Consider the following 72,089-nt stretch of genomic DNA (forward strand, 5'->3'; position numbering starts at 1 on the left):
CCCTTTGTTGCAGCACCACAGGGCACTCCAGCTAGTGGAGTTGCCCGCCCCCTCCGGCCACGGCCCCACTTTTGGCGGCAAGGCCGGAGGAGATAATGAGAATAACAAGGAGGAGTCACTGGCCAGTCAGGACAGCCCCTAAGGTGTCCTGAGCTGAGGTGACTCTGACTTTTAGAAATCCTCCATCTTGCAGATGGAGGATTCCCCCAATAGGGATAGGAATGTGACCCCCTCCCCTTGGAAGGAGGCACAAAGAGGGTGTACCCACCCTCAGGGCTAGTAGCCATTGGCTACTAACCCCCCAGACCTAAACACGCCCTTAAATGTAGTATTTAAGGGCTCCCCAGAACCTAGGAACTCAGATTCCTGCAAGCTAAGAAGAAGAGGACTGCTAAGCTGAAAAACCCTGCAGAGAAGACGGAGACACCAACTGCTTTGGCCCCAGCCCTACCGGCCTGTCTCCCCCCCCTTTTGAAGACACTGCTCCAGCGACCCTTTCCCCAGGGACCAGCGACCTCTGAATCCTCAAAGGACTGCCCTGCTCTAAAAGGACCAAGAACTCCCGAGGACAGCGGCTCTGTTCACCCAAGACTGCAACTTTGTTTCAAAAGGAGCAACTTTAAAACAACTGCGTTTCCCGCCGGAAGCATGAGACTTGCTACTCTGCACAAGACGCCCCGGCTCGACTTGTCGAGAACAAACACTTCAGGGAGGACTCCCCGGCGACTGCGAGACTGAGTAGCCAGAGTTGCCCCCCCTGACCCCCCACAGCGATGCCTGCAGAGGGAATCCCGAGGCTCCCCCTGACCGCGACTGCCTGCTTCTCAGATCCCGACGCCTGGTAAAGACTCTGCACCCGCAGCCCCCAGGACCTGAAAGATCGGAACTCCAGTGCAGGAGTGACCCCCAGGAGGCCCTCTCCCTTGCCCAGGTGGTGGCTACCCCGAGGAGCCCCCCCCCCCTTGCCTGCATCGCTGAAGAGACCCCTTGGTCTCCCATTGATTTCAACGACAAACCCGACGCGTGTTTGCACACTGCACCCGGCCGCCCCCGTGCTGCTGAGGGTGTTCTTTCTGTGCTAACTTGTGTCCTCCCCCCCCGGTGCCCTACAAAACCCCCCTGGTCTGCCCTCCGAAGACACGGGTACTTACCTGCTGGCAGACTGGAACCGGGGCACCCCCTTCTCCATTGAAGCCTATGCGTTTTGGGCACCACTTTGACCTCTGCACCTGACCGGCCCTGAGCTGCTGGTGTGGTAACTTTGGGGTTGCTCTGAACCCCCAACGGTGGGCTACCTTGGACCCAAACTTTAACCCCGTAGGTGGTTTACTTACCTGCAAAAACTAACTAACTCTTACTCCCCCCAGGAACTGTTGAAAATTGCACTGTGTCTAGTTTTAAAATAGCTATATGTAATTTATGTGAAGGCTCTATATGCTATTTTGATTATTCAAAGTTCCTTAAGTACCTACCTGCAATACCTTTCATTTGAAGTATTACATGTAAAATTTGAACCTGTGGTTCTTAAAATAAACTAAGAAAATATATTTTTCTATACAAAAACCTATTGGCCTGGAATTGTCTTTGAGTGTGTGTTCCTCATTTATTGCTTGTGTATGTACAACAAATGCTTAACACTACTCCTTTGATAAGCCTACTGCTCGACCACACTACCACAAAATAGAGCATTAGAATTATCTATTTTTGCCACTATCTTACCTCTAAGGGGAACCCTTGGACTCTGTGCATACTATTCCTTACTATGAAATAGTGCATACAGAGCCAACTTCCTACACAGGCGCTTTCTGAATTGTCTCCAATGAGAAAGCAGCAAACTTGCTTAGACCGGGGAGATCTGTCAGAGGAAGGTGGTACGAAATTAATCCCCACATCTGCTTGTTCATGTGAGTTAGGGAAGTTTTGATAAATCGCTCTGATTTTATTTTCAAAATGGTTGGCCAGAGAATCGCAGAGTGCTTGTGATGCATGTATTTCTTGAAAGCAAGCTCCAGGGTTTAAAAAAGTGTTGAGCACTTTAAAAAGCACTTTGGATGAGTTTCCGGCTTGATCGATTTGCCTAGAAATTTACATTTTCCGAAGCAGATAGCTAAAAACTTGGCCTACATTTGCAGATTAAGCAGTTTTGAACTTGTAAGGGCATGCTGTGTATGTGCTTTGCAAGGTATGGGAGACTGCAAAGATTTGAAAATGCTGCAAGCAATGTTTGTTGTAATATCAGGGAAATCAGCAGTAAAAATCAGCCCATCTGGCTATACAAGCCCACAAACTGTTAAAAACTGGCCTACACACTGATCTGTCAGACCAGGCCATCGGACACTGCTTGATTGCCCTATAGGCCAGTCCAACCCTGACCTGTAGGTTGGGCTAGCGAGCTCTGCATGCCAAAAGGAAGGGTTCTGCCATGTCGAAGTGGTCATTAGGAGGGAGGGAACAGAGTAGTCCATTGGCTACTGACCATGACTACCCTTGGGACATTTTCTGGGCATAAAAAAGCAAGCCTGTCAACCAGAATTCAGATCTCAATGGAGAAGAGGACCAAAGAAGGACTTAGGGCAGAAGTCACTCATTTTGGTGGGCCAAACTATGAGAGAGTATATTTCATTGACGAAGCCCTCAGAGAGCGGAAAAGTGGGATGTAGTTAATGCTGCTGTTGTTACTCATGTATTTGCTATATGTATGGTTTACCCAACCCACAAAGGGGAACATATCATGGTTCACACAACAGTCAAAGGTGGTACCTTGTGAGCTAAGTAAAACAATAAAAAAAGATGAGTGATGCAAGGAGGCACGAGATGACAACTTTGCTTATAGCTAGGCTGGGGAAGACAATGTGAGTCCAGAACAAGTGTTGGATATGTACAGCATGTGAATCCTGCCAATGAGTTGACACTGGACCAGAGGACAGAGTGTAAGGAAGTGACTGGCTGACATTCTGTGACTCCTAAGAACACTAGTCTGTGTGTACAACTTAGACATAGAGGAGGTCTTCCTACTACAAAAACATATATTATGTCAGACAGAGTCCAAGAGAGCTTCAAGGCTGTAGTATCCAAACTCCCCTATCTGGAGTCATAGATTGATTTGTGTAATCCCTGTGCCAGACCAATAGTGCTGGAAACCAAGCGTGGTCAGCGGTCTACATTCGCTGAGTAAGAACGTGTTGCAGCCCCGGGTATTGAAGAACTGAAGTACACATTGTACCAAGGAGGAGCAAAAAAGCAGTAACCCCATGCTAGTCCTTGGGAGAACACTGGGGATACTGGGTATGGGGGGGAGAAACACAAGGTAGGCAGCAGTAGGCAGACATACCAGTGCCACAGAACCAGCAGTCTTAAGGCGATCTGTCCTAGAGGTGACACAGTACCCTTGCAGAACAGTCAGGGAGCAGCTGGCAGCAGGGCAACAAGCAGTAAAGCAATCCAGTGAGTCCTTTATGCCACCCAGCTAACAGCAAGCAGCAGGGCAACAGCAGAGGAGCAGTCCAGATGAGTCATTTTCCAGCACAGCAGTCCTTCTGACAGAGGTTCAGTGCCAGTACCACATGTGCTCTGAAAATATGGGGTCAGAGCCCCTGTACTTATACTCCAAAATGTCTTGGTTCAAGGGATGACTTCAAAAGAAACCTTTCAAGTCTAACACAACTTCTTTCAACCCAGTCCTGGCTTCGGACATCAGCAAAGGGGTAAATTAGCCCTTTGTGTGAGGGCAGGACACAGCTTATTGATAAGTAAGGCAAAAATAACCTCTCCTCTTTCAGCTCAGAATGATTATCAGTATGCCGATGGATGCAGATGCCTCTCTTGTCACACCCAGCCCCTCCTGTGTTATGGTGTCTGGAATGTATGCACAAAGTGTAGCTGTCAATTTTCCCTAGATGCAGCTTGGAGTCAGGCTGCAAAACAGTAGTTGTAAGCACAGAGAAATGCCCACTTTTTAAAAGTGGCATTTTTAATATAGGAATGTAAAAATCCAACTACAACAGTGAGCAGGATTTCTCTGTACCATTCCAAACATGGAAATGCTCCTCCTTCCAGATCAGAAATTCCCACTTAAAAATATATAAGGAATAACCCAATGCTAAGCTATGAGAGAAGCAGCCCTAACAGTAGTGAAAAATGAAATAGGGTGTTTGTCACTACTAGTAAAACATAAAAGTACATATCCTACCTTTTACATACACAGCAACCTGCCTAAAGGGCAATTTAAGGCCTACCTTGGGGATGACGTATGTGTAGCAATAGGGGAGTTTAGGCCTTGGCAAGTAGTTTGAAATGCCAAGTCAAGGTGGCAATAAACTGCACATGCAGGCACTGCAGTGCCTGGCCTGAGACAGGTCTGAAAGGCTACTTCTGTGGATGGCGCAATCAGTGCTGCAGGCTCACTAGTAGCATTTAATCTACATGTCCTGGGTATATGGTATACCACTTTACAATGGACATACAAGTAAATTAAATATGCCAAACAGATGTTACACAATAACAGCATGTTTTAAGGGAGAGAGAGCACATGCATTTTAGCACTGATTAGCAGTGGTAAAGTGCCCAGAGTCCTAAAGCCAACAAAAAGAGGGTCAGAAAAATAGAGAAAGGCAAAAACGTTGGGAATAACCCTGCAGAAAGGGCCATTTCGAACAGATAGGCACTAGAATTCGGCGAAAGTCAGTGCATCACTGGAACTAAATAATGTTTTCATGGAAATGTCCCCTATATCGTATACAGGCCTCGACAGCTGCCTGTGCCTGACAGAATGCGTACCTGGTATCCAGACTTATAGTGGCTCTGGCTTCACCCTAAAGTAGTATGTGTGCAGGAGCCTATGTCTCTCCCTGATAGTTCAAAGGCCTGGATCTCTCATGAGACCTAGCGAGTGCACACAGTGTACCCTCAGGGTGGACAGATGTCTACTCCTCCTGTTTTGGGTATGAACATGTAAGGCAGTGGTCCAAATATATCATGTTTTAGGATCTTCTAAACCTGACAAGACCTATTGGCTTCTTTTGTGTAACGTTCTGCTTCTATGCGATAGCCCAGAGTCTTATGCTGATGTCCTGTTTGTCGCGAGCGTGTGTATGCACAATATGTGTGTAACACAACCATAGTAGTTGGATTCTGTGTGTATGATTGAGTGCTGAAACCAGAGTTCCATTTTGGTGGCCTCTGGTTTACCATGGCATAAGATGGAGAATGATAGTCACCCAGACACTGTAAGTGTATTGCATACATTCTTGTAGCTGGAGGGTGGAGATCCAGAAACTTAAGTGAGGGCTATGGAGACAGGGTTAGCTTTAGAATTTCAATGAAGACTTTGTTATCAAGAGGTTGTGGATTAAATATTCCTGAGCACTTATATTTAGGAGATGGTAGGGGTGAGGGATGGGGCATTGTTTGCACTTTTTCTTGTGCACGCTGAGGACATTTTGGGTCAGGCGTGTTGCCCTCCCTAATGACTACTTCAGAGAAGTGATGTCAGCCAGATGCTAAACTTCACATTTCATTGTGCCTATGTTGTGGGGGTCCCTTCTGAAGGCTGCCCCAGTGCTACCTGCTGAGACACAAATTGCTTCTTATAACTACTTATTCAATTAATAGTTAAATTTTTTTGTCAATTAGGCCTCACCCTAGAGGGTGACCATTGAGGATGGTGCTTTTCGGGTGAGACTACGATGTCTAGTAGCTGAAGGGTTCTGGGTTATGCCCCTATTCCAAATTGCGCACTGCGCTCTTTAATTCTCGTTTGCGTGATAATCAGTTCTCTAAGCAAGATGCAGGGGGGACCCAGAAAACACCCTTCTCATCTTGACAACACATCTACATTTTTACTAAAGCCAACACTTAGCCCCATGAAAACGATAAGGGTACGAAGACACATAATGGTTACTCAAGTTCAATGAAATAAGCCTTTTCAGAGAATAATCAAAGGGAACTATTTCTTATTCCTTTTTTCCGTCAAATAGTGGTTATTTTTACCTAGCAGTACTGTCAAACATGCAGCTTCTTGCGTATGCAGATGTACGGTCCGGGTAGATGAAAGCAATTATGAAAACATGATTAGAGTGTATACAGTGATGCAACTTGAAGGGGGAGTTAAGACCTAAAGGTTGGTGGCACGGCTAATAAATATGGTAAACAGGGGCAAGGGACATTAGTCTAGCAAAGCAATCAATGAAATGGATAGTTTCACGCCACTAGATCAGACAAGAATACTCAGCATATTCGAATGATATTACCGAGATCTGTAAAGAAGCCATACTTTACAAATCACATTTACAAATCTACAGCGTACGACATCACTGCTGGATGAAGCAGAACTGCTTCAATAAGTGATAATTCCTTATGTACTGCAATGAAATCACTTCTTGTAAGGCGGAATGGTAAAACGAAGTCAACAGCATGAAGCGTGAGGGTAATATACTCCTCTGGGTAGAGGCAAAGCCTACTCGATATATATTTCAAACAACGGGCAAACCAGTCCGAAAAAGCAACTGATGGACAGGACAACTGAGGCCTCTTCCGCTCAAATCCCACGCAAGGCCAGGCCTTTCTAATATGTCATTTGGAACAGATCTACTTTATACTCAACATCAGAATGGCATTTTTCTGTCTAATATTCAGCAACAGGCCTTCCGGATACCTCAGTCCTAAAGCAGGATAGATTTTCTACTTTACACACAAAGACTCTGTACTTCACCAAAACAAAACAAAAAGTCCCTGAACTCTCACTCCTCCTCAATGCCCCCAACCAAAATGCAGCCTACCCTTCCCCCCATAAATAGATGGGCTGAAATCCACGAGAACATGTTCAACTTATTAATAATAGTGCAGAGTAACAAGGAATCAGAGGCTCTGGCAAGTGATAGAGATACTTTATTTATTGTGGTCTTTTATTACGCAAAAGGGCTCCTTTTGGCTTCAAAAGATGTTTCCGCTTCTCCTCCTCTTTCGCCAACAGCTGTTGCTGCTTCTGTTCCCAGGTGTGCATTCCTCTGTCAACTTCCTCACTTAACATTACTACACGACGCTGGAAAAGAGAAAGAACAGGAGTGGTGAACTACACATAGAGAAGCAAGGTCAAGTTCCGCGAAGAACGAATGTGGTACCCACTTTATCAGTCCCTGTAAGGCATTACAAGAAACAGCACCAGTATCAAATATGCCCCTCTCCATCCCAGGCGCTGTCCATCATTTACAATGTGGAAGAGGGTTTAGATCGACATAGAATACATCCCTAGACTCACTTCATCAGGCCCTCTACCACCAATAGATAAAGGCCTGGGATAAGCACAGCCTATACCCAAAGACTCTCATCCCCGATCCAAATATAACCGTTACACAGAAATGGTCTCTCGATGCAATACACCTATGATTTCACCAGCCCAAGCATCACCTATGTAGAGGAAACCGGAAGGAGATTTAGACAGAAGTTGGGACTTTTCACCTATGCCTCTTTCACCATTATATATGAAACAAACGCTATGGCTGTATACCTCCTGTGATTCACCTTCCAAGGCCTTTATTTCCAAAACTTGACCTGCGATCATAGCAGAATATACCACAGGGACCTTGCCAGTCCATATACCACCTTTATGTAAACAAGCAAAGCCAATAGGTTTGGGTTTACTTCAAGTGCTTATGCATGCAGCATTAGCACATTAGAGCAAGGCTTATAGGAGGGAGCCAGCAAGAGCAAACAGGGTGGGCTACAGGTGTGAAGTAGACCCTTATGAAGTTTTATGCAATCACTGAAGTGGAGGTGGAGCACATCCCCACAGCTCCATTGTGCTCAGCCCAAACGCAGTTCACAATGTGTCAAGCCAGAGGCTGAAAGAGGGTTGTTGAAGAAAGCAAAGGAGGCAAGGGGCGGACCCAAAGCCTAATCTTTGTATATTATCATCAGTAGGTCTGTTTGACAGCTGTGCTATCGAAAGATAGGCCTAAAAAGAGTATCTAGATCTAAATAGTGCAGAAACATTTCTCACCAGCCTATGTATCATTTATAGAGAAAACATTAAATTTGCCAACTGGTGACTTGTGAACTCCCTAGGCGTTTGCCTGTTTCCAGGTGGTGAGGCCAGAAAGTGCTGTGCAAAACTGTAACCACTGTGCACTGCATATGCATGAAGACTATCTCATATGCAATGCACCATGCCCACATTGCCTCTTTAAGACTTGGCTGCAGACTAGCCAGGAGCCGATAGGTCTGAAGTGGGTACTGTTAAATGGAGTGTGCAGAGAAGAACGTGAAGGACAGAAGAACTTGAATCAGCATAAAGATAACATTCTAATCCTAAAACCTGTCTATTTTATACGAGTGGGATCGATTCCTATAGGCAAAAAAGTAATGGAGGAAGGAGAATGACAAGACATATTTCTAGAGGAAGAAGCAAGAGAGAAATGAGTGTGAGAAGGGAGTGTGTATGGAGAGAATCAGTAGTGCTTTTGGTTGGTTGATCATGCCTTCCTTTTTAAAATAGATGTATATCAGGCCAAAAAGACATTGATGTGTTGCTGGAAGTAATGTGCAGCAGTGGGGAACTTAACAATAGGGTTTCAGAGTAGAGATGATATGGATGCTCATTGGCCCTAGACCTTTATATGTGTCAATTAACAGAGGACAAACAATCCAGACAGCTGCCATCCCGTCTAGGTAGAAGTTCATGACTGCTTCATGTCCAAGTTTTGGGGCGTCTTATCAGCCAGGCAAGAACAACAGTGACAAATACCAGAAGATACATTTCTTCAAGAAGATGACGCTCAAAAAGGATCTTATGCAGGAAGTAATGAAGAGACTTGGCACACCTTTTGGTGATGAAAATAGCATAGATCTGCAAGGACCACAAGTCTTGCAATTTGGACATTCTTTTGGTGATGAGGAAAAGTAGTTTTGCGAGAAAGCAGGGCAAGTCGCAGCAGGCCAAAAGTTTGAAAATGACAAAGGTGAATGAGATCCCACTTCAGAGGAGGACTTCTATCACGAGGAAAAACGTGGAGGGGGACACAGAAATCACTTGAAGGTCTTTTCATGTAAACATACATTCACCCAGTAGTAGTGGTATCAGTGGATGCACATCCTTCATGTATCGAATAGTAGATAATGAAACAAGTATCAGAAACAGACAGATAATACTAAGGTATTGTGGTGCTGAACGCTAATTTATGCTTTACTACCCAAAGGCATATATTAGTGCACCACAAAGGTGACATTACACATATAGTGATGCTAGAAATACTGCAGCAGTCCTAAACAGTTTGCATTAATTCATTAATCCAAATAAGTTCGGTGGAAGTGAGATCATTTTATTGATGTTAAAAGCGTCGATTTAGCAAGTAACAAATTAAGATAATTCCACGGCCAACACGTGTTTCGTCACAATGGTGACTTTTTCAAGGCTGTAAAAATATACAAACAGCGAAAAACTATATACATGTATAGAGGATACTAGCAGAGATCGACAAGTCTATACCAAGTTATATGACTAATGTCTTTAAACCTGCATGTTCCAGGGAAAGGACACTTTATTCAAATGTGAAAAATGTTTTTAAACCAAAAAAGATGGAAAACACAAAAGACACTCAAAACCCCACCAAAAAAATAAAAACCAAAAAAGGGGTGGAGGTGAGTCACCCCAAGATGCAACAGTATGATCCATGCATAAACCTGGATCTGCTAGAGAAGGACAAAGCCAAAAAATCCACCAATCAGTGCATGGAAAAAGAGAAAAGAAAACGAATATCACCTGTGCCACACCATGTGAATACGAATCAGAAGTCAGCAATCACAAATATATACTGACCCAGTACAGGACTGAATAAATTCAAATACAAAGCAGTCAATTTGCGGAGCTGTCAACTGTAGTTCTGTGAAGACAGTTCAAACCAAAACCACAAAAAGCCTAGGTATGCATACCCAAGTGAATATACTGGATATTATATGCTCTAAATACCTTAACATGGCAGGTAGCGCCAATGTTGTATAAAAATCATCATGTTTCGTCCTAGTTAGGGGCAGAACAGAAAGAAGACTGCCCACTTGTATTTACGCCTACTGCCTAAAAATAAATATGTATACAGCTCTGGGTATCGTGATACAACAAACATAGATGTAGGTCCAAAGCTGAAATTCTGTACAAACTGAATGCCATAATACCTACCTTATTAAATGTACAATAGCTGGCAACAAATCGTTACACCCATATATCCAACTTAATGTCCAATCATATCTGTAGATGGCAAGTGACCATGATAAGTCATGTGCCATGCCAAAGTATAAAAAAACAAATAGTAAACCTTGTCTAAGCATAACAAAAACTACCCAAATTTTGCTTTTTTGAGTTTTGTGTGTCTTTTGTGTTTTCCATCTTTTTTGGTTTTATTTTTTTTTCCACATTTGAATTAAGTGACCTTTACCTGGAACACACGGGCTCAAACACATTAGTCGTAAAACTTGGTATAGACTTGTTGATCTCTGCTATCATCCTCTATACTTGTATATAATTGTTTGCTGTTTTTTTGACAGCATTTAAAAGTCAATATTTTTGACGAAACACGTGTTGGCTGTGGAGTTATCTTCCTTTGCTACTTGCTAAATAGACGCTTTTAACATCAATAAAAGGATCTCACTTCCATTCGACTTATTTGGATCAATGAATTAATGCAGACTGTTTAGGGGTGCTGCAGTATTTCTAGGATCATGCCCTTTCATGTAAGATACAATCATGGACACCTCATGGCTTTGCAGGTGCGTTGAGGTATTGTCGGTTATAATCGCAGCCAATTAACCATACCTTTTTATTCTGTGTCGTTTTTTGAATGTTTTTGGTTGTTGACAGGACCGGTTCTTCAGATTTGGGAAGGTTCAGGCGATCAAAGGCTAGTTATTAATAGATCCGTCTCTGAGGTTCAGTTATGGAGGACAACAGGATCCTATTCTGCCTACTTTGCTGTGCTTTAAGTACAGAAACACAAAGAAGAACGAGGAACCTGTCGCCATAAGAGATAGCGAGCAAGGCTTGGCAGCATGCCAGTCAGTAGTCACACTGACTGCACTTTCAGTTGCTGCCTGTAAAATACAGATTGACTGGAGGAGTGCAGGGGATAAAAGACAACAGGAGTGACAACTACTATTTGCAAGCAGTGCGTGCGAGTGTGGTCAAATCAACACACATTTTTAGTTGAGACTGCAGCCCCGACATATGGGCCCTAAGCAGATAAAACGTGTGATAAATTGCTACCTGTTCAGTAACCAGCAGGCACAGTGGGAGAGAACAGACATCACTGTTTCCTGGGCTCATCCAGGATGGCCATGTTGTTATTGTACACAAAGATACCTTTCCAAGGAACAGCGGAGATAGAACTTCAAGGCAGAGGAAAAGACTGAGTTTCAGTCTGGTAAACGGGAGCTGTATAGGATGAACTGCAATGTGCTACTCATAAGAGATACCATTCAGTAGTTTGAAAGCTTGTGTCTCTTTTCTTGCTCTGTTCTCATCCAACCTGAACAAGTAACAGGCCTTACTATTTAATGCCTTATGCTTCTTACTGTTCTTCACAACAAAACTGCAAAAACTTAAAGAAGTGCACCAGAAACTAGTCTGGGAAACAGCCAGCAAGTGCCCTAAATTAGCGCCAATCACATATTCACATAACTGACCTACTTCATTCTACATAGGACTTCCTGATCTCCCTTCAAACTCTACAAAGCAGGCCGATCCGACAATGACTACTACTAATGTTGCCAAGAGGGAAACTCTAATACTTCCAAAATGTAAATATTGGAATAGGATTTCAAATTATATATCCCAATATTTTCTCACCAAAAAGTAACTTAGCACTCAAAGAACCCATTGAATGCTGTAGAATGTCACAAAATCTCAACAGGCTGCCAAGTCTCCATCCTTCACAAAATGGTGGAACTCAATATGCAAAATCAATAGAATTGATTGCAAACTCATAATGTATGGAATCTCATGTTTTCTTGAAGCTGATATGACCTCCACGAGTTAACGTCCTGAACAAGACCTCCTTCATACCAGAGTCAAGAAGAACAACCAATCACACAAAGAAGAATCACAGAAGACTCCTTGATACACAAACAGAACTCTATCCCATCTCAACAGCCCTGGCTCCAGCCTTATATCCTATATGTAATATATTCTATATTCCACAGCTCCAACAAGCTTAAGTATACATCTTTACCGTGGACAATCATCCACATAATCCTGTCTCTCCCTACCCACTTGATGCTGCCTTCAACTTCTATATAACATACAATTCTCCATGCTCATCTTTGGACTGGTACCTCATATACAGGCTAATCATCGGTGGAATTTCTGAAATATTTTTCCACCAGTTTCCTCCATCTCCTCTATGCCCTGGAATTTGTTTTACTGACGTATTCAGTTTAAAAAAAAAAAAAAAAAAAAAAAGACAAGCTGAACAGTCACACTAAATCTTAGTAGGGCTAATTAAGTATAGTCGCTGTTTAATAGGTTTGAAGGGCAATTATCTTTCGAAGCTCTAGAATGTTCCGGTTTTCCTGCATATATTAAATAAGTATTTTATTGTAACATGCAATACAAATTACGTATTGCTAACACTAAAAGTTTAGATATTTGAACATACTGTAGAACATACAAATATTTTTGACATGTGTCCTTTAACTGCTGCACTCCTGTTCAATGCCAGGTAACTTTAAGTGCACTACTAAGGTAAATTAAGAAGTATCTGCATGCCATACAGTACTTTCTGTATGTACATATATCAGAGGCTACCTTCGATTAAAATAACATGGTTAAGAATAGCACATCCAACAAAAAGGCACACTTGTCAAACTAAAGGTTTGATTTTCCACTTTGCCTGAACACTGTTGACACATACCAGAGTAAGGTTATAAGAATATTACCTTACAATAGGCAATTATACATATGACATACACAAGACTAATGTGAAACTAAGTACTGTTTCAAAAACACATCCTTATCGGAAGACCTCACTGTGAGATTTTCACCTCTGGTGAGTTAGCTCCGGGCAGACACTGTGGTGAGTTCAAAATAGGCAAAAGCAAAATACAAGGATGCCATGAGAGGAGTGAGGAGGGCAACTGATAGAGCATAGAAAAAGGAGGAACTCGCCCTAAAGAGGTGAGGTAGATGAGGGGAACATAATTCAGAGTGGAGGAGCAGGTCCTGACGCAGTTTGTAGGTGATCGTGAGCACTGCACATGGAGCAAAGGACAAGGGAAGCAGCAACAATATGGGGCAGGACAAGGAGGTTGAACATGTGTGACCGAGTGAAAGCTAAGCGAAGGCAGAAGTTTAGATTACGTGATCTTTAGAAAAGTTTGCTTTCCGACAGAATGAGTGCTTGGTGCACAAAACTGCAAACTAAGTCTGCAAGTCTCGATTCCACTTTCCGAACTGCCCAGATTTAAAGTGGATATACAGTCATGTATGCTTTTGCGGAAAGTGACACAGTACTGTATCACCCACACTTGCCATTCATGATGGGGTCTCTGATATCCAAAAGATCTACTATAAACTGCATTGCAAAGTGTGACAACAAGCTTCAGGTGGCTGGGGACTTTATATACATATTTATGTAACAGATTAAAAGGCTGTTGTATTAAAATGAGTAAGGTACACTGTTCCATACGGCATCCAACCTATTAGGGGTGTCGGAAGAAAAGAGCGAATGAAAGTCAGAGATCTCGAGGAGTATCAGGAGAGCCCTCAAGCACCCACTAGGGTGACCTGTTTCATCATTGGGCAATCTCCATGTCAGACCGGTGTTGCAATGTCTGGCGGGCAGCCCCCCAATGGGGGTGGTACTATACCGAAGGCAATTTGCCAGATGAAGGTCTGGAATAAGAACTGACTAGAGAAGTAAAAAAGGATGTGTGAATGAAGGAGAGTGAGGATAAAAATAAAAATGCCTCTGAGCCTAAAACATCATTTTAATGTATTAGAAAAAAGGTTCAGGCCAAGATTAAAAACTTTCAGAGTATTGGCGGGGATAATGTCCTGCTATGCTGTATAAAGAAGGAAGGGTAGTACACCTAATCCTGTCTATTGTATGGTCAACATGTTTCGCGTCTTTTTTGGGTCAAAAAATTATCCCGTGACGCTTTGTCAGGACCCGGAAACTACTTCTCCTATTCAAAAAATGAAAACATGAAGTGCTGAGGTGTCACTTACAAGTTGAAGACAATTTGTCAAAGTCAGTAGGTCAATCAGCGTGCCTGTAGACTGCAGTTTCAGGGCAGGTTTACCGCGACCTCGGAGGAGATGACAATATCACCTCTTTGGTCGAGGCTAGCGCGTTCCTAGGGAGCTCAATCTCGAATGTGGGATGGGCGACTGTTTACTGCTATTTTTCTGTCTGTTCCTACTGGGAGGCAGCTAGCCTGGGGCCAATCATTTTGGGACCTTGATTAGAAAAGTTTTAAAGTACTGTAGAGAAACAGGGCCTCATTTAGACCACCAGGGTCACGGTCTGGCAGCGACATTACAACCGTGACAAAATCGCCATGGTCAGACTGCCAGCACCGCTAGGTTGCTGCCTGTCGACAGCCTGGCAGCCTCGGCGGTCACAATCCGCAAGCAGTACTGCCCTGAGGATTACGAGTCACCTTTCCACAAGCCTTTGCATGGTGGTCTGACTGCCATGCAAAGGTTGGCGGAAAGGGGGTGCAGAGCCCCCCCTGGACAGCCCCGGTGGGATTTTCACTGCCAAAATTACGGGCAGTAGAATATGTGACGTGTGCTGTCACACCCAACACACCACAACATTGTCGCTGGCTCGATTGTTGTGGTGAGGTTTCCGCTGGGCCAGCAGGCGGAAACGCTGTTTTTGCCCGCTGGCCCAGCGGAAGGCTCCAAATAGGGCGGCCAGTATACCGCCAACACTGGCGGTATGCTGGCTTCTGCGATCTTATGTGCCCCTTTGCCTGTATTGTATGAGTTACAAAACGTTTGGGGCAGGCCACACTTTAGGTCTAATTATGATTTCATCTAAATGCATAAAAGCAGAACCTTAGTTCTGAACCGGTGTACTGGTCACCACTGTGTCTCTCATGTGGACAGAATAAACTTGGCCATGGAATTTAAACGATTGAATGAACTCTTTCTGAGATGTCCTGTTGAACTGGAAGCCAAACCATCCAAGCCCAGTACTACAAAAAGTTGCTAGTACACAGAAGCTAACAACTCGTAATACATTACGAGTTTCTTGCGCTCTTGGTCAAGTATGATGCAGACTGGTGGGTAGTGTGGTGCAAACATCACTTGTTTACAGGGCTGCTACACTTTTAGTGACACAGTAGTTACAAATCTTGTCAGTTCCTGCAGAAACGAAAGGAATGAATTTGGATTCGGTCTCAACTCTTTATTGATCTGAGCAGACGCGCATTGGCTCTAAAGTGCAAGAATCATGTACTGCTGCATGATACTTCGCATCAGAATGCTTTAATGACCTCACCTTTGCTTGGCAAGTGGAATCCGACTAGTTACATAAAGGCAATAGTTTATCAGATCTTCTAAAATAATATTGTAATAGTCTCTTTTGATGCATTTAGGGCCAGAGAAGCGTTAGTTGAAAGGTAGATACGCATCTTTGTCAATGCATGATTTGCAATATCCAGTATTTGTACCAGAAGGGGGCCTAATACCGATGCCTGAAGCACGTATGGCAAATAAGGAATTTGTTCCTTTTTAAACTGTTTAATACTGCACTAGGTATGTAAATGATCTGGTGCAGGCAAGACTCCGCTGCTTTGTGAACTTACTACTGACAATGTTGCTTTGTCTTTACAGCCTGTACCTCAGGCATTGAGCACCAGCACCCCTGTTTAGGCTCATTCTGCTTGTTGTGCATAGTTATAGAAGATGTGGGCATTGGAGAGGTTGCAGGGGGTATTTCACAGCATAAAGTCTAGGTCTCAGATTCCAATAGTAGTAAAATGGCTAAGGGAAAGTATGAACAGAACGTGTAAATCCATGAGCACCCTACAAAAAGCAAATTGGAATTGCAATGGACTTCACAACTAAGCCAATGGTAAGTTCAGGTAAGTAAGGGCTGGTCCTAACCCCGCTTAAAGTTTTTTTTTTCCTCTTAACCTCAGATTTTGCAAGCAGCGTGCAAGTGCGCATGCAGGCGTAACCTAAAAAATTAGTGAGCCTGACCTAAGAGAAGTAGTGAAAGAAAGAAAGCACCCAGAGGATTTTTTTAAAGATAATTTATCACATACTTACAGCAAATTCCTCCCGCGCCAATTTTCGGCGCATCTGTCCTTTCCATGGTGGAGCTGGCCTCCCATCTACGCCAAAACATATAAAGCATGAAAATCATCAAGGTGTATCCATGCACTGGCGTGTAGGGATTTAGTACTCAAAGACATTTACCAAATATTTTCACTCTAAAGTAAAACGAAAGAACAATAAGGCGTATATCACATCGGAGGTGGACAGTAAATTGACAACATAATTGCTCTACTGTAAGCTTCACCAATGTACAGTTACTGAGAAAATTAGGCATAGCAGTTTACCATTCTTCCAGTCACTTAGGGTGTTACATTAGATCAGTGTTTCCAACCAGCAGGCCAATGATGTGATATGTACCTTATTGTTCTTTTGTTTGTTTTACTTCATAGTGAAGCCCTATGCTTAAGGCTGAAGCATCGACTGTTCACAAAACACCTGTTGGGACAGAACACCCTATGGTGATGAGGCTTGTTGTTACTTAACCTCCATGTATGTGAAGAGCGTATTTTGATCCCACATAAATCTTCTAGATGAACTACCATTTTTATATACTAGTGCCCTCTAAATCACAGTTCTATAATTTAGTCAGGATTAAATCATAATGTAAAGGAAGGTTTGCTTGTTTGTAATACCCCTTAAATGCTCTGATGCAAAATGAGTAACAGAGGGAACTTAGTAGTCGAGGCTTCAGACCAAATGTAATAAACCAGGGCACACATTCTATCTTATACGATTTGCCTAAATGAAAAGTTGAATTCTGGCTTTCTTAGGCTTCAGTGATCTGTCAGTGGTTGCACACTGCAGCCCACTGGATTGTTATTATAGATATAACTAATGTTTAGTTAGAAGAGATCTTAAGATTTAGGAAGACAACCGAAATTGCAAGTTACTGAAGTATTTATGGAAAAAATAAGATCATGATTAAACCCAAAATGGCTTATGAATTTATGTAGAGAAGCCAGTTTACCCCCTAGATACATGAAAACATACGACAAAACACCCCAGAAATAGTTGATTGATGACTACATCTTTCAACAGGGATACATACAAAGGTTGTGGAAAGACACTCAGTCTAGACCGGGGGTTTTCAAACTGTGGGATGGGCCCCCTGGGGGGCCTCAAGTGAACCTGGGGGGCGCCAGGCTCTGACCAAAAGCAGCATTATGCTAATAACGGGGCTTTGTTTTAAGGTGAAAAAATGAGCAGTAGTAAACCGGTCTGTAATGGTCCATCACTGACATGTTTTGTCATTTATATCCAAGATGGGAGTATGTGTCATAAGGGAAGGGGCTTCAAATACTCTTCAAAACCCCCACTTCTAATAATCACACTGTGGATACCTTTACAGGTTAGTACAGCCTGCCTGGCCAGAACAGTATGTTTGGGATAATACATTTGATTGCATTTTAAAAACAGACCTTAACTGCAATGTTTAAATATGTTTAGACATATTTAAACATTGCCAATTTAATAGAATAAGTGTTTAAAATTTAGAGGGCGGTCCCCCATATTTTTTCCACGGGGGAAGGGGAGGGGCAGGCATTAAAATGTTTGGAGACCACTGGTCTCGACTTACGCACATATTGAAGCACTGTGTATATGTTTACAAGAACAAGAGGCTGAAACTCATGCTACTCACCTACAAAGGACCAATCAGGAAGATCTGTGAGGGGTCCATATTCTGTGCCACCAGCAGGTAGGCCGTGTCTAAAAAGAAAAGAGTCAAGGGTTCACACAATATTATTTGTCATGTTTCTATAGAGGTCTGGGATTTAAACAAACAATTGAGAGAAGACTGGGTCTGGAAAGAAATGGCAGATGGACCAGAATACTTACAGGCAGGACGCAGAAGGTTGATAAAGGTTTGGGGAATCTAGAAAAGCAAGAAAAAAGGAACCTGCACAGGCAGGTTAGGAAGTGCAGGGATCTAGTTAGGCAAAATAAATGGTTGAGATCTAGAAATGCATGTGAGGAAGAATAAAGGATACAGAAAGGCTTTTAAACAAAAGGCTCCACATAAAGGCAAATAGGATGGTCCTGCAATCTATAAAGGCTGGATATCGAGTGACTGGGATCAAATAAGGTAGTACACACATTGCATTGTCTTGACAAATATCACAGATAAAGAGACTGAGATCTACAGAGACTAAATATGAAGTGGCTAAGAGGAAAAGAGGCAGAACAAACAGAGCCCAAGCTTTAGAGAGCCACAAGAATGGGAAACAGGGAAAGCAAGATAGGAGAAAAATACCGAAGCTCAATAAAGCAGGTTACGGGTTTATAAGAGCAGGTGGCAGAGGGATGAGGAGCTATAGAGGCACAAGCAAACTACATGGGTTCTAAATAAGCAAGTGATAGAAAGTAGGGGATTTGAAAGGAATGAAATGCAGGACAGAAAGTAGAGGATTTGAAGGCATGAAATGCAGTACTGCGATCTTGGAAGGCAGAACAGAGAAAGAGATTTAGAAACCTCCAGAGGGTGGAAAGAAATTTCCTGAAATGTAAGGACGCTGAAGACCCAGACACATTCACTTACTTTATTCTCCATTCTTGCCCAGCCTGGTTCGCAGCACTGCAATGAACAGTTCGTGCTGACAGTGTCCCACTGACCCTGAAGCCTGAAAACAGACAAAGGACAATATCAGTTAGAAAAGGAAATTCACCTTGGTGATAAGATGAACATTTGTGAGAAAGAAATGACACCACTCAATTGAGATACAACTGTTTGCCATGCACCTTTTCTACTCTTGACATGAAACTGTGTAACCAGACCCGACTGTCTAAGATGGCAGCCGCCTAACTCTGGGTCGGCCCGCCAAACATCCTGCCATAGAACTGACAAGTGGGACCCCTGCTACCTGAAAAAGGGGTCAGGGTCCGCTAAAGTGCGTGCCTGATGGGCGGTGCAGCCCAGGGACGCTGGGACTGCCTGGCTAGTCGGTGAGTGACATGGGGCTCTCGGACTGGGCCCGCCCACTGCTTGCTGCGTGGAGGATAGCTGAGCACCGCAGCAGAGTGGAGTGCAGCCGGAGGAGAGGTGGTGAGGGCCGGTGGACAGCGAGCAGGGTGCGTGACCGGCGCCCCCCTTGAACAACTAGAGAAGGTCCTCCTGGCCTGGTGGGGGGACGCTGCAGGAGCTCCGCTGGAGCCGCTGCTGAAAGAGGCCCCGAGTGACTGCTGCTGAGGGCAGGATGGCCAGACAGAGGGAAAGTTGGGTGGGCGGACCGCCTCCCCTCACTGCTGATGACAGACTATGATGTGGCCTATACCGGGCATCCGGACTGGAGTGGCACTGGTTGGGACCCCAGTAGAAAGCTGGGAGGTAGGTTAGCTGGGGCCCCTGTGCCAGGTTGGACCTGATGGGGAGCAATGCCTGTAGCAGCTCTCATTGGACTGGTGGAAGATAGCCTGGCCCCTGACAAGAGCAACTAGTGAATGGGCGGACAATCGGGGCTGGCTCCCCTTGCAACAGCTCAACCTCCTGGGCCAAAAAAAAAAAGAGGAAGGCAGCCAGTGAGGGCCTCATGGAGGCCAGCTGAGGAGCCGCGCTGCTGCGGCTTGCCTGAGCGCCTGCCCGACGGCATGCCTCCCCTGAGACGGACTAAGGAAGACAGCGCCTTCCAGCGGACTTACCAGGCCCATTGTAGTGGGTTTTAGGGGCCTTGATTGAACATTGTTTGACTATCATGCAATCACCGGCCTGGTCCCTGATTCCTGGTCTCATCGAATGCCCATCCGGCCACTGGGCAGGAGGGGAGATGCACGGGGCTGGTGGAAACTGGAGCCTGCCCCGGAGGACTAACATAGCCACCCTGGAAGTAGTCTTTGTGCCTGACAGCTCCTGTCCTCCGCTCTATAGCAGACGCGGGTTGGCCAAGGGGAGGCCCCGTTCCAAATCGCAGGGCTCGCACTTAGCTGCCTCAAGTCCTGATCACCCACGGATGGATGGAGAAGCGGAGGAGGGCGTTGGGTCCTCCACCATGCAAGACACTCTGAATAAAATCCTGGGGGCAATAGAGGATACCAAATTGACCCTGATCCAAGAGTTAGGCAAAGTTTCCTCAGAAATGAGCCACCTAGGCACAGATCATCTCAAACTGGCTGACAGGGTGAAGGACATAGAGACAGTGCTGGAGGACCTGCAGCAGCCTGTTCACCAAACAATGAAGTCCCAAATTGTCCAAATTACTGAACGGATCCAAAGAGTTGAACACTGAAGAGAGAATGCGGAGGGTCGCAGCCAGCGTAACAATGTGCGCATTGTTGGATTCCCAGAGGGAGTGGAGGCACCGGACACAGTGACCTATCTGGAGGCCTGGCTGAGGTCTCTTATAGATAATCGGCCACTCACACCGTTCTTTGCACTAGACAGGGGGCATCGGGTCCCGGTCCACCCTCCAGCACCAGGGAGACCACCTAGACCAACCTACTGCGCTACAAGGACCGTGATCTATTGCTGCAGAGAGCCCATGAGGCAGGCCCGTTTGAGGTGGAAAGGAGCCTGGCCACCCTGTTCCCAGATTACACAGCAGCAGTTCAGACCAGATGCGCTACATTCACAGCTGTAAAACGGGTGCTACGTGAGGAAGGAGTCCCGTACTCCCTGATGTTCCCCTCCAAACTGAAGATTACGCTGGACAGTCGCACCCACTTCTGCCAAGACCCTGACGAGGCATGGGCATGTCTTGAGACGTACCAGGCGGGCATCGACATAGCGAAGAACGAGGAACCTGGGCTGCCCAGACATTGTGGCAAGAGAAAACGCCCAAGGGACCCTATGGAACGCACCAGAGTGACGATACCCACACAACAGCAAACATGTCAGGGAAAGAGGGCAGGCCTGCAGGCAGTAGCCTCTATAGCGGAGGTGGGACTCTCGAACAAAAAACCCAGGACAGAGTGAGACCCCCTGGACATAGGAGAGTCCACAAACGACGATTCTGTGATTAGCGGGATGAAAGGGCTTCCCCATGTGACATCCCACGCTGCAGACGGCATCGCTTGATGAATGGGGTCCCCGCCTTTGCCTGGCTACTAAATTAAGGAGGTGGGCCGACACGCTCCATGATGGGCGACCCTGACGTTCTTGAAGCACACCCCCTGATCGTCCGGCAGTCACCCAGCTGGATGATGACATTGAACATTCATATATTGGTTTATATGGTTTGGGCGGCCAGCTGTTGCTTAGCTGCTCTTGGGGAGGGGAGCTGGGGTTTGTTAGTTTTGCTTGTTTTAGCCCGTGGCCACTCTTGGGAACACAGCACATTATTGGGGTTCGCCTTCCACCCCAATCCCCGCCCCCCCTCCCCTCGGTGTCGTCTGATGTCAGCATGCAATGGCACGCTGACTTCATCAGAGGTCTCCACCGACTGCGCTTGAAGCTGAGCTTCCAGCGCGATCTGGAAGCAAAATGCCAACCGGGAGGAGGTGGTAGGCAGAGGCATGAAAGGAAATGCCTCTGATCGGGCTGCAGAAATGCCCACTAGGCACCAGGGATCTTTGTTTATTTTGTTTTTTTAACTATTTAGCAGGGGCGGCTCCCCAGGGGGGCAATACATTACTAGGGCTTTTCTGCCCTTAGGCACCAAGGATTGGTGTGTGTTTTGTTTTGGGGCTGCACATTTTGGACTTTGGGACGCTGCCATGTAGAAAAATATTCGAGACCTAGACACATCTGAAAACTAATCATCTGGGTGAATCCACGGTGGTGTGCTTCACATGCACCCGTACCATTTTTCTACCCATAATGCCCTGCAAACCTCCAAGTTTGCTTGAAATCACACATTTTCACCACATTTTTGTGATGGAACCTCCCGGAATCTGCAGGAAACCACAAATTCCTACCACCAAGCATTGTCGCATCTATGCCGATAAAATTCTGCCCCACTTGTCCGCCTAAAAACATTGTTTTCCCAACTGCCCTTTTGGACACACTTTGGTTCCCCTCAATTTTGACATGTTTTTGGCTCTCCCCTGTCACAGGCACTTGGCCCATCTAAATAAGCGAGTTATCATTTTTATTAGGCGACTGAGGGGGAACGTTGGGTGGTAGGAAATTTGTGCCTGTGCTGTGATGCCACACAGAAATGTGGTAAAAATGTGTTTTTTTAAAGCTAAATTTGAGGTTTGCTGAGGATTCTGGGTACATAAAACACTGGAGGATCCACGCAAGTCACACCTCCCTGGACTTCCTCGGAAGACTAGTTTTCAGAAATGTCTGGGTTTGGTAGGTTTCCCTAGATGGCTGCTGAGCCTAGGACCAAAAACGCAGGTGCCCTCTGAAAAAAAACAGGTAGTTTTGTATTTGATAATTTTGATGTGTCCACATAGTATTTTGGAGCATTCCCTATTGCGGGCACTAGGCCCACCCACACAAGTGAGGTACCATTTTTATCGCTAGACCTGGGGGAACGCTGGGTACAAGGAAGTTTGTGGTTCCCCTCAGATTCCAGAACTTTGCAGCACCAAAATGTGAGGAAAAAGTGTTTTTTGCCACATTTTGAGGTTTGCGAAGGATTCTGGGTAACAGAACCTTCTGAGAGCACCACAAGTTACCCCATCTTGGATTCCCCTAGGTGTCTAGTTTTAAAAAATGCACAGGTTTGGTAGATTTTCCTAGGGGCCGAAAATTCACAGCTAGGCACTTTGCAAAAAACAGGTCTGTTTTCTTTAGGAAAATGTGATGTGTCCATGTTTTGTTTTTGGGCATTTACTGTCACGGGCACTAGGCCTACCCACACAAGTGAGGTACCATTTTGATCAGGAGACTTGGGGGAATGCTGGGTGGAAGGAAATGTGTGACCCCTCTCAGATTCCTGAACTTTCTGTCTCAGAAATGTGAGGAAAAAGTTTTTTCTTTTGCCACATTGAGGTTTGCAAAGGATTCTGGTTAACAAAACCAGGTGAGAGCCCCACAAGTCACCCCATCTTGAATTTCCCTATGTGTCTAGTTTACATAAATGCACAGGTTTGGCAGGTTTCCCTAGGTGCCGGCTGACTTAGAGGCCAAAATCCACATCTAGGCACTTTGCAAAAAACAGGTCTGTTTTCTTTGGGAAAATGTGATGTGTCCATGTTGTGCTTTGGGGCATTTCCTGTCGGGGGCACTAGGCCTTCACACACAAGTGAGGTCCCTTTTTTATCTGGAGACTTGGGGGAACACAGAATAGCAGAACAAGTGTTATTGCCCCTTGTCTTTCTCTACATTTCTTCCATCCAAATGTAAGACAGTGCATAAAAAAAGATGTCTATTTGAGAAAGGCCCTGTAATTCACATGCTAGTATGGGGACCCCGGAATTCAGAGATGTGCAAATAACCACTGCTTCTCAACACCTTATCTTGTGCCCATTTTGGAATTACAAAGGTTTCCTTGATACCTATTTTTCACTCTTTGTATTTCAGCAAATTAATTGCTGTATACCGGTACACAATGAAAACCCATTGCAAGGTGCAACTCCTTCATTGGCTCTGGGTACCTACAGTTCTTGATGAACCTACAAGCCTTCTATATCGCCACAACCAGAAGAGTCCGGCAGATGTAACGGTATATTGATTTAAAAAATCTGACATTGCAGGAAAAAGTTACAGAGCAAAACGTGGAGAAAGTGGCTGGCTTTTTTTACCTCAATTTCAATTGTTTATTTCAGCTGTTATTTTCTGTAGGAAAACCTTGCAGGATCTACACAAATGACCCCTTCCTGAGTTCAGAATTTTGTCTACTTTTCAGAAATGTTTAGCTGTCCGGGGAGCACTGGTTTCACACCCATTTCTGTCACTAACTGGAAGGAGGCTAAAAGCACAAAAAAATAGTAAAGGTGGGGTATGGCCTAGTAAAATGCCAAAACTGTGTTGATAAATGTGGTTTTCTGATTCGGGTCTGCCTGTTCCTGAAAGCTGGGAAGATAGTGATTTTAGCACCCCAAACCATTTGTTGATACCATTTTCAGGGAAAAAACCACAAGCCTTCTTCTGCAGCTCCCACCCCCCCTCTTTTTTTTTTAAAAACAACATTTTTGCTGTATTTTGCTAATTTCTTGGTCTCCTCCAGGAGAACCCGCGAGCTCTGTGTACCTCTAGAATCCCTAGGATGTTGGAAAAAAAGGACACAAATCTGGCAAGGGTAGCTTATGTGCACAAAAGGTTATGAGGGCCTAAGCGCGGACTGCCCCAATAGCCAAAAAAGGCCTGGGACCTGAGGGGGAAAAGGCCTGGCAGGAAAGGGCTTAAGAGAGTTGGGCCTACCCTCCTTTGTGTATATTTTTGGATTAGTTTGGGAAGCAATTTGGTAGTTCTATTAGGAAAGTGTTGTCTTAATCTAGACATGAAAGTACAAGTGACTGAGGATATTAAAAGAGCAGTACAATCTAAAGAAAATGCTTATAGTTATGAAGTAGTTTAAGCTGGAAACATGTCCCCTGTGCAGGATTTTTAATTGGTCCTTCAAAATTGTGCTTGGTCTTGTAATAAGCTAGAGAAGTGGCAATTTAATGATGAAATCAGCTATTTGAACGTCATTATTCCAGGTCTCATTCTTGTGAAAACTGGATTTGGTGAGTACAGTAAATATTCAGTTTTAAGGTCGTTAAGGTTCAGGTATCTGTCTTTCTTGTATTTTGGGTAGGTAGGAAGTCAAGATTGAATGAAGTTTTCTACAGTCTTGTCAGTAGGATTCCAAGTGGTAAATGTATTGTTGAATATTAACAGTGCCACTACTGAGCTTTGGGGTACACTGCAAGTTACATGAACAGCATTGTCAACGTGTACAGACTGACATTTCTCAGATTACGCGCTGCTTGAAATCCCCCATTGCACCTCTAATATCTGCTTGCAGAGAGAAAGTTTGGAAAAGGGGATCTGCAGAGCACGGGATACACTATTGGAACAATTTAGGGCACAAGGGAGAGATAGTGATTGACGCCACTCAGGCGAAGGGCCACTGAACAGTGTTGGGGTGCTTATCCGATTACCTTGCTAGCCCTTCTCGCATATTATTATATGATATTGTTGTGTACTGTAATGTAACCTGCCACACATGTTGCTGTTGACCTCTTCCTAGTCTTTTACAAACCGTTGTATGCATGTACTTAATTGCAGACCATGTTAGGCTGAACCATCCGGCGGAGGGTGGGATATCTTCCACGCTCACGGACATAATCATTCCTGAATTACTGCATCCATTGTAAATAATAGTCTGTTACAGATCACGCCTTGGCTCGTACTGATATCAACCAACATAATGATGATGGATGTATTTGCTTATCTTAACAGATAGATGCTACACATTATTCGGAATGTGTTTTTAATCCTGAAAAAAAGGTATCTATGTGCTATAATAAAAATCAATAAAATATGTTAAAAAAAAAAATCAGCATATGTTGGATAGAGTTTATTTCCTGGTAGTTGTGGGTGTCTTTGGCAAACTGGCTAACCTCCCTGTACATATTTGTCAGTGTCTTCATAAACAAGTAAAAGCTTAGGAGCAAATATTAAATTCTGATGCATACCACAAGTGACTGGAGTGGGGTTGGAAGGGGTTGTGCCCATTGTAGCCATATGTTTGCAGTTGGTGAGCAAAGAGGTCAACCAACTGACATCCTTTCCGCTGTAGCACATGTGGGTCTTAGGTCTCTGGCAAAGCATACATTGGTCAATGCGAATCCAGGAGGTACATACATTGAGATGGATAATGTGACAGAGACTGCACTTGTCCAATATGCTGAGTTATGTCATCATGGATTGTTAAGGTTGAAGCTCATGTGTTGCACCCCTTGCAGAAACCCATTAGAAGGTCATTTTTGGTAGTATGTGATGGCAATTGGTCAAGTACAGCTTTATCAATAGCTTTACCCATCAATGCGTTAGTGATTGCTCTACAGTTCGGCAACCCACTTAGGACTGCCTCTTTTCCTATATAGTAGGTTGATTTGGATTATTTTTAATATAACTAGGAAAATACCCTCCCTTAAGAACGTGTATAATATTTGGAATCATAACTTCAAGATAAAGAGAAGAAAATTATTTTCGATGATTGGACTGGGACAGTATTGTCATGGCAGGATGCTGGTTTTAGATTTTTTGTGATTTTTAGGAGGTGTTTTTATAAGGCGACATTCAATTTAGTTATCTCATGGTGTGCAGAGGGACCCAGATTACCATTTCTTGTTTATTTTTGCTGTTGTCGGAATACAATTTCTCAGCAATCCCATTTTGTTAAGGGATTCTTTTTTTTTTAAATTGAAGTGAACAGGGTAACCTTAGTGTTGGACCTGGCTTTTTGACAGGGTCATCCCCAAACTTTTTGCCTCCTTCCTCCTATTTTTTCTGACCTGTTGTTGTTGGCTTTTGACCTTTGGGCACTTTACCACTGCTAACCAGTGCTAAAGTGCATATGCTCTCTGTGTAAATTGTACTATTGATTGGTTTATCCATGATTGACTATTTAATTTACTTGTAAGTCCCTAGTAGAGTGCACTACATGTGCCTAGGGCATGTAGATTAAATGCTACTAGTGGGCCTGCAGCACTGGTTGTGCCACCCACCTCAGTAGCCCCTTAACCCTGGCTCAGGCCTGCCATTGCAAGGCCTGTGGGTGCAGTTTCACTGTCACTTCGACTTGCCATTTAAAAGTACTTGCAAGCCTAGAACTCCCCTTTTTCTACATATAAGTCATCCCTAATGTGTGCCCTAGGTAACTCCTAGAGCAGGGTGCTATGTAGGTAAAAGGCAGGACATGTACCTGTGTAGTTATATGTCCTGGTAGTGTAAAACTCCTAAATTCGTTTTTACACTACTGTGAGGCCTGCTCCCCTCATAGGCTAACATTGGGGCTGCCCTCATACACTGTTGAAGGGCAGATGCTGCTGATCTGAAAGGAGCAGGAAGGTCATCTTTAGTATGGCCAGAATGGTAATATAAAGTCCTGCTGACTGGTGAAGTCGGATTTAATATTACTATTCTAGAAATGCCACTTTTAGAAAGTGAGCATTTCTTTGCACTAAAATCTTGTTGTGCCCTTCAATCCACGTCTGGCTAGGTTTAGTTGACAGCTCCTTGTGCATTCACTCAGACACACCCCAAACACAGGGTACTCAGCATCACTTGCATACATCTGCATTTTGAATGGGTCTTCCTGGGCTGGGAGGGTGGAGGGCCTACCCTCACACAAAGGACTGCCACACCCCCTACTGGGACTCTGGCAGACAAGATTGAACTGAAAGGGGGCTTGGTGCATTTCTTAGACACTCTTTGAAGTCACCCCCACTTCAAAGGCACAACTTAGTATAAAACAGGGCCTCTGCCCTACCTCATCAGACACTTGCTGGAGAAGAAACCTGAACCAGAAACTACATCCTGCCAAGAAGAACTGCCTGGCTGCTCAAAGGACTCACCTGTCTGCTTTTCTACAAAGGACTGCTGCCTTGCTGTTGGCCTGCTGCCTTGCTGAACTCTTGTCTGGCTGTAAAAGTGCTCTCCAAGGGCTTGCCTCCTGTTCCCTGAAGTCTCAGGACCAAAAAGACTTCTCTCTTCCTCTTGGACGCTCCGTGCGCCGAAATTTTTGACGCACAGCTTGTTCCGCAGCAAGAAAAACGCCGCACACCGACGCTGATCGACGCGACACCTTCGGGACGACCAAAACTTTGACGCACGGCCTCGCAAGGACAACGCCGCCCAACTTCCCAGGAGAAATCGACGCGACGACTGCCGTGAGATCGAAACTTCGCCGCGCAGCCCGGCAGAACGACGCGCAGCCGGAAAACAAGCAGGAAAATCCACGCACAGACCCGGGACATCTGGTACTCCCCGCGAACCACAGAAAGAGACTGTCCGCGCGCCGGAAGACGACGCACGACTCCCCGCGTGGAAAATAACGACGCAAGTCCGTGTGTGCTGAGGAGAAATCGACGCACACACCAGTTTTCCACGTACCTCTTCTCCTGTGGCCCTCTGAGGAGATTTTCCACCAGAAACCAGGTACTTTGTGTTTGAAAGAGACTTTGTTTACTTTCTAAAGACTTAAGACACTTTATATCACTTTTCAGTGATATCTTTACAAATTCATATTGCAACTTTGATCATTTTGACCTGAAGATACCCAGATAAATATTATATATTTTTCTAAACACTGTGTGGTGTATTTTTGTGGTAGTATACTATGGTGTTGTATGATTTATGGCACAAATGCTTTACACATTGCCTTCTAAGTTAAGCCTGACTGCTCGTGCCAAGCTACCGGAGGGTGAGCACAGGCTGATTTTGGATTGTGTGTGACTTACCCTGACTAGAGTGAGGGTTCTTGCTTGGACAGAGGGCAACCTGTCTGCCAACCAAAAACCCAATTTCTAACATTGGTGATCAGCGGTGAGGATAGGACTTGTGTTTGTGCAGTGACATACAGTAGCTAAGTATTTCACTACCTACCCACAGTGGAAGGTCAACTTGATTCTTCATCTTTTTTTGCCTTTGGTTCTTTGATGTCCTCCTGGATATACTATTGATATTTTGGACTTTGGATTTTGGTTTTTGCCAGTAAGACTTTATCAACAATGAGATTGCTTACCTACTCACTCTTTGTGCCTACTGACCACCTCACTAAGGCTGACCTAAGAAGGCTTTGCAGAAAATGGGGCCTTCCTGTATCAAGGAGATCTACTAAGATGGAAATGCTACATGCCTACATAGTCTGGGGGGAAGAAAGATGGGCAGAGAGAGAGGCAGAAAAAAACCAAATGACTAAGTACCCCTCAGATGAGGAGGGGGACTGCTCAAATGAGGAGGAAGACTACTCAGATGAGGAAAGAGAACCAGTGAGAGATGAATGGCTCCTAGCTCTAGAGCGGTGTATGGAAGAGCTAGATGAGCAGCTTGAAAGGGCTGAGGCAGCAAGTCTCTTAGCCCTGGAAGAAGAAAAGATTGCAGCTCAGGAGCTGAGCTGTAAAGAGCTGAAACTGGAGGCCGGAAGGGCTGAGTCCAGTTCAGATGGTGGCAGCAAAAATCTTGCATCCGGTACTGCTGAAGAAGGGCACAAGCCCAGAGATGTGGTGCCCAACTTGAAGAAGGGAGTTGACACACCCCAGGTGGTTCAAGAGTATGAGGTAGTTCCCGTTATGCACAGGGTCCCTGAGAAGGATTGGGGAACTGGCACAGGGAGTCATATTCCTACTGGGGGGAGGGACACTTTACTGACTCTAGCAGAGAGTGACAGAGAAAAGGGTTCCCCCCTGGTGGACGTCCTGGATATAGAGTGTAGAGACATCCCAGAAGAGTATGGGTTGAGTGTCAGAGACAGGCAGATACTGTCTCACCAGTCTCAGGAGGGTGATGTAGAGTGCTTTTCCAAGGCTGAGTTACTGGATGGTTGGGTGAAGGGTACTGTGGTTAATACATGTGAAGGGCAGAGTGATGTAATTGCTGGAGAGCATATGTCTGGTCCTTATTTTACAGAGCTACGCCAACACCAGGTGGAGTGTGAGTTCTCTGACCCCAGGGAACTTACAATGGAGGCAGACTTCTGGGTGAGTACCAGAGAGTCTGAAGAGGCATTTGGGGGTGCTCCTGAAGGGAGTGCTCTAGGTGGTTCCCAACCGAGTGAGGTGGGAAAGGATTGTAGTGTCCCAGGTAGGTCCCAGGTCCTAGAGGGTTCCATGAGGGAACACCAGGAGGGAAGCCTAGCCTGTACCGTAGGGCCACCTTTTGAGGGAAGCCCTGCAGTGTCAGAAGAACTTGGGGGGGGGGGGGTGACTGTAGCCAGCATCCCAACAGTTCTGGTGTCTGGCAGTACCCCTCCTAGTGAGGGGGTGCAGAAGTCCAGACATAGGGTTGAGAGGGGGTTGCAGACCCCAGTGGAGGACCTTGAGAGTCAGGGGTCAGCTCTGAGAGCAGAGCCCCCCAGGAATGACCCAGGTGAAACAGCTTCTGGTTTGGGGGAAACCCAGACTCTGCCGGATGGGCAGAGGTCGGGAGACCTGCGCCAACCAGACTCTTGTGTGGCCCTTGGGGACAGTGTGTCCCTTGTGGGGGGTGAGAGTGCCCCCCCAGGAAGTCCTGGCATGCCAGGCAAAGATTCAACCTCAGGGTGGTGACCCTGGGTTGGATACCCAGGTTCAGAGGTTAAACTCTGGCCTGGTGGGAGGTAGGTGTGCCTCCCAAGAAGTCCTGCTGTGCCAGGCAATTGTCCAACCTCAGGGTGGTGACTCTGGGTTGGATGACCAGGTTCAGAGGTTAAACTCTGACCTGGTGGGGGGTAGGTGTGCCCCCCAGAAAGTCCTGGCGTGCCAGGCAATTGCCCAACCTCAGGGTGGTGACCCTGGGTTGGGGAACCAGGCTCAGAGGTTAAACCCTGACCTGGTGGGAGGTAGGTGTGCCTCCCTGGAAGTCCTGGCCTGCCAGGCAATGGTTCAACCTCAAGGTGGTGACTCTGGGTTGGCTAACCAGGTTCAGAGGATAAACTCTGACCTGTTGGGGGGTAGGTGTGCCCCCCAGAAAGTCCTGGTATGCCAGGCAATGGTTCAACCCCAGGGTGGTGACTCGGGTTGGATACCCAGGTTCAGAGGTTAACCTCTGACCTGGTGGGAGGTAGGTGTGCCTCCCAGGAAGCCCTGGTGTGCCAGGCAGTTGCCCAACCTCAGGGTGGTGACCCTAGGTTGGAGAACCAGGTTCAGAGGTTAAACTCTGACCTGGTGGAGGGTCAGTGTGCCCTCCAGGAAGTCCTGGCGTGCCAGGCAATTGTTCAACTTCAGGGTGGTGACTCTGAGTTGAATGGTCAGGTGCAGAGGTTAAACTCTGACCTGGTGGGGGGTAGGTGTGCCTCCCAGAAAGTCCTGGTTTGCCAGGCAGTGATCCAGTCTGAGGGTACAGACCCTGGGCTGGAAGACCAGGTTCAGGGTGTCCCCCCGGACCTGGAGGGAGGGGCTACTGATAACAGTGCCCCTACTATGTTGTCTTCTGAGGAGGCCACTCCTAGTTGGAGGGTGCTGGACCCCAGAAGGGAGGGCAGGGGGAGGGAAGCCTCACCCCGGGCCCTAGTCCAACCTGAAGGTACAGACCCCAGGTTGGAGGGCCAGTTGCAGGTTAATAGCCCTGCACTGGTGGAGGAATGGTACAGGGCGACTTCTATAAGCACCCTGACCATGTTGGACTCTGGGGGTACCGCTCCAGGAGGGAGGGTACAGAGCCCCAGAGGGTAGGACCAGGTTCAGGCTGTCATCCCTGACCTGGTGGAAGGGAGAGTGGTTAATGGGTGCCCAGCACCTGGGGCTACCGCCCCCCACTCTCCACAGCCACAGTGGTGGGAGAGCTTTGAGAGGCCTGGGGCCTGGCTCGCATCCCTGGCAGCTGTCAGTAATCACTGTGGCTTGCTGTTCGGGTGGACAGAGTTATCCCTGGGGAGGGGACAAGTGTCACACCCCGGGGGTAGAGTGGGCAACACCACTGTGTTGGTCATGGTGGTACTATCCTGCTCCTGGGATACATCTGTGAGCAAAGTAAGGTTAGGTGCTGCACAGATGGGATCCGCAGGTAAGGAGAAAGGTTCCCCATGGGTTGGCTTAGTGGGCCCTGAGAGTATGGACAGAGGGATCCAATTAGAGTCAGGAAGGCGAAGAACTGGAGCATGCCCCTGCTGTTGTGGGCCTGGGTCCTTGTTCTGTCGCCTCAAACAGGGAAGTACATCAGGATAGTGATTGTTCTCCCCTGGCTTTAGGCTGGTAGGGGGTCATGTTGGACCTGGCTTTTTGACAGGGTCATCCCCAAACTTTTTGCCTCCTTCCTCCTATTTTTTCTGACCTGTTGTTGTTGGCTTTTGACCTCTGGGCACTTTACCACTGCTAACCAGTGCTAAAGTGCATATGCTCTCTGTGTAAATTGTACTATTGATTGGTTTATCCATGATTGACTATTTAATTTACTTGTAAGTCCCTAGTAGAGTGCACTACATGTGCCTAGGGCATGTAGATTAAATGCTACTAGTGGGCCTGCAGCACTGGTTGTGCCACCCACCTCAGTAGCCCCTTAACCCTGGCTCAGGCCTGCCATTGCAAGGCCTGTGGGTGCAGTTTCACTGCCACTTCGACTTGCCATTTAAAAGTACTTGCCAAGCCTAGAACTCCCCTTTTTCTACATATAAGTCATCCCTAATGTGTGCCCTAGGTAACCCCTAGAGCAGGGTGCTATGTAGGTAAAAGGCAGGACATGTACCTGTGTAGTTATATGTCCTGGTAGTGTAAAACTCCAAAATTTGTTTTTACACTACTGTGAGGCCTGCTCCCCTCATAGGCTAACATTGGGGCTGCCCTCATACACTGTTGAAGTGGCAGCTGCTGATCTGAAAGGAGCAGGAAGGTCATCTTTAGTATGGCCAGAATGGTAATATAAAGTCCTGCTGACTGGTGAAGTCGGATTTAATATTACTATTCTAGAAATGCCACTTTTAGAAAGTGAGCATTTCTTTGCACTAAAATCTTGTTGTGCCCTTCAATCCACGTCTGGCTAGGTTTAGTTGATAGCTCCTTGTGCATTCACTCAGACACACCCCAAACACAGGGTACTCAGCCTCACTTGCATACATCTGCATTTTGAATGGGTCTTCCTGGGCTGGGAGGGTGGAGGGCCTACCCTCACACAAAGGACTGCCACACCCCCTACTGGGACTCTGGCAGACAGGATTGAACTGAAAGGGGGCTTGGTGCATTTCTTAGACACTCTTTGAAGTCCCCCCCACTTCAAAGGCACAACTTAGTATAAAACAGGGCCTCTGCCCTACCTCATCAGACACTTGCTGGAGAAGAAACCTGAACCAGAAACTACATCCTGCCAAGAAGAACTGCCTGGCTGCTCAAAGGACTCACCTGTCTGCTTTTCTACAAAGGACTGCTGCCTTGCTGTTGGCCTGCTGCCTTGCTGAACTCTTGTCTGGCTGTAAAAGTGCTCTCCAAGGGCTTGGATAGAGCTTGCCTCCTGTTCCCTGAAGTCTCAGGACCAAAAAGACTTCTCTCTTCCTCTTGGACGCTCCGTGCGCCGAAATTTTCGACGCACACCCGACTTCCCGGGAGAAATCGACGCGACGCCTGCCGTGAGATCGACACTTTGACGCACGGCCTCGCAAGGACAACGCCGCCCGACTTCCCAGGAGAAATTGACGCGACGCCTGCCGTGAGATCGAAACTTCGACGGGCAGCCCCGCAGAACGACGCGCAGCCGGAAAACAAGCAGGAAAATCCACGCACAGACCCGGGACATCTGGTACTCCCCGCGAACCACAGAAAGAGACTGTCGGCGCGCCGGAAAACGACGCACGACTCCCCGCGTGGAAAATAACGACGGAAGTCCGTGTGTGCTGAGGAGAAATCGACGCACACACCAGTTTTCCACGTACCTCTTCTCCTGTGGCCCTCTGAGGAGATTTTCCACCAGAAACCAGGTACTTTGTGTTTGAAAGAGACTTTGTTTACTTTCTAAAGACTTAAGACACTTTATATCACTTTTCAGTGATATCTTTACAAATTCATATTGCAACTTTGATCATTTTGACCTGAAGATACCCAGATAAATATTATATATTTTTCTAAACACTGTGTGGTGTATTTTTGTGGTGGTATACTATGGTGTTGTATGATTTATTGCACAAATGCTTTACACATTGCCTTCTAAGTTAAGCCTGACTGCTCGTGCCAAGCTACTGGAGGGTGAGCACAGGCTGATTTTGGATTGTGTGTGACTTACCCTGACTAGCGTGAGGGTTCTTGCTTGGACAGAGGGCAACCTGTCTGCCAACCAAAAACCCTATTTTTTTAGGAGGTGTTTTTATAAGGAGACATTCAATTTAGTTTCCTCATGGCGTGCAGAGGGACCCAGATTACCATTTCTTGTTTATTTTTGCTGTTGTCGGAATACAATTTCTCAGCAATCCCATTTTGTTAAGGGATTCTTTTTTTTTTTTAAATTGAAGTGAACAGGGTAACCTTAGCATAAACATATCACTAAATGCATTACCATATTTTCAGCGATGCAAAAGACAATAAAATTCAGAACTGCTAACAAGGAACAAAGCCAGAGATTAGTAGTTTTGGTTGTGCTGCAATTAGTTTAGAAAGAGTTTCCGTTGCTGTGCATTGGTTTCTATTTTCTCATGCAATTTAATCTATATTCAGGGGTGCTTGATAGCCGCAGCCACCCTAATTCAGCTGCAGTGGAGAGTATACCTTTCACCCCCTAATTTGCTCAAAGATTTGGGTATCATTTTCATGGGTGATTCCTTCATAGCCGCCCAGCGCTGCTAATGATGCGGCTGCTTATCGGGCATCCTTTCCCCACCTTTGCAAAGTCCTGGCGGGGTGAAGGGGTGGTGGTAGAAGTAGCATAACCTGCCGAAAAACATTGGCTGTAGTTTTGCTTCCCATAGACTTTCCCAAGGGTGAAGGAGAACTGAACTGGGTTGTGCTATTCCGCCTTCTCTCGCCCTGGGACGAGGCAAGAAGGTGTGGATAATACTTCCCCCTTGTAGATGCCAATTCAGGGGAGTTCAGGGAGAAGATGGGCTAGGTTATGGTACTAAAAATGCACCCTGGTTCTTGGTCAAGGCAGGGTAATATGGTGGAAAAATAGCTCCCTCCCCGGGACATGAGCAATCCTGGTGGACGAGGGTGATTACAAGCACTTGTTGACCTTAGGCAAGGTGGAGGGAAACCTTGAATTCAGCCCTCCTTCGCCGTTGGGCAAGGAACGGCTGGGAAAACTATACTACTTCCCTTGACTTGGGTTACCTTCCCACACTTGACACTGTAGAGCGAACAATTTAATTAACACCTCAGCCTCCGCACACACACTTGGGCATGGTGCTGCAGCTTACTTCACTCACACGTAACAATACAGAGCATGTGAATGAACCAATAAGGCGCGCCCAACCATGAGTAAGGCAGGGTCAACAAGTAGTTTCATTATGGCAGAAACTAGAAAGTACATAGGAAAGCCTGCTACCCTGCCATATTCTCTTTCCACTTATGATGACAATGTCACCCATGCAGGAAATAGAACCTCCTTTCTCCAGCAATCCAAACTATACCTCTATTTACAAAGTCACGGAGTGACACAAATAATAGTAAATAAGTGAAACAACCAATATACAACATCACTCATACCACATGCACACAATATTATATACAAAAGAAATTATTTTTAACAAAATACATATAATAAATTATAGATTTATATGCATGTACACAAAAAGTTATACAATCCAATGTAACAATACTCCAATACAGTACTGTTTGTTTTATAATGTATTTGAGAAGATTTAATAAAATATGGATGAAATTATTGTATTTTTTTATGTAATGACATTTATTATTATAAAGGTTGTGATATTATTTTAGCTTTGGATTGGACATATAGCCATTAAATAATTGTTGACATACATTACAAGGTAAATATTGTTGAAATTGTGATTCTTTGTAGTTTATTTATATACAAAGTGTAATTTTAGGGTTTCCTCTTATTTCTATTTCAGCTGCAACCTTTGTACTTCAAGACCAGAGATGGAGGACAGCATTGCCCAGCCGAAATCCTGTCGGTCTGACCTTTCAGCGGCTGTCCTATTAATTTCCCAGCTAATCAAAAACAATAAGCACAATGAGAAAGTGTAGTTGCTTTTTTTTAAAACGTTCTTTTTAGACTTTCCCCTGTTGATTTTTCTTATATTTCATCCTGAGAAACATTTTGTACTAGGAGATTGAGATTTCAGAACAGGACTAATCTGCCTTCTGATGAATCCAATAGGACTTCTTCCAGTGCAGGCTGGAATTGTCGTTAACCTGTCAAAAGGGAACTCGCCCCCAATCCTAGTCCTCAAATAATTTCTTATGCAGACGCCCAACATACATAATCTTTTCTATATGCATGTTTAGTAAACAAAGTGAATAACATTCTTCGCTTAAAGTCAGGTTATTACATTCTTGAAATTATGCCAAGCATCTTGACTACCCTCATTAACCGCATATACATTTGGAAAAACGTCTCCGCGGGTGCATATGTGTCACGTTTTTTCAGACCCACACTAATCCTGTACATTTTCTTCCTCTTTTTTTTAACAAGTTGCGTTAGACTATTTCTATTTGGACATTACAACGTTTATTTTAATAACATTTCAACGAGAAGTATCAACCAACCACAAACTTTACAAAGAGCCGCGTAAATGCGCAGCGCCTCTACCAAAACCCAAATAAACTAAACCAGGATCCTGTAAAAATGACTCCCGAGAAAAGTACGATCTGCCTCCAAACACTATCGAATCGACTGCATGTAGCACGCGACTACTTTTCAGTTTAGAATTACAGCATTAAAATAGGAAATACCGTTTTCAGAATGCAATGTTCTGCCGCCTGAAAAGCCATTACTGGCTACAGGTGCATCAACCCATTGATATGGTAATGCCATAAATGTATCAATATGACCTTGGTCCTCCAGTCGGTGGACTAAACTGAATATTCGATCTGAATTATTAATAGATGTGGAAATATTTGTAGCGAAATATGTAAAGTAATGGGGACAAACCGCATGAGCCCAGCAAAGGCTCTGTGTAATGAAGAAAGAACTGGAACCTAGAATAAAAGAAACCCACTGGAAGCAGAACACCATGACTGAATCGAAATGTGGGACTTGCATGCAACAAAGAGACAAGTAACATGAATATTGCGCGGACCATCAGATGTGAAACCGGATAAACATCTCCTCTCCACCCTCAAACCTTCAACTTGTGTTCCTCACCCAGCCTTGCAGCTACGGCCGCCGCCATTACAATGTGAAAATCCGGAAACTCTAGCCCGCCCCATAGTTGAAATAGAAACAGTACAAAGAGAAATTTCTGTCAGTGTGTGACCGACTCAAAATGGCCGCCAGACACCGTGGCCACAAATGTCTTCCGAGAGTCCGGAATTAATGTGAATACAGCGATAAACGTACAGTGAAGAATAACAAGCATTTGCTCGAGTTCGAGCTATTAGCGTTGTAAATTCCTAACTGGGCTTTTCTTTCCACATACATTGAAAATGAAAAGTAAAACAGTTGACATAAGCAAGTCAATTAAAAGCGCCACGGCAGCCCCGTGCACGAAGGAGAGACACAATAGGAAAAATACATTTACTAACAGTCAAGCATATCGGTAAACGTGCAATTATCTATGTAACAGGGTGGGTGGCAAAGGCAGTAACAAAACTGCCCCAAGGAGGAACAAAGGTAAAGCATTTACCAATGATAACAGGATTTTTAAAAGGCAAGGCCATGAATGAGTGATAGTGATGGGCATGCATGGACGTGGTTAAAAGCCCACAGATAAATTACAACAGTCAGAGCGCTTGCGAGCTCGACACAAAATACTCCAAATTTACAAATCCAGGTTGTGCAAGGAGACACACATTTTGGGGTGGGTGTGGGGAAGGCTAGCACTTCCAACAATTAGGTGGATCAAACATTTAAAGCAATGCTATCCTCATAACCAATTTGAAAAAAAGGAAGGGGAATTGTGCATTGACACATATTGATCAAACTTGATACAATAAGAACAAAAATATTCTTGTAGATTTGATATTGTTCATAGGCCCCTGAAGGTGATCTTTGAAAAGTAGATTGAAAGCAATGACAACTTAAAAATAGCTTTCATAGAATGTAATCCAAAGCGTGTCAGATGAGTTTTCACGAAATTACTTCAAGACCACAACACGTTTTGTCAATTAGCTGATTACTTCTGTAGCAGGACAAAGTGCTTGTGAAATAACTATAAGTGCAAGCCAAGGAACATTCTCCTGGCCAATTGTTGACTAAAGGCACAGTTATAGTTTATACATTGAGCTACTGAAAAAATATTCTTGTTTGAGTCTGCTCTTATGTACAGGTGTCAAAATATTAGGCTTAGCGGGTTACCACACGGTAATCTGGGGTTGTATTGTAGGAAACTGGCATGGTGTGTGGTGAGCACCTATGGTGTTATCACCTTATACTAGGTCCAGTTATCCCCTATTAGTGAGGTGTTGGCAGTGTCTAGGAAGTCAGGGCTCTCTAGCGGTAGCTGTGGATGAGCAGCCAACACTTATTTAGGAGACATGCAAAGCTTATGCAATACCACTGCAGTCACAGAGCACTTACACACATGAAAGAACCACACAGTGTTACAAAAATAAAGGTACTTTATTATAGTAACACAATTACTAAAATACTGAATAGACAATACTCCAATAGGAGATCAATAAACACACTAGTATGTACACATTAGAAGTCAGAAAGAAGCATAGAAAGCAATAGCAAATAGTAAAAACAATAGAAAATAGTGAAGGCTGTGGGGGAAAACAAACCATGTACTAAAAGAAGAGTGGCCAGGGCACACCAATAGCATGAATCCTGATAATGTTCAAGAATAAGTAGAAAGTTCGTTCTTGGAAGATGATGTGTAGATATTTATTATAAGTGCAGGTAGAAAATGGAAATCTCAATCAAAAGACTGCGTTGTACAAAATGACCATGTGTCCAGAGCAGCCAGATGGTGATAAATGGTCAAAGTTACAATAGGATGTTCGAATGTAACAATAAGTCCATACAGCAAAACAGCCAACACATGTTTCGTCTTCAAGACTTTGTCAAGGCTTCAGATGTATATAAAACATTATATGTAAACACGAAAGGTACATAGATCAAGCTGCTGGTAGTCATGAGTCCTTGGGAGAAATCAAATAGTATAGGCAAATGATGGCCATGATAAGCCTCAAGTATTTGTGGAGCGAATATACCCGTGCCGTGTGCGTCGGGGTTTTGGCAGAGTGTAACACTCATTTCTCAGGCCCCAGACTCTCACTATGAGAGTCTCACCTTCCAAGAGCTTAGGGAGAGATGTGCCAGTAGCAAACTGAAAACAGGGAGAAATCCCAATAAAAGTCTGCTTCTTGGCTCACTTCTTCAAGCTGACCAGGACAGTTCTGGCTGCCAGGAGGAGGAAGAAGTAGAAACTGACCCTCCAGTCCTAGACAGGGTAGATTTAGGCCACAATAGGGTGGGTCAGGTGGAACCTGGGTGTAGTGTGGAGGCGCACCAAACATCCAGGAAACGAAGTTGGAAAAAGACGAAACGTTTATTTATCCAAATAAACCCATGACACTGAGCCAAACGGAAAATCAGACTTGTCTGGTCGCCAGCTCGGCAGGAATGCTGCTCACCACCATGACAACCCCAACCTTCCAGGATGTCCCCATGTCATGGAAGAAAATACCAAGAAGAGATACACAACAAGTACAAACTTTTATGCTTGTAATATCCTAATGGATAACTCTAATACAGTACTACACACCTTCACCTTCCTTCTTTTACAAAAACAAAAAATAAAAATACCTTCCTAAGTGCACACTAAGTAAGATCATTAGTCAACAATTTAGTCAGCAACATAATAGGCCTTTGTAAGCGAGAACGTTTGACAGCTTTTGTTGCTTCCGCTGTTGAAGGATTACACACTGTTAGGTCATTATTACTGGTGGTACAATTGTTGCTTTGAACACTCATCTTCTCTTCAAATAAAGGCACATTTACATCTGTGCTCAACATAGAATCTTACTCTTCCTTATCATTAGAACGTTTCTAAATAAATCTTTGCTTGCTGTGCAGTGATAGGTATCATTCTGTTCTTACTCCACCAGCCCTTACCAGAAAGTAACACAGCACTCTTCCCAAGTTTAATTATTTTAAGAGGCTCATAAAATTTAGACTCCCCTTTCAAGACCCTTGTGTTTTTTTTTAAATATAGCCCAACCACCGTCTAGGAATTCAATCTCTTTCATATGTTTTGACTTGTCAAAGTATTTTTTGTAACAACTGCTTACCTTCAACCTTTTTCTTTGATTTCTACCCTTGACAAAAATTACATTTCCTTACCTTTACATATCCAATTAGGGCCGAATTTCACATATGGCTTGCGACCTCTAAGTGGAGAAAAAAGTGAAACATCCGTAGTTGTGTGAGGTGTGGCATGATAAGCCCATATATTTTCTTTTAAATAACTCAAAACATCCATACTTGATGACAATGCTGTCTGAATTCCCTCTTACAAAAAACGATTTGCCCTTTCTACTAGTCCATTAGCTGTAGGACTATATAAAGCTACCTGAAAGTGTTTAACATCGTATGATTACATGAATTATTGCATGTCCTTTGATAAAAAATGAGAGCCATTATCTGTGACTAGTTCTTTTCATGACCTTCCATGAAAAATACCTTCTTAAGAAAGTTAATCACATTTTTGGATTGGGTAGAATCCACAAAATCAAAATAAATCCATTTAGGAAAATAATCAATTAGGACTAACATATACTGACTTCCATGAGGTAACATTTGGAATGCCCCCGAGAAATCTATTGCCACTTTGTGCAAATGACCTTTTGGTAATGTAACTGGAGTTAATTGTTTCTCTCTGGTTACCCAACATTTGCTGGAAACCATGCATTGAGGACAAAGATCAACAGAAGATCTCACTTCTGAATCCATTTTAGGCCACCAATAAAACTGTCTCAACCTCTTATAAGGGGCTGAAACCCTTAGATGACCTATATGTGAAATTTCCACAATCTTAGACCTAATATTTCCCTCACACATAAGTTCTGATGATACTTGTTCAAAACTTTGCAACTCTCCTTCCACCTTCCTTAGCCATCCTTCTTTTATGTATTTCAAAACTTTTCCTAATACAGCATCTTTTTCCATGGCAGTTTCCCAGTCTTTTTCAGAAAGTTGCCCATCAGCACCTTTTAAAGCATCAACCATCCCTACAACACATTGAGGTGGTCATTATGACATTGGCAGTGACTGTTAAAATGGCGGTAATACCGCCAACAGGCTGGCGGTAATTACTGCCAAATTAAGACCACAGTGGTGATAACTCCCATAGACAGCCAATGTACCACACCAACTGCCAGGGCGTTAACACCATGCACCACGGCGGTAGCCATCAATAGCCAGGCGGAAGACAAGGTACCGCCCACCATATCATGACACAACAAACCGCCACGATTTCCTGGGGCAGTAGCAACGCCATAAAAAGCCTGGCGGAAACAGAACAGAGAAGACCAAAGACTCACTGACAGAAACAGAAAAGATCAACCCCGCCATGGAACTGGAACTTGCCCACTGGTTCTGGAGGGGGGTCCATGCCCATTTCTCTGTGCTGGGGAGTGCATGGTCACAGTCTCTGCGGTGGGGAACTTGCCCACTGGTTCTGGAGGGGTCTCCTTGTACATCAGTCCCTGGAGGGTGGCCTACATGCCTTCTGCTGGAGGTGAGGGCTGCTGTGCCTCAGCAGGGGATGAGGGCCCTGTGCCCACTGGTGGTGGTGGTGGTGTTGGTACCCTGCCAGCCTCTGCAGGAGGTGAGGGCTGCTGTGTCTCAGCTGGGGAAGGTGCCTCCTGGGCAGCCTCTGCTGGAGGTGAAGGCTGCTGTGTCTCAGCAGGGGATGAGGGCCCCATGCCCACTGGTGGTAGTGGTGTTGGAACCCTGCCAGCCTATGCACGAGATGAGGGCTGCTGGGGAAGGTGCCTCCTGGGCAGCCTCTGCTGGAAGTGAGGGCTGCTGTGTCCCAGAAGGGGATGAGGGCATGCCCACTGGTTTTAGTGGTGTTGGTACCCTGTCAGCCTCTGCAGGAGGTGAGGGCTGCTGTGTCTCAGCTGAAGGTGAGGGCTTCTTCCCTTTCCTGACTGGTGGAGTGGGATCCTTCCCTTTCCTGTCTGGTGGAGTGGGATCCTTCCCTTTCAGTGTCTTGCCTCCTCGACTAGGAGGTGCCTCTACTGTCCCCGTGGACTGTTTGGCTGAGGTGCTGGGCTGGATCGTTGGGACCTTGCTCCAATAGGCAAGACATGGGGGGAAGGAAGAGGCCAAGTTGGGCAAGGAAAAGCTTCTTAGGGACGGTGGGGCGGGAGGAGGGATGGGAGTGGAGGTTGAGGGAGTAGTTGTTGGAGGAGTACGTCTGCTGGACTTGGGTGCAGGTGCATGGCCAGTGTGCTGATGTGAGGTGGATGGCTGATGGGTGTCTGAGTGACTGCATTTGTGTCCTTTAAGGTGGGGGAACAGACAGGGTGGGAGAGGACACAGGGGACGTGTAGATGGATGTTGTGGAGGTGTCTGCTAGTGAGGTGTGTGCTGCTCGGTGTGGTGATGCTGGTGGTGGCTGCTGAAGCAGTGCATGCAGGTGTGAGTGTGGACGTGACTGTAAGGGAGGTGGAGGAGGAGGAGGAGGGGGAGACAGTGGAGGCAGTGGATGTGTATGTATGTGAAACTGTCTTTTGTTTGTATGAGTGCCTGTGGACTGAAGTGTGGTGCCTGTGTTTGACTGTGCCACTCTTATGCTCGTCTGTATGTGTGCATGGGATGGGTTGGAGTTGAGGAGACTGGGACTGGGAAGTGGTAGTTGGAGGGGGGACGGTAGGAACAGGGACAATGGCTGCCATCAGAGAGAAGGCCGGAGCCTGAATCGATCTCTGTTGGGCCGCCAATCCACCGTGGATACCCTCCAGGATGCATTGCATTGCTGCATCTGAGATGCCAGCCCCTGGATGGCATTTACAATGGTTGGCTGCCCTGCAGAAATTGATTTGAGGAGGTCAATAGCCTCTTCACTCAGGGCAGAAGGGCTCACTTGGGCAGGGCCTGAGGTGCCTGGGGCAAAGGAGATGCCCACCCTCCTGGGTGCGCGGGCAACTCACTGAGGGGCTACTGGGAGGGCGGTGCTGGTATGGGTGTGGCGGCTGTACCTGCAGCTGTGGTGGTCACAGAGGTGTCCGCCACCATCAGGGAGCTTCCATCGGAGGAGGAATCAGAGTCTGTGTTGTCACCTCCTGTCTCTGCCTTGGTGCTCCCCTCGCCCTCCGTCCCACTGGTTCCCTTGGCGCTGGTGGACTCTGCCTCCTGGGGGCTGTGGGATGCTGCTCCCTCTGTTGCTAGTGCCCCTGCTCCTCCACCAGATGATGCTAATGCACACATTAACAGGATGACAGAAAGAAAAAGTGGGGGGCGGGAGAGTAAGGGAGCACTGGGTCAATTAAAGCACCAAGACCACATTTGGCATACACAGTACCGTTACACACAGGGATCAGGATTGAGCACTATGCATTGCACTGGTATTCAATTGGCTATATGCCACAGCAAGACGAGGGCCAATCACCGCAACTGCACCCCTCCTGGAACCCACAAACCCCTGACTGACATGGAATGCAACCGAGCTAGGTTACCTGCATTTGCTATAAACCCATTACCCTTGAGCTGGATCATGCAGCAATGTCTGTCCTGGCATTAAGAGTCACCCACTAACTCACACCCAGCACCCGATCCCATGCCACCTTCCAAATATTGTAGCAACATCCACTCTACTCACCCCCATCCATCTCTGGGCAGGCCACATCCAGTATGCAGGCCATCAGGGGGGTCAGGTTCCGATGGGCACCCCTTCCTTGTTGGGAGGCCATCCCCAGCTGGGCCCCGCGGTCTTCCGTGCCCTGCGTCTCAGGTCCTCCCACCGTTTCCTGCAGTGGGTGCTCCGCCTGCTGTACACCCCCAGGGTCTGCACGTCCTTGGCAATGGCACGCCACAATCCCTTCTTTTGATGGACGCTGACCTGTAGAGGTAATACAGACAGGAGGACAGCATTACAGATTCAATCCAGTCTGCCACACATATGGCCCACAAATCCCGTTTCCTCCATTGGCACACACATTGCCCGGAGCCCACCATGTACAGTACCACCAGACATCCACCCCTCCCAAATGACACAATGCCTGCACACACATCTCCATGCAACCTTCAACATGCATCGTGCCCTAGGACCCCATCCACCAAGCGCTCCAGCTCCATCAAAGTGAAGGCAGGGGCCCTTTCCCCGGTCACATGGGCCATGATAGGTTCCAGACACAGGTCACAGCAGCACATGCAGTGTAGCTGTTGTCCTGTGGAAAGTCACTGATCCCCACTGGGCACTGAACTCCATAGAGCCCCATATTAGCCAATGAGCAATTGCACGGCAGTGCAAGACCACCTTCCGCCACGGCGCCCAATGTTGGCAGAGTTACCCCACTTACACCTGCCCCTAGATACAGGACAGGCGGTCGCCATTTCATGGTGGTGGACAACATTCAGATCTTCCATAACTGCGTAATTGCTGAAAATTGCACATACGTTGCCGTTCCCACTGTTCCATCACATTAATGCTGTATGCACACTGAAGTAGGGGTTCCATTGTTCAAATTGTGGCAGCCTACTCACTCTTGTGTCCCTTAGATACCTACCACTGCGGACGAATAGGAGGAGGCGACAAACCCCCATGTACAGACCCCTTGTGGACTTGGCTACACTGGAGGATACGCACATAATACTCATCTATAGACTGGACAGGGACACACATGCACAGAGCTGTGTGCCCAATTCGAGCCTGACCTGATATAAGCTATCCGTCATCCCACTAGGAACCCCCACTTCTGTGCAGGTTCTATCAGTGCTCCATTTCCTGGCAACGGGTTCTTTCCAAGTGACAGTGGGTTTGGCAGCAGGAATGTCACAGCCAATGTTCTCAATCGTGCTGGCAAGGGTATTGTCTGCCTTGGTGAAACACATGTGCAGCTACATTGTTTTCCCCCAGGTGGAAGATTTGGCCACTGTGAAGGCAGGATTCTATGTAATGGGACATATACCCAATATTATTGGGGCGATTGATGGTACACATATTGTGTTTGTCTCCCCCTCACCAGAATGAACAGGTGTTCAGGAATCGGGAGAGTTTCCACTCACTCAATGTGCAAATGGTGTACCTAGCGGAACAGTACATCTCCCACGTCACTGCCAAGTATCCTGGTTTGTTGCATGACGCCTTTGTTCTGAGGAATAACAGCATCCCAGATGTGATCTCCGAACTACAGAGGCACAGGGTGTGGCCAATAGGTGAGCCAGAGTCCACACCCACTGTATGTCAGTATATGCCTTCAGGTGTTATCCCCATACCATTGTGTAAGGCTAATGTTTGTCCCTCAATACTTGCAGGTGACTCTGGCTACCCAAACCTATTGTGGCTCCCGACCCCTGTGAAGAATGCCAGGACAGGGGCTGAGGACCGTTATAATGATGCACATGAGCGAACCAGGCAAATCATCGAAAGGACCTTCGGCCTCCGGAAGGCCAGGTTCAGATGCCTGCATCTGACAGGTGGATCCCTGTGCTACTCACCTGAGAAGGTCTGCCAGATAGTAGTGGCATGCTGCATGTTGCACATCCTGGCCCTCAGAGGACATGTGCCGTTTCTGCAGGAGAAGGAGACTGGAGATGACCCTGTGGCAGCAGTGGACCCTGAGGACAGTGAGGATGAAGAGGCAGAGGATGAGGATGTGGACAACAGAACATCAGTTATACGTCAATACTACCAATGACACACAGGTGAGACAGTGGAACTGACCATTACTCTGACTATTGATCTTATCTGTGTGGCTGCAGGCATTCACTTCCTTTGCATCTCAACTTACTGTCACCTATGGCTTGTCATTTTACAGATGTTGGTGATATGACAACAGTGTCCTGATGTGATTACTCATAGTGTTCAGATCATTTGCACTAGATGTGACTATTCCCATGAATGCACATTTTCAACACATAAAACCGAGTCACTCTACTTGTGTTCAAGGGTGTTTATTGTAGTGCAAATAATTGATGGAAAGGTGCAATGGAATGGGGTGATGGTAGAGGAAAGTCCAGGGTATTGTTCAAGTCTGTTTGTAGCACAGGTTCAGTGTCCAAGGGGCAATAGGAAGGGGAGCAAAGGCAATTCAAAGTGGACACAGTAACAGAGTGGACACAAGGGGGACAATCAGGAGAATCTAATTTCCTGGCAGCGGTCTTGGTCTTGACAAGTGTCTCTGGCTTCTGTCTGGGTCGCAGGGAACGTTTGCGTGGTGGTTCATCTTCTGCAGGGGGAGGGGTGCTGGTGGCCTGTGGGTCCTGTGGCAGGTCCTCCTGCCCACTAGCTGCAGCGGAAGTGGAGGGCTGGTCTATAGACTGGCTAGTGGTAGGGGCCCGCTGGCGTGCTGTCGATTCCCTCATGATGTTGGCCATGTCTGCCAGCACCCCTGCTATGGAGATCATGGTAGTGTTGAGGGCCTGCAAGTCCTCCCTGATCTCCTGATGATGTTCCTCGTGCAGCTGCTTGTTCTCCTGCATGTTGCAAGGATCTGGCCCATTGTGTCCTGGGATTGTTGGTAGGCCCCCAGGATCTTGGTGAGTGCCTCCTGGAGAGTCGGTTCCCTGGGCCTGTCCTCCCCCTGGCGCACAGTTGTCCTCCCAGTGTCTCTGTTGCCCTGTGCCTGTGTCCCCTGAACGGTGTGCCCACTGCCACTGGGCCCAGGTGCCTGATTGTCTTGGGAGCGAGGTGTGGACTGGGGTCCTTGTACAGGTGGGCACACTGTTAATCGACGTGTCCTGCGGACAGAGGTGTGGGGAGGCTGGCTGGGTGCTGTGGTGTTAGATACTGATGGGGGAGGCTGGGAGTGGGCTGGGGTGACCAACTGACCAGTGTTCCCTGATGGGCCAGGTAGTTCATCCAGATCCATAAGTCCAGAGTTACTGTCATCACTGGGGGCATCTTCTGTTGGGGGACAGGTTTGTTGTGAAACCTCCTCTCTGCTGACATTGGCTGGGGCACCTGTGGGGATGTAAGTGATGTATTATGCTTCATGTCTGTGACATATTGTACATCCCTAGCTTCCCCTCTATCGTTGCTGTTGCCCTGCCACCTTTGTATGTGTATGGTGATGTTTTGTGGGATTGTTAGTTCCCCTATGCTGTGCATGCTTTTGTGATGGGTGTCTATGCAAGGCTGGAAGGGCTGTCAATGCATTGGTATAGCATGCATGACTTGGCATTGAGGTTAGTCAGATGTGTAGGTGCAGTGTGTGGGGTGGAGTGGAGTGATGGGAATGAGGGTGAGGGGATGAGATGGCATGCAAGTATGGGGGGTGATAAGTAGTAAATCTTGACTTACCAGTGTCAAGTCCACTGGCTAATCCAGTGAGTCCGTCAGAATGCTGTATTTCCAAGACTTGCTCCTCCCATGCTGTGAGCTGTGAGGGAATGTAGGAAAGTACCATCTTGCCTGGCATGTTACCCCCATATTTCACTGTATATGTGTTGTTTTAGTCTATGTGTCACTGGGACCCTGCCAGGCAGGGCCCCAGTGCTCATAAGTATGTGCCCTGTATGTGTTCCCTGTGTGATGCCTAACCAGAACCTCAGTGGTTATGTTCTCTCTGCTTTCCAAATTTGTCACTAACAGGCTAGTGACTAAATTTACCAATTCACATTGGCATTCTGGTACACCCATATAATTCCCTTGTATATGGTACTGAGGTACCCTGGGTATGGGGGTTCCAGGAGATCCCTATGGGCTGCAGCATTTCTTTTGCCACCCATAGGGAGCTCCGACAATTCTTACACAGGCCTGCCAGTGCAGCCTGCGTGAAATAACGTCCACGTTATTTCACAGCCATTTACCACTGCACTTAAGTAACTTATAAGTCACCTATATGTCTAACCTTCACCTGGTGAAGGTTGGGTGCAAAGTTACCTAGTGTGTGGGCACCCTGGCACTAGCCAAGGTGCCCCCACATTGTTCAGGGCATATTCCCCAGACTTTGTGAGTGCGGGGACACCATTACACGCGTGCACTATACATAGGTCACTACCTATGTATAGCGTCACAATGGTAACTCCGAACATGGCCATGTAACATGTCTAAGATCATGGAATTGTCACCCCCAATACCATTCTGGTATTGGGGGACAATTCCATGAGCCCCCGGGTCTCTAGCACAGAACCCGGGTACTGCCAAACTGCCTTTCCGGGGTCTCCACTGCAGCTGCTGCTGCTGCCAACCCTTCAGACAGGTTTCTGCCCTCCTGGGGTCCTGGCAGCCCTGGCCCAGGAAGGCAGAACAAAGGATTTCCTCTGAGAGAGGGTGTTACACCCTCTCCCTTTGGAAATAGGTGTGAAGGCTGGGGAGGAGTAGCCTCCCCCAGCCTCTGGAAATGCTTTGATGGGCACAGATGGTGCCCATCTCTGCATAAGGCAGTCTACACCGGTTCAGGGATCCCCCAGCCCTGCTCTGGCGCGAAACTGGACAAAGGAAAGGGGAGTGACCACTCCCCTGACCAGTACCTCCCAGGGGAGGTGCCCAGAGCTCCTCCAGTGTGTCCCAGACCTCTGCAATCCTGGAAACAGAGGTGTTCAGGGCACACTGGATTGCTCTGAGTGGCCAGTGCCAGCAGGTGATGTCAGAGACTCCTTCTGATAGGCTCTTACCTCTCTTGGTAGCCAATCCTCCTTCCTTGGTAGCCAAACCTCCTTTTCTGGCTATTTAGGGTCTCTGCTTTGGGGAATTCTTTAGCTAACGAATGCAAGAGCTCACCAGAGTTCCTCTGCATCTCCCTCTCCACCTTCTACCAAAGGATTGACTGCTGACTGCTCAGGACGCCTGCAAAACTGCAACAAAGTAGCAAGATGACTACCAGCAACATTGTAGCGCCTCAACCTGCTAGCTTTCTTGACTGTTTCCAGGTGGTGCATGCTCTGGGGGTAGCCTGCCTTCACTCTGCACCAGAAGCTCCAAAGAAATCTCCAGTGGGTCGACAGAATCTTCCCCCTGCTAACGCAGGCACCAAAAGACTGCAACACTGGTCCTCTGGGTCCCCTCTCATCCTGACGAGCGTGGTCCCTGGAATACAGCAACTCTGTCCAAGTGACTCCCACAGTCCAGTGACTCTTCAGTCCAAGTTTGGTGGAGGTAAGTCCTTGCCTCCCCACGCTAGACTGCAAAGCTGTGTACCGCATGATTTGCAGCTGCTCCGGCTCCTGTGCACTCTTCCAGGATTTCTTTCATGCACAGCCAAGCCTGGGTCCCCGGCACTCCGTCCTGCAGTGCACAACCTTCTGAGTTGTCCTCCGGCATCGTGGGACTCCCTTTTGTGACTTCGCATGGACTCCGGTTCACTCTTCTTCCAAGTGCCTGTTAGGGTACTTCTGTGGGTGCTGCCTGCTTCCGTGAGGGCTCCCTGAGTTGCTTGACACCCCCTCTGTCTCCGTCCCTCCTGGGCCACAGCAGCACCCAAAAACCTCCCTCCTGGGCCACAGCAGCACCCAAAAACCTCTACCGCGACCCTTGCACCTAGCAAGGCTTGTTTTCAGTCTTTCTGCGTGGGCACACCTCTGCAAGCTTCATCGCGATGTGGGACATCCGTCTTCCAAAGGAGAAGTTCCTAGTCCTCTTCATTCTTGCAGAACTCTAAGCTTCTTCCAACTGGTGCAGCTTCCTTGCTCCTTCAGCTGGCATTTCCTGTGCTCCTGCCCACCCTCGACACGGTCGTGACTATTGGACTTGGTCCCCTTGTCTTACAGGTACTCAGGTCCGGAAATCCATTGTTGTTGCATTGTTGGTGTTTGTTCTTCCTGCAGAATCCCCCTATCACGACTTCTGTGCTCTCTGGGGGTAGTAGGTGCACTTTACACCTACTTTTCAGGGTCTTGGTGTGGGGTATTTTTCTAACCCTCACTGTTTTCTTACAGTCCCAGTGACCCTCTACAAGCTCACATAGGTCTGGGGTCCATTCGTGGTTCGCATTCCACTTTTGGAGTATATGGTTTGTGTTGCCCCTATACCTATGTGCTCCTATTGCAACCTATTGTAATTCTACACTGATTGCATTACTTTTCTTGCTATTACTTACCTAATTTTGGTTTGTGTACATATATCTTGTGTATATAACTTATCCTCATATTGAGGGTACTCACTGAGATACTTTTGGCATATTGCCATAAAAATAAAGTACCTTTATTTTTAGTAACTCTGTGTACTGTGTTTTCTTATGATATTGTGCATATGATACAAGTGGTATAGTAGGAGCTTTACATGTCTCCTAGTTCAGCCTAAGCTGCTTTGCCATAGCTACCTTCTATCAGCCTAAGCTGCTAGAAACACCTCTTCTACACTAATAAGGGATAACTGGACCTGACACAAGGTGTAAGTACCTCTGGTACCCACTACAAGCCAGGTCAGCCTCCTACAGGGAGGAGGTGGCGGTCCACCGCCAGTCCTCTGTATGGTGAGCTGGTGCCTTGCTGGCGTGGAACTTACCTTCCTCAGTAGGTCGTTCCACCTCTTCCTGATGTCGTCCCTTGTTCTTGGATGCTGTCCCACGGCGTTCACCCTGTCCACAATTCTCTGCCGTAGCTCCATCTTCTTGGCAATGGATATTTGCTGTACCTGTGCTGCAAACAGTTGTGGCTCTACCCTGACAATTTCCTCCACCATGACCCGCAACTCCTCCTCTGTGAAACGGCGGTGCCTTTGTGGGGACATGGGTGGTGTGTGTAGGTGTGAGGGTATTGGGTGATGTGGTTGGGTGTGTGAAGTGGGGGGCGTGAGGGATGTATGGGTGTATGTGGTGTGTGCCTAGTTGTCGCAGTGGTCTTGATGTCAGTCTCGTGGCAATAATTTTTATTCATACAGGGTTGTGGGCAATGTGGGTGGGTGTTTTATAGTGCTGTGTGTGGGTGGGTGTGGTTTGTGTACTGGTGTCAGGTGTGGGTTTTTGAACTGGCCAATGTTGTCTGGTTTGGTATTTGGTTGTCCATTCTGAGTGCACCGGTGTGTACTGCCAATGGTTTACTGCCATTGAATGTCCGCCATGGTGATTCGTGGGTCATGATGTGGTGGGCGTCGTTTTGTTGGCGTAACGGTATGGGTGTTAGTACAGACACTTTAACACTGACCTTTGGGCTGGCAGATTTGTGTATGTGGCAGTATTCTGTCAGATTGGTGTGTGTGTGTGTGTCATTATTTGGCGAACGGATGTTCACCTCTGCGGCGGTATGTTGACGGCTGTCACCCTGGCAGTCAGTAGTATTTACCGCCAATGTCATGATTAGGGCCAAGGTCTTTACCTGGCACAGAGGGACTCCTCCACACATAACGATCAACTGTCCTTGCCAACCACCACCCTAGCCCTCAATGTTCTAAGGATTTCACAGCACTTGTGGATTAATTTGCACAGAAATACCAGGTGTAATGCTATCTGTATTTAGGCACTGGTTCTATCCTGAACACTGACTCCATTTTGTGCTTAGCTGAGCTGCAAATGCCGTCACATCAGTGGCGCAGGTATCTTTCTGTGCATAACTTGTGCAAAGTGTTTTCGCTCTTTCTCACCAAGGACGGGCACATAACTGGGGGAATAGTAATGATAAGATGTACCAGGCTGGGAATTTTTATGGTAAAGCAGAGAACAGCTCAGTCTTGGAAGTGCACCTTGGGATTTGGCCAGTCTGTAAATGTGCTCTTTCAACACTGACCTGGTACGGCCAGCATTTGAACAACAATTTACCCGATGGGAGGGGGGTTTCTAGAATCTTCCTCTTAAGGTTGTTTAAAGTATATAAGGTGGTGGAGGCTTGACAACTGGGAAGAAAGAGCTCATCTGAGGAGGGACACCTTGCTCAGAAAATAATACCATTGCGGGTAGTCTTCCTTTGTTCCGGTTGTCCAGGTTCCACAACCTGAAGTTGGCAGACAAAGAGATGATGTTGGTGTCAAGACCCATGGTGATGCATTTTAATTCTTATTTTTAGCTTTGCGTTGTGCATGCATGAATACGTAGTCTCTATATATATATATGTATATATATATAGAGACTACGTATATATATATAATAATATATATATAATAATATCCATTGTGGAAATATTGCATCTTGTTTGTTTCTGTGATCATTAATATTCTACTGCTGTGATCAATTTTAGAACTGCACGTGTGTTGCTGCATTTGAAATGAAATCTCACATAATTCTTTCTGTGTATGAACCTTGGGAACTGCTTTAATAAATTCATTACTCAGACTGAGTGCTGCATTATTTGCATTCCAATCTCTTTGTTTTCCTTCTCTGTCTAAATTAGGGCAGAACACCAGGTAGATAGGCTAGCGGGAATGGAAGGCTAGCAAGGGCGCAACACATTCAATTTCATAAAATGATGTAGGATACTAAAATCCTCTACTCTGCTAATAAAAGCACAGACACATTCTCTAAACGAAAATTTCAGTAAACAGTTTCAGAAATGTCCTCTAGAGTAATACATCTTGTCCCCCCCTGTCCGCCATATTTAAAACATGCTTTTACAGCCAAGAAACGCGAAATTTGGCTGCCATCTCAGCCAGTCAGTCGGACTGGAACCGGAGAGTATGGCAGAAAACTTTCCAAGATCCTTTCACAAGTCATATAAACGTGTGTAGATGCTGCACAACCAATGACGATTTGGGTGCACACACACACATGGTATTTGTTAGGATGCATGAGGGATTATAAATTGCAGAGCTTTTTTTAGGGTTTTATTCTGTAGCACACTTTTCTAAATGCGGCAGTTTTTGAAAAGATTTACCATGGCCGGATATTTAATGTATTGTGTAAGCTTATTGTATTCTACTGTATTTGAGTTTTATCCTCTTTACCACTTCCTGGAATAGGCCTTGTCTGCTTGCTATGTTTACAAAGGAATGACTATGTCATTAAGATGAAATGAAATAGACTCAAAGCCTGATACATTAATAGTAAATAACAGCATCCTGTTAGTATAGGTCTAAGGTTTGAAAATGTATGATGGTGGTAAGAACTGCCTTGAAAAAAGCAATGTGACATAGTGCTAGCAAAGGCAAAAATGAATGTGAAATACTCTGCTGCCCAATCTTTGAGGGACTGCGCAGACACAGCACTTTACTCTGCTCATTTGCACAGGCTCAAGATGGAGGGTACAGTTCCTTCATCTTACTTAAAAAGTACTGACAATGATGCAGTTCGCAAAGTTTAATTATAATGTCTTTTGCATTAGTTTCCTAGTTACTAATCTGTAGGAATGATGTGACTGTAGAAAGCTGGGTTCAGATTGCACTACCCCACCCACATTTTGCCAGTTTTTTGATGCAACGTTGACTGAAGTGCACTGGGTTCTTATTAACCAGGTCCCCCGTGTCAGTGTTCCTTTCCCAATACAAGATGCCTGGTCACTTGAACCCCAAGTTACCAGGCTCTGTAGTACCTTTTGTAAGTCCCTACTAAGTGGTACCCCTTGTACCTAGGGTCTAGATACAGCAGATGTTCCCTAAGAGCTGCAGCACAACTTGTGCCACTCTGAGGGACCCAGCACCAACATCAAGGCAAGGCTGCCATCGTAGGTTGCGTGACAAGGTGCTCCCTAAAAAGGAAAACATGACATGGCCCACAGACTGTGAGCCTTGTCCCCTAAACACTACATGTAATATTTGTAAGTCACCAGTACAACAGACCTTACAGCCATAAGGCAGGGTGCATTATATTACATGTGTGGACATTTCTGCAAGAGTAGATATGCCCCTACTATGTCTTCGTTGGTTCTTAGACATAGCAAGTGAACAGGGAAGATATTTTAAGTACATGTGCTGGACATTGGTCATTACGAGTTCCCTAGCTACATGATGGCTTTACTGCAAATAGGGATGTTTGGTGTCAAACATCTCGTATTAATAAACCCTCCCTGATTCCAGTGATGCTTTTATTAATAAATGCACCCAGAGGGCACCTTCGTGGTGTCCCCTGAAAACCTACTGACTGCTGTTGAGCTCACTGACAAGTTCTAATCAGTCTGCCACCAACAGATGAGAACCATCCACCAAGGGTGAGAATCATCGCCTTCTGAGACAGGGGTGTTACACACCCCTCCCCATGGGATGACCTTGGTTCCAAGGCAGGGAGCATCAAAGAAGCCCATCACCTTATGTATGCAGAACTGGCCTTCCTCAGAGGAAGATGCTGACCACACCACCTCCCGCGACTATCTGGCACGTGGACAGGTGGGAAAATTAGCTATGCAGGAGGCATGTTACATTTCCAGACTGGACACACCCCTAGGGTGACCAGCCTGAAATAGACACAGTCTAGGAAACTCCACCACCTTGAGTGTGGTGGAATTTAGGACCTCTAGACAGGATGATGCCCACTACCAACAGAGAGTGGTCATCTAGGGTGTGTGGTGACCCCAAGGGTAAGTAGTCCATTGGCTACTACCCTTCACTCCCCTTAATGCCTCCTAAATTGAGTACTTACGAGACCCCCTAATACCACATCCTCAGATCTTCGCTGAACATAAAAAAGGAATGGAGAAGAAGCCTGCTGAACCCGAGAACCGAGAAGCACAGCTGACTGGGTGCCAACCCTGCCAACCTGCCTGCTGCACCTCATCCTCAAGAAGCAACTGACCTGTCCTGCCGCTGCAGCCTGCAAGAAACTGGGAGAACTACCAGTGCTTCACAAATCGCCAAGAAGAACTCCCTTGGAACAGAGGAGCTGCTTCCCTGCATCTGCAAGCACCCAAAGAAAGAACTGTGATTGTCAAAAACCTGATGCCGGACAGCACTACTGCACCTGAGCTGCCTAGCCTGAGCTGAAGTGAGCCACTGGTGTCAGCATGGTGCCCAGGCCCTCCAGTGACAAAGCCCACCTTGAGTTTGTCCACTGTGGACTTCGATACGTCGTCTGCAGCCTATTTCTGCAGACCCCCCCCTGCAACTGCCAGTGACCAGGAGACAGAAACCCAACCCCTTAGAACACATCTGCCCTGTGTGCCTCACATGCTTAGCACTACCCTCTGATATGCCTAACTGCTCGGCCATACTACCACACAAGAGAGCATTTGGGGTGTTGTAAGGAAATGCCTCCTTGGCATGGTTACCCCCTGACTTTTTGCCTTTGCTGATGCCAAGTTATGATTTGAAAGTGTGCTGGGACCCTGCTATCCAGGCCCCAGCACCAGCGTTCTTTCCCTAAACTGTACCTTTGTCTCCACAATTGGCACAACCCTGGCACCCAGGTAAGTCCCTTGTAACTGGTACCCCTGGTACCAAGGGCTCTGATGCCAGAGAAGGTCTCTAAGGGCTGCAGCATGTCTTATGCCACCCTGGGGAGTCTGTCAAACACGAACTCCATGGCTACACTGAAAACTGTGACGTTTGGTATCAAACTTATCAGCACAATAAATGCACAATGATGCCAGTGTGCACTTTATTGTAAAATACACCCAGAGGGCATCTTAGAGATGCCCCCTGAAAACATACCTGACTTCCAGTGTGGGCTGACTAGTTTTTGCCAGAGTGCCACACACCAGACATGTTGCTGGCCACAAGGGGAGAGTGCCTTTGTCACTCTGTGGCCAGGAACAAAGCTTGTACTGGGGGGAGGTGCTTCTCACCTCCCCCTGCAGGAACTGTAACACCTGGCGGTGAGCCTCAGAGGCTCACCCCCTTTGTTACAGCACCACAGGGCATCCCAGCTAGTGCGGCACTTTTGGCCGCAAGGCTGGAGGAGATAATGAGAAAAACAAGGAGGAGCCACCCCCCAGTCAGGACAGCCCCTAAGGTGCCCTGAGCTGAGGTGACTCTTACTTTTAGAAATCCTCCATCTTGTAGAAGGAGGATTCCCCCAGTAGGATTAGGGATGTTCCCCCCTCCCCACAGGTAGGAGGCACAAAGAGGGTGTAGCCACCCTCAGGGCCAGTAGCCATTGGCTACTGCCCTCCCAGACCTAAACACACCCCTAAATTGAGTATTTAGTGGCTCCCAGAACTGAGGAAGATAGATTCCTGCAACCTAAAGAAGAAGAAGAACTGCTGACCTGAAGCCCTGCAGTGAAGACGGGGACGACAACTGATTTGGCCCCAGCCCCGCCGGCCTATCCCCCTACTTCGAAGAAAACTGCAACAGCGACACATCCAACAGGGTCCAGCAACCTCTGAAGCCTCAGAGGACTACCCTGCATCTAAAGGACCAAGAAGCTCCAGAGAACAGCGGCCCTGTTCAAGAAACTGCAACTTTTTTAAACAACTTTTAAAGACCACACGTTTCCCGCCGGAAGCGTGAGACTTTCCACTCTGCACCCGACGCCCCCGGCTCGACCTGCGGAAAATCAACACTACAGGGAGGACTACCCGGCGACTGCGAGCCCGTGAGTAGCAAGAGTTGACCCCCCTGAAACCCCACAGCGACGCCTGCAGAGGAAATCCAGAGGCTCCCCCTGACCGCGACTGCCTGCTTCAAGGAACCCAATGCCTGGAAACCACACTGCACCCGCAGCCCCCAGGACCTGAAGGAACCAAACACCAGTGCAGGAGTGACCCCCAGGAGACCCTCTGCCTATCCCAGGTAGTGGCTCCCCCGAGGAGCCCCCCCCGTGCCTGCCTGCACCGCTGAAGTCTCCCCATTAATTCCTATTAGAAACCCGATGCCTGTTTGCACTCTGCACCCGGCTGCCCCTGTGCCGCTGAGGGTGTACTTTCTGTGCCTGCTTGTGTCCCCCCCGGTGCCCTACAAAACCCCCCTGGTCTGCCCTCCGAAGACGCGGGTACTTACCTGCTGGCAGACTGGAACCGGGGTACCCCTATTTCCATTGAAGCCTATGTGTTGTGGGCACCACTTTGACCTCTGCACCTGACCGGCCCTGAGCTGCTGGTGTGGTAACTTTGGGGTTGTCTTGAACCCCCAACGGTGGGCTACCTTGGACCCAACTTTGAACCCTGTAAGTGTTTTACTTACACCTGTGAACTTAACATTTACTTACCTCCCCCAGGAACTGTTGATTTTTGCAGTGTCCACTTTTAAAATAGCTTATTGCCATTTTTGTCAAAACTGTACGTGCTATTGTGATTATTCAAAGTTCGTAGAATACCTGAGTGAAATACCTTTCATTTAACGTATTGTTTGTAAATCTTGAACCTGTGGTTCTTAAAATAAACTAAGAAAATATATTTTTCTATATAAAACCTATTGGCCTGGAATTTGTCTTTGAGTGTGTGCTCCTCATTTATTGCCTGTGTGTGTACAAAAAATGCTTAACACTACCCTCTGATAAGCCTACTGCTCGACCACACTACCACAAAATAGAGCATTAGAATTATCTCTTTTTGCCACTAATTTACCTCTGAGGGGAACCCTTGGACTCTGTGCACACTATGGGGGTCATTCTGACTCCCGCCGGGCGCGGTCACCGCGCGCCCGGCGGGAGCCGCCAAAATACCGTACCGCGGTCGGAAGACCGCGGTGGGTATTTTGAGGTTTCCCCTGGGCTGGCGGGCAGCCTCCAAAAGGCCGCCCGCCAGCCCAGGGGAAAACGTCCTTCCCACGATGAAGCCGGCTCGTAATCGAGCCGGCGGAGTAGGAAGGTGCGACGGGTGCTACTGCACCCGTCGCATATTTCACTGTCTGCTAAGCAGACAGTGAAATACAAGCGGGGCCCTCTTACAGGGGCCCCTGCAGTGCCCATGCCATTGGCATGGGCACTGCAGGGGCTCCCAGGGGCCCCGCGACACCCCGTACCGCCATCCTGTTCCTGGCGGGCGAACCGCCAGGAACAGGATGGCGGTAGGGGGTGTCAGAATCCCCTCGGCGGCGCAGCAAGCTGCGCCGCCTTGGAGGATTCCAACGGGCAGTGGTAAACCGGCGGGAGACTGCCGGTTTACCCTTTCTGACTGCGGCTGAACCGCCGCGGTCAGAATGCCCTCGGGAGCACCGCCAGCCTGTTGGCGGTGCTCCCGTGGTCGGTGGCCCTGGCGGCCACCGGCCGCCAGGGTCAGAATGACCCCCTATATCTTACTTTGAAATAGTATATACAGAGCCAACATCCTACAGGTGTCATTTGTGCCGCTGTGATACCTTTGGGGTTTTCCTGGACTCTTTGCACAGTGTACCTCATTTTGTTCCACCATATAAAGATCCAGCTCCCTATAATGACACCTCGTTTAGTCGAATAAGGGCAATCCCACACCGTATTTCACTGAACTGCATTGCGTCAAGCTGCTGCCGGCCAACCACCAGTACTTACAAAAATCCAACTCAGCTGGAAGATTTTGTCTCCCATCTCGCTCTGAAGCATGCAGACCATTCACTTTATTCCACCCACATGCACATCTTAAGTTACTCAATGTAGTACTTTAACTGTAGTCTCTGACGTATTTATAGGCACATGAAAACCTTTTAATAAAAATTTCACGGAAACCTCACTCTTTATTTTGCTTACATTTACAGTTTAACTCACTTTAAGGAGTATCTCAGAATTGTTGTCTCTGTGTTTATGCTGTTTATTTTTTAATCATTCTAATGCACACATATTTTTTTATACTTTTATATTTAGTATTACGTTTGATTTTAATTAATAATGCAATAAAATTAATTCATTCAGAGCATCCTCCACGAATACTGCCCAGTAATCCTAGCCCTAGGAGCTACAGAAATTTTTTCACAATCTACTTCTGCCATTCTACCACTAAGTGAAAATATTGGGGGCCAGGTGAGACTTAGAAATATGCAATATACAGGCATTGAGTGTTATAACAAAATAACACCTTATCAGTAACAATAACAAAGTGGGTAATTTACCGGAGTAGGCAGTGACCACTCTTAGACTAAAGAGCTAATCCTGGCTTTCCTAATTTACCTAACTATGCTGAAAATAAACACTGGAGTTTAATTCGGGCCAGGCACACAATACAGTGACATATTTTTAGGAAGGTGGTCCTTTGGCCTTTACACCAAAATTGCTGTCATGCCAGCTGTGGTGTGCTGGGCTTGCTGGAAATTAAAAGCAGGGGACATTGTTCTTAAGCCTTGCCTCCCCATATGGCCAAATTGGGTACTCCTGGGCAATCACAATTTTATTTAACTTTTTTTTTTACTTATTCCGCTGCATCTATTTTTTCCCTACATCTGCAAAATTTAGAATCAACAAAACAGCTGTCAGTTTGTGCTAAAATAAAAAAAAACTGGATTGGATATTACCTCAGCACACAACTGTGTGATAGTAAAATAATTACCTTAGAATCAAGCAGCACTGCATTACAATCTCGGGACTTCAGAATTACAAAATTGTTTGTTATTAGGAAAATCATACTCTCATACTCTGTTCCCTGATCTGACAATATGTGTCCACTTTGAAACAGGCTTAATGGAAGACATAAACACCAAAGGCATGTTCCTAGAACAGCCCCTCAGCATGCTCTACATTTGCACATTAACTGACGGCCTCCCCATTCCCTATTAGCATCTCTAAAGGTGACCTGTCTCTGAAGCTGCATTGTGTGAGATCCTTGGAGCTTAAATTGAGCTGGAGGTTGCACTGTTTTTGAGGACAGTCACTTATTTTTTTTTATTAGACTTTGAACCAGGACAAGAGAAAAAAAGTAGCAAAGGGGGAAGGAAAAACAGTGACAGTGGGACATAGGCGTAGGGATAGTATATTGGTATATGAAAGACGCAGTCCCCCCACACCCACACACACACCAGCAACAAACAGGCACCTCAGTCTTTCACAACTCATCAGGGTCTGAGACAGTTGGATGTGGACCCCCTGTTAAGCAGCTCAAGGTGTTCCATCCGCCAGCTGGCTGCGGGCTGCAAAAAGCAAGACATTTCGGGTTGCGCAACAGCTGAGTGCGGATAGTGAAGTATCGGTTGAAATTACATTTTTGTTAATGCGTAGCAAAATTTTGGAAACTGCTGTTTCAAAAATGAGAGGTAACATGTATGTAAATAATTTACTTTCAAAATAAGTAATTTATTTTTTAATGTGCTTATTTTTAAAAACGTTAAACGCGTCAGTTTGGTAGTTCTGTATGTGTACTGGGGAGTTCTGTGAGTGTACTGGAGGCTCCGATTATGCCGGTCCACTCTCTTTACTAGTGACAGCAACCAAAACAAGTATAAAACCGCAATACTCATGAAACCATGAGTCTAAAACTACAGATCACATGGTTGAGGTCCACCATTCAAGTCCATAGCAATGCCCTGTGAAGATTCCACAAATGCCCGTCATTTTCTTTCTTTGCTGTTTGTAGCAGCCGGGATAAGTACACTCTTGTTCCATATTTATTGCTTACTTGGTACGTGTGGTTTATTGGATTTGTTCTTAATGCTTTTACGATCCTTGGGCGCAAGATAGAAACTGCCTGATCAATTCCGATTAGTTCCCCGGCGGCTATGGAGGACTTGGAGCTTGGTACATGGTTTGCGCTGCTACCTTTGGGGATGGCGGCGTGACTTCTCCTCACAGGCTCTAATGCAGGTTCTCAGCTGTTGTGTGGCAGCACCCGCCGCGTGCACCAACTGGTGCTTAGATGGACAGAGCTGCTTTCCTGACGAGTCTGCCACGCGAGAGATGTGCATGGGCAGTTCACTTTCCCTCTCCTAACTTCCAGTGTAGCGCTTATTTTTTTTAACAGGGACACATTAGAAGCTTTAGAGAAGATAGAGACCTTTTGACCTGCGGTTGTAAACACATTTCCTAACTTTGTTTGCATACAGCACTGGGGAGTAGTTCACAGTCAGGTGGTTCTATTGTGAGTGACAAAAATCTCCCAAACTAGGGATTGCTATATTGATGTGATAAAAGGGCCGAGGACCACGAGTATTTTATGCACGTAGGCTATTTTGTGGCATCCTTTGGTATGAATCCAGAATCTGCAGTAATGATGGATCTAGCGGTAAAAAGGCTAGCAGAGACATCCAGGACAAAAGTAATAACATAAATGCAGAATGTCTCAGCCACAACATCCTAAGGTTCTGAAAGTGCTTCTATACACAACCACACAGTGGGTACAGGTGGGGTTTCCACTGAAGACCCTAAGCCCTGGGAACCCAAACAAGATGGACCCCTTTGAGAAACTCTGCAGAGAGTTCCGGGCCAGGTCTGACAAACAGCATGAGGAGGAAATAGCTGAAGCATTGCCCTTAAACAGGGACGATGAGCAGCTTGTGTCCTCGGACCTAGAGCTAATCCACAGGGATGCAACAGTATCCCAGCAATCAAACCAAGTGTCCATTAGGAAGGTGAGGGACTGGCATCATTTGTGGTGGGGTGAGGTGGGGGGAAGAAGAGACAAGAAAGAGTGGCAATTGAAGGACTGAGGTCTTGCATATTCGATATCAAGGACATAATACACTCCTGCTAGTTGGAACCTGCTCCCCAAAGTTGCATATTATGCTCAGCCCAGACATCCTTTTGTAGAAAGGAGTGGAATCGGCTACAGGCAGAATACCCCAGACCCTCCATAGAGGGGAAAGTGAAGGTCACACCAGAGATAGACACGAACACTGTGATGTTCCTGGGGAACTGTACCTGGTACACAAGGAGGGGCATAGACACGTCCTGGTGTGCATGCCAGGGCTCATTCAGACCCTTAGCAAAGATTATGAAAATGGCTGAGGTGACCAAGGAATTTCAAGCACGCTGTTGTAGCTGGCGATCTGTCTTTTTGGCAATGCAAAATGTGCTATTTCAACTGAGCACAGATACCCTATGTTGCTTAGGGCCAGCTCAAAGTTGAAGGAACTGACCTCATTGAAGGTGGCTGTGGAGGCAATGGTTCTTATTTGGCGAAGCCTTTGTGTGTGATCTAGAAAAAATCATCCAAATATTCATGGTGCTAGACAAAGAACAGTCTTCCCACAAGAAAACCTTTGCTCCAACGTTTTTAGCTGGGCCTAGTGCGGCTGGGGAAGCTCGCCTGGCCAAAGCCAGCTAGAGTCTCCATGGGGGACAGAATCTTAACAGAAGGGGTTGGCAGTACCAGCAAAAATTCAACCCATTTTTTTTTCAAGACCCACATCTGTAAACAGACGGTTCAATAGAGGTAGTGACATAGGCACCACAAATGTTGCAGATGAGTTTCCCATCTTCTTCAATAGTAAGTGTTGGACATGGCCCTTTTTGCAGAGTCATCCCCATACTTTTTGCCTCCTCGCTCCTAATTTTTCTGACCAGTTTCTGTTGGCTTTAGGACTCTGGGCACTTTACCACTGCTAACCAGTGCTAAAGTGCATAAGCTCTCTGTGTAAATTGTATTGGTGATTGGCTTTTCCATGATTTACATATTTGATTTACTAGTAAGTCCCTAGTAAAGGGCACTAGAGGTGCCCAGGGCCTATAAATCAAATGCTACTAGTGGGCCTGCAGCACTGGTTGTGATACCCACATAATTAACCCTTTAAACATGGCTCAGACCTGCCACTGCAGTGTCTGTGTGTGCAGTTTTTAAACTGCCAATTCGACCTGGCAAGTGCACCACTTGCCAGGCCTAAACCATTCATTTTACTACATGTAAGGCACTCCTAAGGTAGGCCCTAGGTAACCCCATTGGCAGGGTGCAGTGTATTTAGAAGGTAGGGCATGCACTGATGTGTTTTACATGTCCTAACAGTGAAATATTGCAAAATTTGGTTTTCGGGTGCTGTTGCAAGGCCTATCCCTCGCATAGGTTAACACGGGGGCTGCCTTTAAATAACATTTAAGTGCTTTTTCCCTTTGGGGGCAGATAGAGATCTGGAGTTTGGGGTCTCTGAACTCACAATTTAAAAACACATCTTTTTGTAAAGTTGGTTTTGAAATTGTCTATTTGAAAATGCCACTTTCAGAAAGTGGGCATCTCCTTGCTTAAATCATGCTGTGCCTCTGCCTGCTTGTGTATTCCACGTCTGGCTCAGACTGACAGTTGGGCTGTTGTGAATTCCCTCTAGACAGTGACACAAAGGGAGCTGGGGTGTAGCTTGCATATCCTGATAGGCCATCTGGGCTAGAGTGGAGGGAGGAATGGTCACTTACACCTGAAAGGGCTGTGCCTGCCATCACACAATGTAGTCTCCGACCCCCTGGTATGTGTCTGGGGCCAGGCCTGGGTAAGGCAGGATCTTGTCAACAACAGAGGCTTTCCTTTGAAGTTTGCCTACTTCAAATGCAGAACTGGGTATAAATAGTGGACCCAAAACCCCAGACTTTTAGAACACTTCTGGATCAAGAGTAACCTTTGCCAAGGAGAAGAGCTGAAGAGCTGGAGGAGTACTGCCCCTTTGCTGTGTGTGCTTTGCTGGGTTGGCCTACAGTTGCTGCTTCTGCCTTAAATAGGGTGAAGACTGGACTTTGCTCTGTATCCTGCTTGTGAAGTTTCTCCAAGTGCTTGGAGTAGAGCTTGCCTCCTGTTGGAAGTCTCAGGGATATCAAAGACTTCAGCTTCATCTGCCTACACACTGGGAACTGTGTGTATTGTGCTGCAACAGAAGAAAAACCACTGCAATGCAGTCAAATGGCGCCACTTCCTGCACCCTGACCTGACAATGCCACACTGAGCCGTGCCCACCTTGCACTGCAACCCTGGTCTCACCGCCGCTACCACCTGATGTCATCACCGAGCCTCTGCTTGCACCGTGATCTGTGGGCCCTGCACTCTGCATTGCCTTGCTCACACTGCAGCCTTGGCATCCCCGCCGCTGCCGCTCCACGCTGACACCAACGCCGCTGCCTGCACTATGGCCTGTGGACAACATTCGTGAGGCACACAAAGCACCGTCCCGTCACATACCGCAGCCCTGGTCCACTGACGCCAGAGATATCAACTCCAGTGTCATCAACAGATGCCCCAGTCTGCGCTGCGACCTGTGGGTGCCATACGGAGCCTGCTCCGCACAGCCGCCTTGGGCCTCAAATGACAGCACTTCAGCAACAATGATGATGCGGCCTGCACCGTGACCTGGAGACACCACACGTCGCACTGCCCAACTTCACACCACAGCCTTGGTCTCACCGACGCCACAGGACGCCATCACTGAGCCGCTGCCTGCACCGTGACTTGTGGGCACTGCACCTCACATCGTCCTGCTTCGCACCGAAGCCCCGACGCCATCTACACCAGAGCTCCTGACTTCGTAATCAGCCTGGAGTTCGATCTGCAACACATGTGACTTCAAGGGCCTGACGACCCCTGCACCGACCTCCGGAACTGACTCTTGCGACGCAACACTCTGGATCTCATCATGAGGATCACAACACCCTGCATTTCCAAGGTACTGTTTGTGGGTCTTCCTGACACCCTAACTGGCCTGCGGCACCACCGCCAGTCTGAACTGTTGGATTTGTTGTTCACGGCGCCCGAGACAGAGATATCGACTTCAAGGAACTGTATTTTTAAGTTAATTCTTGCAAAATACATATCTTTTTTACTGTATGTTGGCTTTTTCTTGTTTTGGTCTTGTTTTCACAGATAAATAATGGCTATTTGTCTAAAACTTGTGTGGTGTCCTTTTGTAGTGTTTTCTATTACTGTGTGTTATGTGCAAATGCTTTACACATTGCTTCTGAGATAAGCCTGACTGCTCGTGCCATGCTACCAAGGGGGTGAGCAGGGGTTATCTGAGCTGGGTATCTCCCTTATCCTGACTAGAGTGAGGGTCACTACTTTGACAGGGTGCAAACTGATTGCCAACTAGAGACCCCATTTCTAACAGTAAGACTGGGAGGCTGAATAGGCGAATGACAGGGAATGTAGCAAGACACCTCTTTAGATGCATGGATTCTCCAGATGGTTCAAGGGTACAGAGTTTTGGGAAACCCCTGTACACATGGTAAGGCCACAACTCATTGCTTTCCACAGGTTTTGGTGACTCTGGTAGACTAGGTGGTACAGAGTTTAGAGGCCAGATGGGCCATGCAGGTGCCCTTTGTGCACTGGAGAATATTTCTCAGCAATCTCATTCTTGCAGGAAAAGAAAGGGTGTCCGACAAGTCATTAATTTAAGGGAATTCGGTGTGTGGCTGGTCTACAGATATTTCAAGATGAAGGATGTCCATCATCTGAAGGATGTCCTGATGTAGAATGATTGAATATTATAGCTAGGCCTAAAATATGCTTCCCATGTATTCATTCATTTAAATTTTTTTGACCCCACTGTTGATTCCTGCAGTTTCTCTGGAGAGAACAGATAGAGTTCAGAATCCAAACTGCTCAGACAAGTGGTGGCATGGTTGCAGGCTTGCAGAACCATGCTACTTATCTACCTGAACAGCATTATTTTTAGGGCTCAAGACAGAAACAATATTTTGTCCAAGGTAGAGATGGCCCTTCATATGCTGGAGGATTTAGGATTACTGATAAACAAGGAGAAATAAGACCTGACTCCCAAGAAGTGAATGATGTTTCTGGGGTTCACAGGCATAGAAAGTGGCTGCCAAGCAAACATGGCTTTAGACTGCAATTTCTGATTCTTAATGGATGCTAGTGATTAGAAGCAGTATCTGCAAAACTTCAAGGAGCTCGCCCTCAGATGGGGCTTCCATCAGAGGCACATGTTCGCTCCCATACAGAGCACCTAAGTTCTTGTCATTTTTAAGCTGGAGACAAGACCCAGAAGTGGCAGAAGTGCTTGTATTTTCAAGGTTTGGAGCAAGGAAACTATGCATTTGCGTCATTTCTAGGATGCCTTTGGGTGTAGTATATATGGAGTTGATTTTGGTGACTCCAGTCTAGAGAACACAAGCATGGTTCCCAGTCGTTGTGGAAATGTCCTGCGATTGCTGAACCTTACTGCCTTACTCCTCTGATATACCCCTAGGCCACTAGGGGAGAGATCCATCCCATGATTCGAGACACCTTTTGTCTCCTGTGGGATGGTGAATTTCAGAGACCGATCGACATTGCCGGTAATTTGGCAAGGGGTTGCTTACTTTATCTAGCAGTCCTGGGCAGCAGGTGCACAGATGTAATACTGATTGCCATGGAACACCTGCTGTAGTTGGTGTTTGAAGAGGGACCTTAATCCTGTGGGGGCCGACATTTTTTCTTCCTGATATTTCTGTCAGAATTGGCCAAATTGGGGAAAACCTAAGAGAGTCTTCCAAGTCTGAGTGCTGGATTTGATTGAGCAGTCCTTTGCCCTGGTAGGGGTAAGGTCTGGTTTGCTAGACCTGTCAATAGAAGAGAAGCTTCTTACCCATATGATTCTATCAGAAGAGTGGGTTGGATCCTGTGGATTGTGGGACCCAGGATTGGTTTAATATTGGAATGTATTGCTGTGCTCTAGGGAGTGGGCAATACCCCTATGCCCTTAATGACAGATTCATTTAAGGGGAGCGTTGGGCAGGCTATAGGTTGTGTAGGGACACACTTTTCAAATGAGGTAAATCTCTAGTACTTACAGATACTTTGGTTCTTTATTTACATAGCTAACACAATAATGTATTTTGATACACTTTGGGCCAGATGCAGCAAAAAACCAAATAGTGAGTTGCAATTTGCGAGTCCTTCCGACTCGCAAATTGCAACTCGCTATTTGGTATGCAGAACGGTGTCTCAGACACCGTCTGCGAGTCGGTATGGGGTTGCAAAGACCCACCTCATTAACATTAATGAGGTGGGTCGCTAATTGCGGCCCCATAGCGACTATGGGCACTCGCAAACATGGAGGCCTGCTGTAGTCAGCAGACCTCCATGTTTGTGACTGCTTATAAATAAAGCAGTTTTTTTTTTTAAGTGTAGCCCGTTTTCCTTAAAGGAAAACGAGCTGCACTTAAAAAAATATCCGAAACCTTTAGTTTCGGTATTTTTTCATGGCAGGTAGTGGTCCCTTGGACCACTACCTGACCTGAAAAAATTATTTGTGGTCCATTCACAAAGGGGAAGGGGTCCCATGGTGACCCCTTCCAATTTGCGAGTGGGTTACCATCCACTTCAAGTGGATGGTAACTGCGACACCATTTGCGACCGCATTTGCGGTCGCAAATGGTATTGCATACCACTGCGAATCGCAAATAGGAAGGGAACACCCCTTACTATTTGCGATTCGGAAATGCATTTTGCGAGTCGGTCCCGACTCGCAAAATGCATTTCTGCATTGGAAACTCACATTTGCGACTCGCAAACGGCATTTTTTGCCGTTTGTGAGTCGCAAAGAGTTTCCTACATCTGGCCCTTTATGTGTGAGAGACTTCAGCCTTAGATATGCTTTATGTGTGTGAGTTTTGTCCTCTGTGCTGCGTGCAGGGCTGTGGCTTTTTCAAGCCCATGTATGATTATTTGTAACAACAAGCAATGCATTTAAATGAACAACAAGTAAATCTGACAGACAAAAAGTATGAAAAAATACAAAATAAAAGCAGTAATAAGAAATGGAAAGACAAAATAACAATAAACACAATTGTGAGGATTTGGGTGAGCTATATGCTGTGGCTGTGAGGCCTTATTGTGCAGTGAGGGGTGTAGTTCCAGGGGTGTGTGTGCGGTGTTACACCCCACCTAATAAATGTATTTTGTAATAAATAGTTGGCTGCAGGTGCTTTCAGAGTGGTATGGTGAGGTGTCTGTCGGATTTCACCACAAAGTTTTACACACACAGACAAAAATGCGCACACACACACACTCATGCATACACACTCTCTCTCTCCTCCTTTCTCTGTTTGGAAAGACTGGGTTATTTAATAAAATAATGCGCTTTCTCTCACTGTAACTTTTGGCTATCTCATATTTGTTCTTATGGGTGCCCAGTGACTGGTAGAAACAAATCTGCAGTGGCTACCATGTTGTTGGTTCGGGCTTCTTCTGCTCGTGTCCCTGGAGCTAGTTCCAGGAGAGCAGGGAACTGATTCTTGGAGTCACTGCTTTGATCTGGATCTGGGAATCCCCAAGCCAGGAGCTGTAGGCACACTCCCATCTTCGGTAGCCCAAAGTATAGAAGGTGCAGTCCTCTCTTTGTGCAATTCCAAGGCCAGCGTGGCAGTCTGTCTTGGGACCTTTCACCAATTCCAATGGGATCTGAGGGGTAGGGTGCCAGAGGTACCATATTTATCCCAGAAAGCTGTGCCAGGACCTTTATGAGACTGCTAGGCTAGCTTGAGTACAGAGTGGCAACTTTCTAAAAGTTGCTAAACTTTATTTGTAGTATTAAATTTGACCTGGGCATCAGGTCGGGTTTAATGTCACGACTAATTTGATACCGTACATTACCAGTTAGGTAGTCCTATTCAGGATTTAGCCTGGTGAGGCTGCCATCCGGTAACCCTATGTTAGCCAATGGGGCTAACAACTTATCAACAGCATGACGACAATTTGGAAGTGTTGCTGATAAGATCTGAAAAAATATGTTCTACTTAACAAACACAGCTCCCTGTCATAGGCCTCTATAGGTCTCCCTTACGGGAGATTTACATGTATTGTTAAGAGAAAGGGTGGCTGTCGGGCCATAGAAGAAATGGCTACATGTCCACCCACCCAACCAGGATGGGTAGACGTGTATCCATTTTTTAATTGTCTGTTACCACCGGGTAAACGTTGTCGGTGAGGGACAGTAAAATTAAAATAATGCTCCCCCGCCATGGGAGATCACTCCCATGGCAAGGGAAGCATTATTCACTTTATTGTGAAAAAGAAAATTCCAATTTTGGCATTTTCTTTAAAAAAAAACAAAAAAAACTGTTGCAGGGTTGTGTCATGCTGACACAGCTCTGCACCACACAGCAATATGCATTATTGCAGGAACTGATGTGATGATGGTTTCTGCCAATGATTTGTAAATTGCCACTAGCTTGGTGGTCATGTAAACTATAAATACAGTACAATAAACATTTTTTGGAGGACTTATGGTAAGAAAACTCATGGATTAATGGTTGTTTCAGGAATTCTTGTTCTTCATTTTTTTTACCTTAGGACTTTGCATGCATTACACTGTTAACCAGTGCTAAAATCCTTGTGCTCTCTCCTTTGAACATGGTAAAATTGGTGAAATTGTCTTACACCCAATTGGTACATTTAATAATAATAATTTGGTGCCTGCACCCTGTATCTTGGGTCACATGACTAGGTGTAACTGGCAGTTGGTCTTTGTGCTTTGCTTACCGACTGTAAAACAAAGGGAGAATACGTATTGGCAGGATGGGCTATCTCTGACTTGATGCAGGGGAGGAGCTGTCACCAACCAATCAATTGTAGGCATTTGTAAAGTGGACGGCTACCTTTGCTGAGGCATTCTGGCACTCAAAAGCAAAGACTGAAAAACAAGATTGGTTGATAATATCTAAAATTGGTTGAAGAGACAGGTTTTTAAATCTTTCCTGAAGCAGCACTCGGACTTGGCCATACGGAGTTTGATAGGCAAGGTATTCCAAAGCTTAGCCGTCAGTACAGAGAATGCCCTACCACCCTGACAACTTTAGCATAGCTGGGAATACACATTCCTGTGAAAAAAGGCAGATTCTGAGTGCTCTTGGAACAACAACAGAAGTTGTGTGTCATCCGCATAGGATACTACCTCCACTCCTTGTTGTGTAGCCATTTTAGCTATAGTTTTATTCATGGTATTTTAGCAAACTAGGCCTGCCGCTGTGCACTTTAACCTAGATATATTTTATTTAGCTTTGTTATATCATTTTAACATTAACCACATTTGCGGTCTTGTTTTATTTTCTCTATCTATCTGTTCTTTGCCTAGGTCATCACTACGTTCTTAAACAAGACATATCTTTCACTCTGTGCTTTTCTCAAGCTGCAGTAAGATAGGTTGCCAGCAAAAGCGGCAGGCTTTGTCTCCAGTGTTCAGAGAAACATACACACTCTTACGTGGGGATCCTTTCTTGGAACATCAGATGTATTATTATAAAAACACTACTTAGGCCCATGTACATTAGAGGGCGATTCCAGCCAGATGACCACAGCTGTATGATGACTGCTGATCGCTCCGCTACAGCTGCTTATGTAGACTACAGGCCTCTTGCTCAGGTATTGTTGCGTAGGCTCTCATTATCCTAATGAGACTACTGGATTTTTGGGTGGCAGGATCGTTCACAGTGTGGGGGACTAAGTCTAACCCACGGTGAAGGACCCTTGTCACCCCCAATCCGGTTTTCCTCCGGCTAACTAGCAGTGCCTCATCTCTCCCAGAGGGTAGAGATAATTGGGCAGCCGAGCGCATGACATCTTAGTGCTTCCCAGGGAAGTCGTGGCCACTCAGATCCCAACCAGTTCTCTCATACCCAGTGTGGTCTCATATACAAATGACAGAGGCAGTTTAAGTTTTACAGATTGATTTAATAAAACATCTGCATTTTAGATAACAAGGTCTGAGCCGCAATAACCAGAACCATACAACACAGTAGGATTGAAATAGTAACGAGGAGAGTGAAACATAGAAATAACGCTATCATAGTGCTACTAGATTACGTCCTCTCTTCTAAGTTCTATTTTGAGCACAGCATGTTAAGCTCTAAGCCTGCCTTTCAGGTTCCCCGGGAGGACATCAACCCTCATACCTGAGCAAAGGCCTGTGATCTGGATCAGCATCTGGAACAGGGCAGTCAGCGTCCAGTTGTGGTTCCCTGGTCGGAATCTCCCTCTTACGTGTACAAGGACTAGGAAGTATTTTTATAATTAACACGCTGGTGTTCTAAGAAACATCCCTACGTAAGAATGTGTACTTTCTACGAACCCTAAAGACTAAACTCCTACCCCGTCTATCGGCAATGTACCAGACTGTATCCTTGACTGAAGCACAGAGCGAGCAAGAATGTATTGTTTGAGAACTCCGGTGCTGAAGTAAGCTAAACAGTGTGATAGAAGAAAATAAAACAAGACCGTGAAACTGGTTATTGAAAAACAACAGTGCGAGGCTACATAAAATGCATCTAGAACAAAGTGCACAGAGGCCTAATGCTTTAAGCAAATGCGCAAAGGCTATATTAAAAAAAATGGCTACACTACACCCTCCCCTTGTCGGTAGAAAGTGGTTCAAATCAAAGCTTAAAAAATGCCCTATGTTAATTTTTTTTTTAACTAAAACCTTATATAATTTCAACAAGTCAAGAGGACACCAAAGAACAATAATCCTAAATTTAAAAATAAGCATGCGGCTAAGAGCCAAATTCATATAACAGTGTCAATTTAGACCAAATCCAATTCAAACGGTGGTCATTGAAAGCAGGAGGTTCTCCACTTCGGCAGATGACAAGACCGGAAAATCCACACCAAAGACTATTAAGGAGCAGGTGTGTTCCAAAGCCTCAGAATCAACCAAGGCGGCATCCCTAGCAGGGCCTGTGAACGAGTTAATATCAACTTCCTCCAGGAAGGGTATTTCATAATCAGCCTCACGAAGCAAACGCAGCCGCAGCGCGCATGTCTGGGAATGAGCCCTCATCGGGAACACCAACAGATCAGCATCAACCACTGGGGGGCGTTGCTGCGAGAGACAGACGACTAGTGCATGTTCAAACGAGCACCAACGGCACCGAAACACGGGCTGCACACAATCCAAAACCGGTCTGAATGACAGCGGCCAGTCACACTCCAAATTTCGCAGGAGTGTTGCTCCGCAGTGCTGCATCATGCGTTCACGACACAGCTGCACTGACGGGACCGCCCACATTCGTTCGTGTTGCGGCGGGACAGCCATTGCGGAAAAACAACAGCAACAGCAAAACGCCGGCTAATAAGGCCAAAGTGATCGGAAATCCCCCAAAAATTCTTCCGAAAATTGAATGAATAGCCGAAGGTATCAAACCGAATATGGAAGAGAAGGTGTGAACAAAACCAACACCCACGGCTTTACAAAAATGTGCTAATCCAGCTGTGCTGGACGCATTAAATATACGTCCCACGAGTTCACCAAAGTGGCTCGGAGAGTTGGTATTTAACAGGGACTGTATTTCTGCTGATGACCTTGCCACCTGAAGTGCGTAGGTCTCGCGCGCAGATGTGAGGGCCACATGCTTTTGAAACAATAAAGCCTTTAGTCTATTTAACTTGTCGAAATTCACCTTGGAAGTAGCAATGTGAGGCCAGATATCTGCTACCTCCCTTAATTTAGTGGGGGGAAACAACACACTCCCGCAGCAAGTAACGACCTTGGTGACCGAAACAACGTAAACTATTCCGGCCCACATGCCACAACAGTCTTCACTATTGAGG

The 72,089-nt window shown here is 46.3% G+C and overlaps 1 protein-coding gene across 1 annotated transcript; it reads right to left on the minus strand.

Annotated features, from left to right (window-relative positions):
* Positions 1 to 6,868: 6,868 nt before the first annotated feature.
* On the minus strand, positions 6,869 to 37,120 carry MRPL52 (mitochondrial ribosomal protein L52). Its single transcript, XM_069238244.1, has 5 exons — positions 37,029 to 37,120; positions 18,810 to 18,891; positions 17,913 to 17,980; positions 16,265 to 16,329; positions 6,869 to 7,039 (listed from the first exon to the last, which is right to left on the minus strand). The coding sequence occupies exons 1-5, from the start codon at positions 37,054 to 37,056 to the stop codon at positions 6,890 to 6,892; spliced, it is 393 nt and encodes a 130-aa protein (XP_069094345.1). The 5' UTR covers positions 37,057 to 37,120; the 3' UTR covers positions 6,869 to 6,889.
* Positions 37,121 to 72,089: the final 34,969 nt, after the last annotated feature.

The sequence above is a fragment of the Pleurodeles waltl genome, chromosome 6, assembly GCF_031143425.1.
Source record: "Pleurodeles waltl isolate 20211129_DDA chromosome 6, aPleWal1.hap1.20221129, whole genome shotgun sequence".
Classification (NCBI taxonomy): domain Eukaryota; kingdom Metazoa; phylum Chordata; class Amphibia; order Caudata; family Salamandridae; genus Pleurodeles; species Pleurodeles waltl.

Coding starts and splice junctions, on each gene's coding strand:
- MRPL52 (XM_069238244.1), bottom strand. CDS start 37,056: ATGGCGGCGGCCGTAGCTGCAAGGCTGG. Junction 18,892..37,028: donor GGCCGTAGCTGCAAGGCTGG/GTGAGGAACACA, acceptor GTCTGTTTTCAG/GCTTCAGGGTCAGTGGGACA. Junction 16,330..17,912: donor TCCTGATTGGTCCTTTGTAG/GTGAGTAGCATG, acceptor GTTTTGGCGTAG/ATGGGAGGCCAGCTCCACCA.